The following is a 72,089-nucleotide window of genomic DNA, read 5'->3' as shown; positions in this document are numbered from 1 at the left end:
TGCATCCCGGGAGGGATATCGGGTAACGTTCCAGGGAGGAATGCTAGTTATTGGGATGTTTGTTATTATTACTCAGTTTCTATCACATAAGACCCCTTACATCTACCGACAGTTGCCGAGGAGGCAACGAGGTTATTAGTTGATAACGCTATTAGGTTTGGCACCCTCACACCGTACCAGGGTGATCGGGCGTGAACTAATTTCCTTAAAGCATGACCAATGTTTTGATAGAGACATTGGGGTTGGGCAAACACATCTTGTAGCCATTTCGGTAACCGAGTTAATAACAACATCAAATCAGATTGATAATTGGTTTTATACATGTATCTGGTAAACCAAACTCGGTAACAAAACTTTGAACTCACCAGCGTCGTCTGACACACTTGTCTGCATGCTTGCAGGTTGTAGGTTTATATCATTGGGACTTGCTGTCTGGGATGCTGGAGTGGTCATGGGTCGTGATATATGGAACCTCAAAACAAGCTTAATGGTTTATGTACACATGGTTTACGAAACACTTAACAAATGAGATATGCTTCCGCTGTATACAATGAATGACATGTAAAGTTTGTAACACTTTATATTAATGAATGAAAGCTTTATTTAAATATATTTATGAGTTCAATGTGATTGGTGGCTTGGATCCTGGTATGTCACACGCCTCGCGGGGGCTTCTGCATGTGGTATTTTGGGGGTGTGACAGAATTATAGATGCGTTTTGATTCAGTTAAACATGAAACTTGTGAATTTCAATTGAACTGTTCTTTCATTGGAATTGTTTGATCTGCAGGTAATGTTATGTGAGTTTTTTGATTATGTGTCCACTATTTAGTTTGTTAGAATTTGTGTGTTTTAAACTGTAAGTTTGTTATTCGTGTATCTTAAGAGTGTGTTTTCTTGACACTTGTATGAGCATGATTAAGTATATATGTGTTATGGTTCACTCTTGTTAAAGGCAAGGTGACTGTTATCTTTTAAGTTTTCTTGCATGTTTATCTTGATGCATAAAAGGTTTTTCTCATTATAAAATTGAGCTATATTAATGGTATTGAAATCTTTGAGTATTTTGTATTTGATTACTTGTCTCTATTTGACATTTGAAGTGCTTGTTTGGTTGGCTATGTCGCGAATCTCTTGTAGTTTTACATCTTTGTAGAGTTTAGGTCTGTTCTTTTTTGTTTTGTTTTTTTAAGTGGTTGCAGGTATAGATCTTGTAGCATCAGTTTGGTGCGACACAAATCCTAGTTAGGGTTCGTTGGAGGTCAAGAAGGTGTTCTATCGTTTGCAGTTTCTCAAGAGCTGTGTTGGTCTCTGAACCCTAGAAGGTTCAGGGCAAACTAATCAGGTGGTTTTTATGTGTTGATCAGTTCTTGTAGTTTTTCGAAAACTACAGTTCTGGTCCATTTTCTTTGGAAGCTTTTGCACCCTCTGTAAGATCGTTCCAATCTTTTATCTCTGTTTTTTCTATTTCTGCATCACTTTGTTCTGAGTCTAGGTATCCCTGTTTACCGGACTAGTCGGGCCGACACTTGATCGAGTCTACGTGCTATCTATTGCATTGTCAGGTCTTGTTGGTTTAGTTCTTTTTTTACTTGTATATGTTCTGTTCTTGTTATTGTAGTTGTTATTTGTCTTGTTGGTTTGTTTTTCTATTGTTAGTTTATAGGCTTAGGTGTGGCTCCTGAGTAAAGGCTTGTCCAGGCACCATAGAGTGATGAACCTGGAATCTGGTCCCTGACTCAGCTTCGCCCAGTTTTTTTTGGTTGGCTCATATGTTATGTTATCTGTTGATTTCTACTGAGATCTATTATGTGTTACTTGTTTGTGTCTATGTTGGTGTGTTCTTGGATCCATTTTTTTGTGATTGATTCAGGTTGTATATGAGATCCTTGTTGTTTATGTTATTGTTATCTGTTTGGTTCTCATCTTTGTTCGCTTTAGAGGGTTAGGTTTTGTAAGTCATGACAGTTTGAGTATTTTTTGGGTTTGTTATATCTCTTGAATCTTGTATGATAATTAAATGGTCATGTTTTTTTTATTCATGACTGACTGAGTTTTTCATTGCATGATCTTGTTGTTTCATTCATGATTGGGTGTTTGGTTGCAAATTATGTTATTTTGTAATTTTGTTTGGCTGTGACTTATTGTCTTGTTATTCTTTGGCTTGTGTATGAGATATTAAATCTTATGATTTTGTATTTCATGTTTGTTTAGGCTGAATTTGTTGTCTAATATAGAAATGTGTACTTCTTGTTTATATGTCTTGGTATGATTCTTGTGATTCAATATTTCGTGAAAAGTTTTTTCTAATCGAGTCAAATTAGACTTTGAGTTCTTCACAAGTATTGTCTTTTGGTCTTGGTTTCATATTCTTAAAAATCGTGTGATTTTTAGTTTAAATGATATAACTGTGATATTGTTGATGGACTGTGTGGTTCATTGTTCAAATTAGAATATGTTTTCTAATTGTTTATTATCTCATTTATTTTGTATATGTATTAATTGTGTGATTTGTTGTCTTTTCAGACTTTGTTCTGTGTTATGTTGTGTTTTGTGAATCTCTAGCTTATTAAAATGGCTGGTCTTTCATTGTATTCTAAGAGCTATATTGTTCATATGAGGTTGATTGTATGAAAGTCTTATTGTAGCTTCTTTTGATTCTCATTTGCAAGATTTTCATGTCTGTTGTATTCTGGTTGAGTTGATCAGAATATTGTATTAGTGTGTGTAAAGTGCCTTGTTATCTTGTTAATGTCTTTACGTAAAAGATTGCTCTTGTATAATGTCGCTGTCTTGTTTGCCTCTTTGTGAAGAGTTTCTGTTCTATTTGTAAAATCATAAGGGCTATAGCTACAATTAAAAGGATTTTTGGCTGTTAATTGTTGTCTGATTTAGACTTGTATTGTTCTTTGTTATCAGTTTGGTTTTGAGTCGTGTGATTCTATTTTGTGATTCACGACTTGTGTAATTGTAAAGGTTTTTTTGGTAAAAAAAAGCATCTTTATGTTCTGTTTAGGTTTCTTGACCAGATGTAGGTATGAGATGTTAAGACATGTAACTTTGTGTCCTGGCTAAGTATTTGATCTTTTTTTAATGTAGAGTCAAAATTTGTGGTAAATGGTTATCATATCTTGTGATTCTTATTTTTAACAGGATTATTATGCATTATGTGACAAGTTTTTGTCTTCAACTCTGATTAAATGTTTCTTAGTGTCTCATTCATATGTCAAATTGTATGATTAGTCATATCTTCTCGTTTGAATAGATCTAATAAGATATGATTCTCAAGATTGTTTCTTGAATGTTTGTAATGTTAGCCTTGTGTTTTTTCTTCTTTTGGAAGAGATGTGTATCTGGTTATAAGGGTATGTAAATGCGCAGTTTGCTATGTTGAGTATGCTGTCATTGTTGTCTGGTGTTCTTTGTCATAACAGTTTATCTGTTTTGCTGTCTGTCTGTTATAGAGGATTCTTTGATTTGTTGTTAGTGTTTGTGTTTTCTTCAAAGGATCTCTTGTCTCATATTGTAATTGTCTGGATTCCTTGTATGTCTGATGTTAAATATTGTTTCTAGAAATCCTATTCTCTTGATTTATTTCTTTAAGTTGTTGTGTATATGACTGTTACAGGTGGATCAGTTTGTATTTTGTTTTGTATAGTTCTTTGATAAATACTTGCTGATAACTACGTTTTACCTGTTAAAGCTTAGTAAAAGTATCATATCAATTTGTATGTACCCTGTTTTCCATCAGAGGTCTTCTCACTTTGAAATTGATTTACATTTTTTGTGAAAGGGATTTTACGCTAGTATTATTGAACCTGAAAAGGTTCATACAGATGTTCAGGTTGCGTATATTTTTTGCGAAGGAATTGAGTGTTAACCGATGTCAATCTCTTTGTAAGGAACTTGGTAATTTAGCCATGTTTACCCCTGAGTGAAGGGGGCGTGTTAAAAGTGGTTTTTTAGGCTGTCATTCAGGTTACAACATGATCTTATGTGTGATAAAATGGGGATGATTGACATGTATAGTATATGAATAATGGGGGCATGTTGGAAATATCATAATATGTTTATTCATATACTAGCCTGCTTATTTATTGGGCTTATCTTATAAATTGGGCCAATCTGTTATAACGGACAAAAAATGGGCTTGTGTTTGTTCATTTGGTTATAACAAACTTATGGTTGGTTTTGTATTATCTGTTAAGTTCAAGGGTGATATGTGTACTTCTCAGGGGGTCCGGGTATATGTGATAATTCTTGAGGGTGCGAGGTGTAACTTGTATATTTGCAGGTTATAAAAGAGTCTTTTGAGAGCTAGGGTTCCAGATGATTCCATTCTCCTTCTACGGACACTTTACTCTTGGTTTTTTAAGATCTATCGTTCCAGTTGAGGGTGATGGCGATTATCAAGAGTTGGAGTCTCCTGCAGTTGGTGTTTTGATGATTAAAGGAGTGCTGATTTACAAGCAACTTGTGTGGAATCTAGCTGGAAGATCACAAAATCAGATGAGGGTTTGTTTTAGTTTATTTGTTCTTTGTTTTGTTGAACACACTCTCTGTTGTTTGAGAGTCGATCTTCATATGCTGATGTTCATCAAGTGATGATCATCCAGGTATCGTTGTATTTTTGTTTGTATGTTTCTTGATTTCACATCTGATGAGATCTAGGGTTTGAGGTGTGTTTTTCGGTTTGGGTAACTAATAAGAGTTTTACGTCACGTTTTGTCGCTTCCTTTGTGTTCTTTGTTTCTTCTGTGATTGTGATGTGCATCCTTCATACAGTTTTGACAGTCGTTTTCTGAGAAGGGGAAACAGTCCGAGATAAAAATCCTGCAAGTTTTGAAGAAATTTTCATTGGATTTAATTGGTTGAACCAACCTGGTGTTAGTTCGTGAGGATCAAGTCTTACCAAGAGAGGTAATCGGTAGATCTATTATGGAGTTTTAGATTCAAAGAAATTAAAAATTCAATGTCATGGCAAATAATTCTTGGTTCATGCATGGTGAAAGTTTTTCTAGTGGCAATGTTGGTAACTTTTGATAAACTTTATTTAGTCAAACTTGGATGGCTAATGTGGGAGTTTACCATGAAGCAAGAAATTGGTTGTAGAGATTGGAGCACGTCTACGTCATCCTAGGATATGTGTTCGAACATACAAGTGAAAATTAGGCTGGAGTTATCTTCTTAGTAGTTCTTTTGAAAAGTGCAACTATGGGTGCAAGACTAAAAGAGACCTATATAAGTGTAAAGTGTGGCCTTTTCAAAAGGTGTGGACTTGAATTTTTAAACATTTAAGAGTTTAATTCTTAAAATATCATGATTCTCTAAGTATTTGAAATGTATAATATTTAAGAGTTTAATTCTTAAAACACCATGATTCTCGAAGTGTTTGAAATGTATAATATACTAATATAGAAATTCAATCTTTAATGCATTTTCATTTATACAGGTGTTTGTTTGTTTGTTGTGGTTATTTTGTAAATTAATAATTACACTATAATGTGGGAGGAATCCAGGTGATTTTAGCATCATCGGTCAATTTTATATGAATATATTTTATGTCCTTCCTGTACATCATTGATCAGAGGCGAAACTTGATATTTTCAACCGGGGGTCGAAATCATATATACCCAAAAATTTCTTAAAAACGGGGGTAAAAACGTATATACCCAAAAATTTCTATACGAAAATTATATACTCTCCACAACTAAGCGAAAATTCGGGGTATCGGCCACCCCCTCTCGCCCCACTATGTTGCGCTTGTTTGTGATTATCTTGTATCTTATATACAAAACTTTTATTATTTAGACATAATTTGTGGATTAAAAAAGTCACAATTAGCATCTTGTAAGAAGTTGTTTTGTTTGCTTTTTTACTTTCGAATTTCATTTCTCTTTTTATCAAGGTTGGAGAACTCGCTAGTCGCTAGTCGGCCGGTGAGATGGAGATTAGCGACTACTCAGGATTACTCGGGATTAATGGGATCGGAATTTTTATCTGTATATTTTATTATTTTTATAAATATGTATATATATACTCACACATCCATATCAATATAATACTTAAAAAGGTAAAAGTAGTTCAAAATTCAAATTAAACTTACATATAAGTCATAACATAACAAGTCTAAGTACTTAAAAATTCGAACATTAACAAATAGTTCAAATGTAATCGTCATCCCCGTAGTGTTCAATGATTTCACACCATCCGACGTGTATTCAATCTCCTCCTCTATTTCATCCTCTTTCTCCGACTCATTTTCTTCGTCATAAAGTTGTCTCGCCTTAGCAGGTTTCCTAGCACTTGTTTGATTAGACGATACTTCATCAACACCCGCGACTTCATTAACCCCTGACTCAACTTCCTCTTCCTCTTCATTATCCTCAATCCACTCTTTAGTCTCACTAGCATCTTCTGCTTTAAGTACCTCACGATTTCTGTACATTCTGTTCTTGTTTTTCACCAACAAATTTGTATTATATTGAACAAAAACAAGATCATTCAATCTACTCATCTCTAGTCTTTTTTTTTTGTATGTACCTAAGGAGTTTAAAGTAAACATTAAATTCAACAATAGGTTCAAATTCAATATATTTAAACCTTAAACATTTATATTCACCAACCCCTTCAAAGATACTCCAATTTCTTTCACATCCCGACGAACTTGTAGTCAAAGAAAGGACCCTCATAGCAATCTTTTTCAAATTTGATGTTGAGTTATCGTACATTTCCTACCAATTTGCTACAAACAAACATATAATATATTCATATGACCAATATGAAATTCTAAAACAAAAATAATGTTAATCATTAAATTACCCGGATCGAAGTTCTTGTTGTTGATCTCACATGCTTTAAGTGCAATAGGATGTTCAAATTTTTCTTGCTTCCGCTTGTAGATTGGCAACTCGACCGACACGATTTGGGATTATATATCATAAATTTTAGGAAATAAAAGACCAACACATTCAACCACCGCATCATTGGCTTCTAAATCATCTCGTACATCTGAATTATTATCAAAATAATATGGATTTAAAATGTAGGCCGTCATATGTAGACAAGTATCAAGCCTTTTGGATGATTTTTTAAGATAATATCTAGAATAGGCTTGTATGCATTTTTATTATCATTCAAAGCTTTGATATTTTTTTTTTGGCCATTGAAGCTCACCATATATAAAACCTATTGAAGGCTTCCAATCCACATCAACCATTAGAAGGACTTTGACTAATGGTGCAATACTTTCAAGCATGTTGTCACTCTTATAGATGTTTCTATCGTACATTGATTTTATATTCTTATATAATATAATAGCTAGTGTTAGGGCTGTAAACGAACCAAACGTTCAGCGAACAAATCGTGAACCGTTCGGCGGGAAGTTCGTTTGTGTTTGTTCGTTTATTAAACAAATGAACACGAACAAGAAATTTCGTTCGTTTAGTTAAATGAACAAACATGAACAGAGGTCGCGTTCGTTCGTTTATGTTCATGAACGTTCGGTAACTTGTTCGCTTGTGTTCGATAGTTCATTAGTGTTTTTAGTTTTTATATTTACTTAAGTATATCAAAATTCTGACAAATTAAATATCTAATAAGTGTCAGTGTATTATATATTCTGTTCATGAACTATTGTTTGTGTTCGTTTGTTTCCATTTGTGTTCATGAACATTAGTTTGTGCTTATTTGTGTTCGTCAACATTCGTTGCCTAAAATTAACAAACAAACATAAACGAACACGAACAAGTTCATTTCCTTAACAAACGAACACAAACATAAAATCTCGTTCGATAAGTGTTCGTGAACGGTTCGCGAACACATATATTTTTTAACAAACGAACACGAACAAGGTCTTGTTCGTGTTCGTTTGGTTCATTTACAGCCCTAGCTAATGTAGTGTGAAATAGACAAGAAAATGAATATGTGGTGTATCATCTGATTTTCCATATCAACAAATTGTTTTATCCATGAGGAGCTCATGATTTTTTTAATTATATTGGACATCACCCATCATATGTTACTCTAGGGTGAGGATCAAATAGAAATTTTATTTTGGGTAGGAATGATAGGAAGCCCTTTCTATTTTGGCTAGGAAGGTTAGGAAGCAATAGGATTATGACATGTGGCAAAATTTAAAATAAAGAGGAAGGGTATTTTAGTCAATTGTATCCTTTCTTCTTCCTTCTTCTTCACAGTAACTTCAAAACCCACCATCTTCAACCGTTTCTTCACTTTCTATCTCAATAACAACTACATTATAGTGTGATTTTCGTCACCAATCAATGATTCAAACACCTGATCAACATGTTCTTCAACTTTTTTGAAGAAACCCAGTTTAATTTCATACAAAATCTCATTTTTTTTCCTGTGATTTTGAAGCGAATCACTCGATTCGTTCAATTCGATCGCTGATGAGTGTTTCTAACATTCAAATTTCGGCAATCGTTGAAGAAATCTGAAGCAGTTGGCTTCGATCTATGTAAGAAAATTTTGAATTGCATTTTTACGATCTGGGTTTTTGAATTGAGTCATTGCGTTTTACGATCTTGGTGGGGGGTCCGGGGGTAGCGCCTGTAGGATCATGTCTCGACCCGAACGAGTCGTTCAGAGGAAATTCTATCAAATACAGATGCGGAAAATAAGTATTTGACTTAGGAAAAGCTAGCAAATCACTTTAAACTTCTCTTTGTATTGATATCTGACAGTTTACATTCAAATCTCGATCCGGCGGCACTTCGGTACGAGTTACATCAACCTTTACAAATGTTTCGCTTGAGAGACTATTTATATGTGTTGAGGTTTCGCTTGAGCATACATGTCGTTCAAGCGGAACCTCTAACTGACATTCAAGCGGAACCATCAATGTCACTTCAAGCGAAACCTATTATCTAAGACCATACAAGCGAAACCTATTACAAACACCTATACAATCTCCTGTTTTCTCGTAAAATGTGCCCTGAACTAACACTCTAAGACTAAGACTCGATCCAAGACGAAGTCAACAGATGTAGTGCACCAACAGCGCCCCTGGGAGCAGAGTCCAAGGGGTTGCAGCCCCTGGCGGGGTCCAAGGGGCAGAGCCCCTGTCACACCCCGATTTTCGGTGGGCCCGGATGGGTACACACGTGACGGATTGGATAACAGTTATCACAATATAATAATATGCAGCGGAAGTATTGGATTTAAATTATTAAAATAAAGCTTGAATATATAAAAGTATTATATGCTATATAAAAGTATTACAAGCGTTCGATACAAGCCCACGGGCAGGATCCAAATAAACAAAGCTTTAGACATCATAGGCCTTAAGCTTCAGGAGTGCAAATTCCTTAGCCTTCATTCTAGCCGACCTGTAATCCCAGCCTATTATAAGGTTCGGTACCTGCTGTTCAATCTTTTTGAAAATACGTCAGCTAAAGCTGGTAAATACAGTTAACTGACTCTTTGGAAAAATAGTTTTTCAAAAAGAGTTTTATACATATGGATAACCTGTAGGTGATCCTTTAATTAAATCTTTGGATTTTTCTTGTTACGAGATTATATGCTTGATTAACCCATTGGGTTGTCCGGACATGGTATTAATAACCCCCAATAACAGTAATTATCAAGTAAACGGAATAAAAGTGTATTCATACACTTTTGCGCAATTTTAGGCGACTTACTTGTGTAATAACCGTCCCAAGAGGCATATTTGCCATCCCAAGTTTACACTTAAATAAGTCAAGAGTATTTACCTTTTTGCTAGCTTCCAATAAATAAGACTATATTTGGAAAAAAGCCGCAAGTCTAAGTATATTGACCCAAGTCCAATTATCTGGGGGGTACTATAGTCTGGAATGAACAGATTTATTATCTGTTAGAATGTATACGGGCCAAAGGTAGCTCCTATAGACATGACCTGATACTTAAGAATAGGTTCGCAAGATTAAGCATATACCGAATAGAATGTGGTTAAAACCCAACAAGTACTAGGACTTGTATAATACGGGTAAACAAGGTACATTCTGGATTTTGAGATCAAAACGATAAGGTTAAACCCCTTTTTAGTAAACCTATGTAAACTAGTTACGTAAGTCTCACCGTACGCCTATAAGCGATAACGGGTAACCGGATGAGTCATAAACAAGTTCCATATGCCAATACACTTTAACCAAGTTATAATATCAGTAGGATATCAACTTATATGCCCGTTAAGGTTTTAAAATCAAATTATGCCTTATAAGGGCATTTTGGTAATTTTACAACTTATAAAAGGAGCTTGCAAGTAAACTGATGTCATGGTCATAAACATTCTGTAAAATATTTAAATTATGATATCATATTAGTAGGATATCAAATACATGTGTGGATTATGCTTTAAGACCAAACTATGCACCGTAGGGCATTTTGGTCATTTCACATATAGTTTTGAGACATTATTTGGGATTCTGAGTTCATAACTTATACCTACTGTAAAAACATTTAAAATGGTTTATAAAATCAGTAGGTAACAAGTCTTGGTTCACACATATGGTTTAAAACCATACTACGCGCCTAAACGGTGTTAAAGTCGTTAAATGATGATTTATGCGAAGATTTATGAAATCTGATGTTATGACCAACTTTGAATAATTAAAATATTTTATTTGTCATAACATATCAGTAAGTAAAAGGTTTGGTTTGAATATTATGCTTAAAACACATTTTAAGTACCATAAGGGCGTTATTGTCTTTTATCGTCATTGCATACGAAACTGAAGTTAAACTCAGTTTACAATCTGACTTAGCATCCCAAATAATCCTAATTATAATATCATATCAGTAGGTAATGAGTTTTATACTAAAATTATGTTTAAAACTCATTTTATACTTAAAAAGGTATTTTAGTCCTTTTAAAAGCATAGTTTACAACCATATGCGTAAACTCAGTTTATGACCAGATTATAAGCACCAAAATATTCTAAACATGTTTACTTATCAGTACATAACTCATGCATGCTCATTTATGTCTTAAACCTTATTTTTAATCAAAAGGGCATTTTAGTCAAAGTATGGCATAATAACATAACATGCGCATAAACTCAGATTCCTAATCCGATCTTGTAATATAACCTTATGGGATTATACTACATTATATTATGATCATAACGGAACCTAAAATCAGTAGCATACTAGTCTAATTCGGTTTATAACCAAAAGTCAACGTAGAAGTCAAACTACGTGACTTTCGGTTGCGAACCGACCCTAAAACGGGAATTGACGAGCCGAACATGTTTACACATGTTCTAATAATTATTACCAAGTTGTTTAAGTGATAAAACATATTTTAGAACACTCATAAACTCAGATCGCAATTATTTTAAAATTCTGACCCGTTGACTTTTTAAATTAATATTACTTTGACTCGTCAATCGACCTAGCAAACGTGATTCTTAGGAGGTGCCCTTTTGAGGGATTAACACCTACCTAATTACGATCATGTAGCCATGTTCGTTGCAAACAATGGCTTGACCGTTTAAGGTCTAGCTAAAAATCTAAGTGTTATTATGATAACGCTTGACTTTTGGCTTAAAAGCCTATAAAACATAAACTAGTGGCTAGGAACACTTACAAAGGGTCCTAGCAATCTTTTCAACTAGAATAGGCCTCCTTATGATAGGAGTCCCCATAAGAGAAGGATAGAAAGGAATGGTGCAAGTGAAAATGAAAGACTAATGGCCTATTTATACTAATTTGAGAAGAACAAGATCTTAACAAGTGTAATGTGTGTTTTCCAAGTAATTATAGGATCACTACATGTGTAAAACCATGTTTTAAAAACAATTAACACCCATAGAATTGATTTTATGTGAGTATGAGTGGTATGTGTGAAGAACAAGCAAAGAAAGATAAAAATAAAAATAATTCTGCTGCAGATCAAGGCCTCGCGGCCCGCGTAGAATTTCAGAGGGGGAGGTCGCGGCCCGCGGCACTCACCCGGATCAGCAAAACTATTTTAAATGTTGACACATTTAGCCCCTTAACCTTTTAACTTGATATAACTTTCATATTTAGCACTTTCGGCCCTTCAAGTTAGGTTGTAGGGTATTCTTGGAAGTATAACCAAACATCGTTACGCTCCGGGTTAGTCAAAAGGTCACTCAGAGGTATAATTTAAACATGTTGACACTTTAAACCCTTTTAACACGCAAACTTGTGCGTATTGCCGTTTAACGGCAAACATTATAACGTTCCGGATTCGTTAAAAGGTCACTCAAAGGTAAGAATTAACATGTTGACGCTTTTAATCCTTCGATGCATGACTTTTGAATTATAATGCAAACAGTTTCGTTTATCCAACAAGTGGCTTATTAAAAGAATACGAATACCGTATAAGGTCACTCAGAGGCTTACTTTAAGCATGTTGACACCTTTAGTCCTTGCATATTCAAAGTTTTCATTTTTTGGCAATAATAGTCCCTCCTAGTCAACGTTTTACTTAATTAGGATTAGGGACACGTGTCAACATATAATTGGACACGATTTTATGAGGTGTTACAGCCACTGGGAAAATTTAATTCACAGACAGTTTTATGTGTCCATTGCGTTTTAGAAATAAGACAGTTTTATGTGTTTTCTGACATTGCGTTTTAGAAAAACACATTTTTGAAGTGTTTTTAGTTCATTGCGTTTTAGGTAAACACATTTTTATATGTTTTCAGTCCATTGCGTTTTAGAAAATACATTTTTTTTGTGTTTTTAGGCCATTGCGTTTTAGAAAAAATACATTTTTAAGTGTTTTCTGGCCATTGCGTTTTGAATAAACACATTTTTGAAGTGTTTTTAGTCCATTGCATTTTAGGTAAAACACATTTTCATGCTTTTTCAGTCTATTGCGTTTTAGAAAGTACACTTTCTTTTGTGTTTTTAGGCCATTGCGTTTTAGAAATAAGACATTTTTAAGTGTTTTCTGGCCTTTGCGTTTTAGAAAAACACATTTTTGAAGTGTTTTTAGTCCATTGCATTTTAGGTAAACACATTTTTATGTGTTTTCGGTCCATTGCATTTTAGAAAGTACACTTTCTTTTGTGTTTTTAGGCCATTGCGTTTTAGAAATAAGACATTTTTAAGTGTTTTCTGGCCATTGCGTTTTACAAATAAGACATTTCTTTGTGTTTTTTGGGCATTGCGTTTTAAAAAAAAAAAGTCATTTTTTACGTTTTTTGTCTATTGCGTTGTACGCAACTGGGTTTCTTTCCATTGCGTTTTACGCAACCGGGTTTTCGAAAAGAAATTTCGAAAAATATAGTAATAGTATACTTGTTTTAAAGATAAAAAAAAACACTCGTTTTTTTGTGTAGTTTTTATAAAAAAATAATGTCGTATGAAAAAGTTATTAACGTTTAAAAAATTGGGGGGAATTGGAGGAGAGCGGGAAATTATTGTACTGGATTGACTAGAATGCCCTTACACAAACCCACGCGCCTCTTTTCTTCCCTTCAGTTTCCCTCATTTAATCTTAGCACTTGATTAAATAAATTGATGGTCAAGATTAGTTCCTAACCAAATAAATTTCCTATTATATCCTAACCCTAACAACCAAGCGTGTTTAAATGCGAAGTCTCTTCCTTTTCCACAACTAACATATCTAGAATGTGTCAGTAACACTTGAAGTCGAATATCCTTTTATGTCACGAGGTATCAACTATGAACGAATACAACATTTTTTTTTGATGTTACATACTGGGAAATTCATGAGTGACATATATCAAGTTTGAAAAATACTAAACCAATATAAAGGAAAATCGGTAAAATGACCTTTACCAATGTGAAATGCAAAAATAAACATTGGTGTAGAGACTAAAGGCTCCACAGGGGCTTCAAGGTGAGGAAGAGGCTAGGTAGATTTTCATTTTTTTTTTCTTTTCTTCACAATTTTTAAATGGTTATAACTTTTGTACGATAATTTTTTTAAAGAAAATAAAATGCTCTTTAGTTTGATGTAATTTAAAAAATATATAGAGTAAACTGCCATTTTGGTCCCTGTGGTTTGATCTCTTTTGTCACTTTAGTCCAAAACTCAAACCTTTTGCATCCGGGTCCCTGTGGTTTCAGTTTTATTGCCATTTTGGTCCAAAAATGAAATCAGGTCATATTTGTCTTATAAAATCCTTCTATTTTGTCCTTTTTCCTCGTGGGCAAAATGATCATTTCTTTTTTATAAATAAATACTAGATTTTATAATACAAATATGACCTGATTTGCCCCTGTGGAAAATGACAGAATTGCAGGATTTTATAAGACAAATATGACCTGATTTCATTTTTGGACCAAAATGGCAATAAAACTGAAACCATAGGGACCCAGATGCAAAAAGTTTGAGTTTTGGACTAAAATGGCAAAAATGACCAAACCACAGGGACCAAAATGGCAGTTTACTCAAATATATATTATCGTATGAAAAGTTATGCCCGTTTAAAATGCTCTTAAAGTATTGTAACAAATTACTTCTCTCTTTTATCCACATTACGATTCCATGGTTCTGTCAAGATAATTGGTGGGCCCTTGTGCTCAGTCATGGGTGTCAAAACAAGAGAAACTAGTTGGAGCATAAAAGAATTATAAGGCCAGGGGGTGTGATATATTGCCCCTGGCCACATCATCGTCGTTAGCGCCCTATGGCACCCCACACCCATTCCTTGCTCGCCATAAAGGGGGCGCTATCCAAGCTTTGCCATTGCAGTAACGATTGTTAAAGGGAAAAGCAGGTGGGACCCATTCTTTCAACCAATTATCAAATCTTTTTCTCTTTATTTTTTTATTTTGTTTAATAAGGGGATTTAAATCATTGCATGCAAGTTAAAGGGAAGGGCTTTAAAGCGCCCTATGTGACATGGCGCTGATGTGGATCTAACGTGGCGTAATAAAGCCCCTAGGGGCTTTAAACCACACCCCCTAACCTAAGAGACTAAAATTGACAGAAGGGTATCTTGATGATTGATCAAGGTAAATCAATGTTCAAGATGAGTAAGTGACACTTAACGTCATAAAATAGAAGTTACTTAGACCATGTGTAGTGGTGAGTGAAACAAATGTTTCATCCTTAGGGATGAATTGACATGTGGCATATGTGCATTATGGAATGTGAAGTGAATAAGAGGTGTAGTGGAGATTTGTGAAAATGTGGGGAAATCTGATTTTTAATTTCTTTTTTTTTAAGTTAAAAAAGAGTTTAAAATAGATGTGGGAGGATCTGATTGGCTATTCAAATTCATCTCAGACATATTTGAGGAAACATCATTAAAAAAAGGCAAAAAAATGTCCCGGGTGCGGTGTGGTGAGCTTTATGTGGCGTTTTTAGGGCATTCCACGCTTAATTCCACCCCCACTACGAATGTTCTTATGGTTAAGAGTGGCAATAGGGTAATAACCCCTATTATTGACTTTTTAATTTAGTTTCACTATTTTTTTAAGTGCACATAACTTTGTTGTTTTTTATAAAACTATACCATAAAAACAAACATCTTTTTTTATTGCAGTGTAGTATTGCTAGTTTTTTTTGTAACTCAAGCATCTACCCAATACAATGTTGTGTCAGTCCCATGTGTTAGATGCATTTACTGATTTACCCTCCATACTGGAATCATATAAAGGTTGGAATCAAGTATCAACGTATAAAAGAACAAAGCAGAAAAGTCTAGAAAAAGCTTGATTAAAGTTTTAGGTTAAATCCTTTTTATCTCTTATCTTTTTTTTTTAAGAAAAGCTTGATAAAACATTTTAGATAAGAAATTTACACATATAATAACTTTTCATCTTCACATAAATATACAAAAAGTACTATAAGTATGATGCCACCTGGTGACTTGTATATCACAAACACTTGTGCCAATTTATATGTAATGCCATGAATACAAAATTTTGCAGCATGACATGGTGAAATTAATGATGCATACATAACTCATGCTTGAGTAGTAATTATTAAGTAGAGTTTTTGTCCATCATTAATCATATCCACATCAGAAATTTGACCTGCATCTTCTGTTATTATGATGCAAGAAGTGGGAGGAACGTCCAACTTTAAGTGATCTGCTGCCGTTTTGATGAGTTCATCGATGGATTCCGGAACCCATAATACAATCCCCAACTTCTTTTGATCCTTTGGTTCCCATGGCTGAAACGGGTATACAGTACATTTTCTTTGGGGCGTTTTATCTGTGACTAAACGCGAATAGTTAGAATGGTTGGTTCATCAAAGAAATGAAAGATATTTTATCTACCCAATGAACACAGGGAAAATCACGAGAATAGCCATGTTGACTATATATATATTTAATCAAAGGAAAACGATCAAATCTAGATACGTGGTCACAATTGATGAGTGTTATGTGCCTTATGTCCAAGGTTTAATGCAAAACTACTATCGAGCCGGGGGTCTCACTGGAAGCAGCCTCTCTATTCCTACGGGGTAGAGGTAAGGCTGTCTACATCTTACCCTCCTCAGACTCTACCTTAGCTTTGCTATTGGTGGGATTTACTGAGTATGATATGATGATGATGAACTTTCGAGTAGTATGATGATTTTAAATACCTGTTGATTCTTGAGAGCATGTAGGGAATTCCGACAACTGCAAAGATCTGGCTTCTTCCAATAGCTTTATCAGTATCTTGTTTCCAGATGATCTTGCTTCATCAAGGGGAGTGTTACCCCATCTGCACAGTCAAACCATAAATTCCGTTTTACGTCGTTCATTCAAAAAAAAATCTCGATAACAAACTTATACCTGTCCTTCAATAGAACACTAGCTCCAGCTTCAACTAGCAGCTTTGCTATTAAACACGATCCTTGTGACGTGGCAACGTGAAGTGGAGTTCTAAAATCGTAGTCTTTAGAATTCGGGTCAATTCCGTTTGATAAAAGCCGCCTGATGAAATCTATGTCCCCTCTCGCCACACATGAACACAAGAAGTTGCCAGGGTCGTTTATCTTTAACGACCCCCCTTCTTTTACTAGGACAGATGCAATGTCATCATTCGCGTTCTTGATCGCTTCTAACAACGGCGTGTTTCCAAAGTTATCTATCAACAACATGAAAAAGTATATCAGTATATGTATTTAGTTTAAAAGATTTAAAAATATAAAGACTTTGTTTGAAGTTTACGGTTTACCTGACATGTTAACCTCTACACCGTTTTGAATTAGGAAAACCGCAATATCCATGTGTCCTTTTGCTGCAGCGAGATGCTGTACATGTCAAACAGATTGTTGGTAAGTTTTATGCGATTAACGCATTTTTTTTTGTGTAAGATCGTTGGATGAAAAACATACCAGGGGTGACCTTCCGTCATAATCTTTCTTGTTCGGGTCAGCACCGGATCGAATTAAGCTTTTTATCTGAGACAAGTCTCCATTAAACGCTGCACTGTTGACCCTTAGTGCAAGTTCTGCTTCTTGCATTCCGATATGAACTGTGATATCCGTCACCATATTCCTCATTCGAACGTCACTTTCTTTACCCTGCAAGAATATGTTTCAAGATTAAATACAAAAAAAAAAAAAAAAAGAAAAAAAAAAAACAGTTTTAATATCAGTTTAAAGAGTTAAGTATTTAGTTACCTCTAGTAGATTGTTTAAAATCTTCCTTCCATCAAGAAAATATATTTCAAGAATATTAGTGAAGGTTTGTTTATCAAGCCGCAAAAGTCGACAAAGTTCACAAACTTGAACTGTGTATGGTTGTGGAATGTTACATAGAATCGAAACATCACCAAACGAGTCATGAGGTTTTAGATTTGATACTATCTCTTCGGATCCATCTTCACATATTACAACTTCTTCCTGTACCAAATTTAATTCAAAGTTCTAACTTTAATTAACAAGAAACTAATATAATGGGAACAAAAATAGGGATGTGAATTTCTGACACGAAGCCTAACATAAAATTTGTGGGTTTGAATTTAGTCTAAACAGTTTCGAGTCGAACCTTCGAACAGATTTAGCTAAACGGGTTGTGTTCTGGTCGACCTGGTGGGTTCATGTGTTGGCCTGTTTTTTAATCTGTTTGTTTTCAAATTTCTTTAAAAAAATGTGTTATTTATGTCACTAAATAAACTGATTTGAGTATTTTATGGCAACATTTAAAAGAAAAAAGAAAACTTAGCATAAGGCTTATTTTTATATATTTTAATTTAAAAAAAAAATCATTATGAAGTACAAATATGCAAAAAAAATAAATAAATAAATAAATTAAATAAAACAAACTTTCAGGTTAAACAGCCATGTTCATGTCAACCCATGAAAACTCGTTGATGTTCATGTCAAATCTTTAAGATAGTGTCGGGTTCAACCCGTGAACACGACCCATTTAACACCCGTAAATAAGAAGTACCAGGCTGCCATGACAGATGAAATAAAGCTGATCAACAACAATCCCTTGCTCCATGATTACTTCACCAGGAAGAAAGAACTCTTCTTGCACTCTAGTTACAACATGATTGATAAATTCCGAAGAACACCCCCTGAAAAGCGAAACCTTTTCGATGTACGTCCTGTAGAGACTTTCCGATATCTGCAACAAACAAAAACACAGTTTAACAGACTAGTCATAATTAAACAATGCTTAAAATAACCGACATTAAAACCTTGGCGCGAATAGAGATTGGAAGGTCTTGAATAACGGCAGAATCAGTAATACTGCTGTCGTATTGCAGCCTCACGTGACCTTTAATTTGATTGCGTATGTCTCGATCCAATTCATTTCTATCCATAAATTTGATAAGATCTGACATTCGGTCCCTATATCGTTCTGTTTTTGATCCTTTTACGATTAAAGCTGTCATGTTACCGATCAAATAAGCACCAAGAACCATGTCAAACGAGACATAAACCATAACGAATATCATCTCTCTTAAGTTGACCGCATGTATGTCACCATAGCCTGCATAAACAAGCCCACATTCATCATTCAAAATTCAAATAACATATGTGATACACTCGTACACATATACTAAACCGGTTTTTGCAAATACTTACCGACTGTTGCCATAGTAACAATTGCAAAATATAACGACGTTATATAACGTTTCCAAAGATCGATTTCTCTGAAGTTTGAGTAGCTATAATCACCAAGTGTTAAGCTCCCGATCCACGTGTATCCTTCTTCGACAGGTGGCAGAGTCGTAGCCAGATAGTAGAATATGCATGCAGCCGTATGCGTGCAGTAGAGCTCAACAGCAATAAGCTTTATAATCCTCGAAAACAAATACTTGACCCGTATGTCCTTCTCTAACTTGGAAAAGAATTCTAGAACCTTACGTGCCCGTACTAATCGTATTAGTAAAAGGTATCTCACTTCTTCTTTTTTCCCAGAAGCCTGATTAATATGATTATAACTTATAAGCGCGCATTGTTAGTTAAAAAGTATTGTTTGCGCCTGCCTATATGGAGTTTTGAAAGTTGTACCGTATAAAGTATGTCCCAAGGCATACAGGCGAGTAAATCAAATATGAAATGAGATTTCAAGTACCTGTAACAATGAAGTTAACATAACGTAAACATTGGAACGACAATTATTAATGTTTAGGGGATGAAAGAAGACTGACCGAATAGCGATGAGTCGTGGGCTAACGATGAACTTGTAGGTTTGGGTGTCTCGGTAAGGAACGAAGAACTGAACAACGATGTCGATGAAGAAAGCGGCTTGACTGAATGTGTCTAATAGATAGAGGCGATCGGGTAAGCCCCGGAAGAAGCCAAACTCCATGGGTGTGAAGAAAGAAGAGTAGATTGCCCATACTAATATTACTTTCTCCCATGTCCGGTACCATCTGCATCATAAAAGTCTTGATTTAAGCATGTTCAAGGTTTATTTAAATGTCATATTTTAGAGCAACTTTAACACTTTCAGCTTATGATACACAACATTAAAAAAAAAAAAAAAAAAAAAAAAGAAAACAAAGACAAAAACAAAAAAAAAAAACCTTCAAGGGTGGGTGGTGCAGCGGTAAGCATCTATTTTCCCTCTACGAACCTGCCCATCGCTAACTGCAATTTTACTAGATCTCATTGGTTAGTAGGATATTTGCGAGTGGCGGAGCTTGACTAAAAGTTCCGGGGGGCGGAAAGTCATGGGACCCAATTTATATATTGTATAAATATTTAGGCAAAATAATTTGGGGGGGGGGGGGGGGGGATCCTTTATAATTTTAAAATTTTCGGTCGAAAAGTCGGAAATTTTACACTTCTAACCAAAACATTCGCGCGGGGGGGGGGGGGGGGGGGACACCCGGGTTTCCACTAAGCTCCGTCAATGGCCGAGTCCCATGAGCTTTTTGGAAACAGGAACCATAGATCGATCGATCCATAAGAACTTTCGATTTTTTATGAATAACTATAGGTTTAAATGTTTAATCTGATAGAGCTCAATTGTAGAAAGAAACTAAAAGAGAAGAAGATTTTCCAAAACCAAGCTAACCACTGATTGTTAGCCTTTCTGTTATTATAACTGCCAAACTCAACTAACTCAATACAACATTTACAATACGATCCTATACTATAATTGTTTACAAAAGACCCCCCTGAACCATTAACTACACATATCAATAACCCCCCCCCCCCCCAATCAAACCTTGTCCTCAAGGTTACCACTGACCAAACCACTGTTAAACCACAACTACTGATAGTCCTTAACTACTGGTAAGACTTAACTACTGATAAGCCTCAACCACTGCTAGAACTGAAAATCAGGGAACCGCAGTTGTAAATTTTGTCTATTCTCCCACGTAGCCTCAACTACTGACAATCCTTCCCACTGAATTAAAACCTGATGTACCCCTTTCCTTCCTTTCCTTATCAAACGATGATCCAATACTTTGGCTGGTTGATACAAGAACCTAGCTATTGTTGGGATCGGAACAACAGTGGTTGGTGGACCATTAGCCTGTTTGAGAAGTGATACATGGAAGACTGGATGCAATTGTGATTCCTGAGGCAAATCCAACTGGTAAGCAACTTCCCCAATTCTTTTTATGATCAAATAAGGTCCATAATACTTTGGAGAAAACTTATTTAATGTTGCCATTCTCAAAGACGTCTGAACATAAGGCCTGAGTTTCAAGTATACCCAATCACCTTCTTTAAACATTCTATCACTTCTATGCTTATTGGCCTGTTGCTTTAATCTGTTTTGAGCCATCAACAGTCAGTGGCGAAGCTTGAGATTTTCGATCGGGAGGTCGAAAACGTACGTACCAAAAAATTTCTATAAAACCAAGGGTAAAAAACGTATATACCCAAAAGTTTCTATACAAAAACTACATACTCTCCACTACTGAGTGAAAAGTTCGGGGGGTCGTCGGCCGCCCCCACTAAGCTACGCCAATGTCAACAGTGTAGACCTCAATATTGATATAGCTTCTTCTCTAGAGCACATCTCCTCATCCAAACTTGCAACTTTAGTATCCCTATGTATATAAGGTACATGCAAAGGAGAAGCAAACCCATATAAAGCCTGAAATGGAGTGGTTTTTATAGAAGTGTTGTACCACCATTCAGCCAAAGACAACTAATGAGCCCAAGACTTCCCATAGTGTAAGATCATACACCTAAGATAAGTTACCACCTCTGTCTGGCCATCTGTTTGTGGATGGTATGCAGTTGACATAGGCAACTCAATTCCTTGCAGTCTTGTAAACTCCTGCCAAAAAGTACTCAAAAAAACTGCATCTCTGTCTGATACTATAGTTGTAGGCCATCCATGCAATTTATAGACATGAGCAATAAAGCACTGAGCCACAGAACTTGCAGAAATAGGATGGGTTAGGCCCATGAAATGAGCATACTTAGTAAGCCTATCTACCACCACAAAAATTACATTTTTACCCTTTGACAAGGGTAGGCCAATAATGAAATCCATACTTATGTTTGAAAACACACAATTAGGAATAGGCAATGGCTGAATCAGTCCAGGAGAAGCCACAGTCTCATATTTGGCCTGTTGACAAACATGACATTGCCTTATGAACCCTCTCACATCTTTAGACTGGCCCCTCCAATAAAATAACCCTTTCAACTTCTGACAAGTGGCTTGAACCCCTGAATGACCTCCTACAGTTGACCCATGACACCATTGTAACAGTTCTTTCCTCAACTGAGCATCATTTCCAACTACTAACTTCCCCTTCCTTTTTAACAAATCTGCCTCCCAAGAGAACTGGCCCACAACCACCGCCTTCTTCAACTGCTGAATCAGTGTTTGCACATCAACATCTGTTTCCCATGAAGCTTTTATCTTTGACAGTAATAAAGGATCAAAAGATGATACTGCCAAAGTGAAAAGAGAAGAGCTTTGTAATCTTGAAAGAGCATCAGCCACTACATTTTCAACCCCTTTTTTATATTGTATCTCAAAATCATAATTCATCAATTTCACCATCCAAGAGTGCTATAGAGGTGTAGTAATCTTTTGATCCAACAGATGTTTCAAGCTCTTATGATCAGTTTTTATGATAAAATGACCAGTGATCAAGTAATAATGCCACTGTTAACTGCTAGCAGAATTGCTAACAATTCTTTGTCATAAACTGACCAAGTTTGTTGCTTTGGAGACAAGGCCTTGCTGATAAATGCTAAAGGATGGTTTTTTTGCATGAGAATTGCCCCAATACCCAATGAAGATGCATCTGTCTCCACTATAAACTGCTGAGATAGATCAGGCAATGCGAATACAGGTGCTGAACTTAATGCTTGTTTAAGTTGGATAAAAGAGTCCTGAGCACTCTCATTCCATTTGAACCCATCCTTTTTGAGCAATTCAGTTAAAGGTTTAGCTATAACCCCATACCCCTTGATAAACTTCCTTAATAACCAGATAAGCCCAAAAAACCTCTCAATTGTTTCACATTTTCAGGCTTAGGCCACTGAACTACTGCCTCAATCTTTGAAGGATCAGTTTATACCCCCTCCTTGGTGATGATTACATGCCCCAAGTATTCTACCTTCTGCCCACCAAACATGTACTTAGACTTCTTAGCATATAATTGACCTTGTCTCAAGGTTTCCAAGACACCTGCTGTAAATGATTTAAGTGTTGTTTCAAACCACTACTGTAAACTAGAATATCATCAAAGAACACTAAGACAAATTTCCTCAAGAAATCTTTAAAAGTGCAGTTCATCAATGCTTGAAAAGTAGCTGGGGCATTTGTAAGGCCAAAAGGCATGACCAGAAATTCAAACAGCCCTTGATGTGTTCTAAAAGCTGTTTTATGTATGTCAGGTTCATGCATCCTTATCTGATGGTAACCTGATCTGAGGTCCAGTTTAGAAAACACAGTAGCTCTCCCCAACTCTTCCAACAGTTCATCAATTAGAGGAATAGGGAATCTATTTTTTACTGTTGCTTCATTGAGTTGCCTGTAATCCACACACATCCTCCAGGATCCATCTTTTTTTTAACCAACACAACAAGAGCTGCAAAAGAACTTTGGCTACTTCTTATTACTCATGTTTCTAGCAATTCTTGAGTCATCTTCTCAATCACATCCTTTTGCACAGACTGATATCTATAGGACCTCAAATTGATTGGTTTGTTTTCATTATTCAAATTTATCTTATGATCATACTGCCTTCTAGGAGGTAATGCATTTGGAACTTGAAACACATCACTATACTCTTCCAATATGCTTGTAATTCTTTGCTGAACACTGGATCCAATACTGTAGACCCAAACACATCCTGCACTTCAGTCTGCAACAATTGCAGACCAAACGTCTGTGATTGAACTACCCCTGCACCTTGGTTCACCAAAATATGCATCTTCTCAGCAGAACATAAACTCATACCATTTGTTTCAATACCCTTCAATGTATAAGTTTTCCCTTGCACTTTAAACTGCATGGTCATATCAGCAAAGTTCCAATTAATATTCCCTAATGTGGCCAACCACTACACTCCTAAAACCATATCACAATTTTCCAGGGGCAATACCAACACTTCTGCATTAAACCACACTCCTTGCATCATCCATTTAAAGTGACTACACTTCTGCCCACATTCCAATTGATTACCATTAGCAACAGTAACCTTCATAGGCTTCACAGGTTGTAAAGGACATTGCAGTTTACTTATTACCTTTGTATCAATGAAATTATGAGTGGAACCAGAATCCACCAAAATATTCAGCCTTCTAGTGCCCACTGACCCATTAATCTTCATAGTTGAATAAGAGGGTATACCTGTGATTACATGTATAGAAATATGAGGTTCCGTTTCCATCAATTGTTCCTCATCCACTGTCACTTGTTCCTGATCTGTCACCTCTTCCTCATCAACCAACTCTAAATTGTACAACTGTTTGTTCCTATAATTATGAGCAGGAGTGAACTTCTCCTTACACCAAAAACACTCTCCCTTTTCTCACTTCTCATCCATTTCTTTAGTGGTATGTCTTCTTGTAGTCTTGACATGTTGAGCATTCAAAGGTGTTGGTAATAGGGATGGTGTATTGGCATTCATAGTAGGAGGTGGTTTCAGCCCAGTGTTACTGTACTTATGAGCATTATAGGAATTGTAAACATGTTTCTTTTGACTACTAGACCCAAACAGTGTATTATACACAGTTTCTTGTTGTTTGGTTACTACATATGCTTCTCTCAGTGTTCTTGGTTTAAAAGCCTTTACTAAACACCTTATCTCAGGCTTTAACCCCCCACAAACAAACTCACGGCATATTCTTGACAGACCACTGTTGGGTTCGTAGGCTTTAGGGTAGCCGACCCTAGTTAGGGTTAGCCGACCCTAGTTATTAGGCCCACTTAGTTAACTTGTTGACCAAGTAGGAAACCCTAATCTTGTTCTATAAATACCTATGATGTAATTGTAGTCTAATAAAAGTAAAACCCTAGTTGCAACCCGTGGACGTAGGTCACCTTGACCGAACCACGTAAATTCTCGTGTTCTTTATTTTCTGCTAGTGTGTGTGTGTGTTTGTTCCGCTTCCGCTCGAGCCTACTCTGATCCGATACCCTAGCAAGTGGTATCAGAGCCAAAGGTTCAGTTAAATACACGGTTCACACGGTTATCGCAGGAGAAGGAGAGAGCTGGACGAGAGATCTTGATCTGCTGTTGCTGCCGTCGCCGCTGACTTGTTTACGGCCCGTACCTATTCTCTGGTTACGGCTCGTAAGGTCTAGGGTTTGCGCCGTAGGGTTTGCTGTTGTAGATCTAGTGGTTTTAGGGTGTTTGGCGATTAGGGTTTCGGTTTCTTGGTTCCTTGTGGTTTTTTCTGGTTTTCTCGTTTGCTATGGCTGAAGACGGGAAGTTCCGAATCGAGAAGCTCAACGGTACTGATTTTGCATGGTGGAGATACAAATAGAGGCGTTGCTTGGTGAATGCGATTTGGATGTGGTACTGGAAAAAAAAACCTGCTGGAATGGATAAAGCTGCCGAAGCAATTTGGAACTCAAAGGACAAAAAGGCAAGAGATAAAATTACATTGGCTTTGACGAGGAGCGTTGCATTTAATATCATGAAAGAAACAACTGCTCATGGTATGTTAACAGCTCTGTCAAATATGTATGAGAAACCGTCTGCCAGTAATAGGGTGTTCTTGATGAGGGAACTATTTAATATGAGAATGAACGAGGGCAGTTCAGTTGCTGATCACATTAATGAAGTCGATTCAATTTTGTCCAGGTTAGCAACTCTGGGCATGAAGTTGGATGATGACACTCAGGCTGTGGTTTTGTTATCTTCCTTACCTGATAGCTGGTTAGGATTTATGACAACGGTCACTGAAACTGTTGGAACTGGAAATTTGAAGTTTAATCGGGTCCGGGATAGTGTTTTGGGTGAAGACGTTCACCGGAGGAACACTAGTGGAGGATCTACTTCTGGTATGCTCAGTGTTAGCAGGGGAAGAGGTAAAAACAGAAGCAGTGGGAGTCGTAGGAAAAGCTTGTCTAAAGCTGGGAAGAATGTGAGGTGCTGGAACTGTGGTGAAAAGGGGCATGTTAAAAACGAGTGTCCTGATCCTAAGAAAGAGGATGGTAACCAGCATGTAAACAGTGTTGTGTCAGATAAATCTGACGGTGATGTACTGGTTTGCTGTGAAGAGTCTGTAGATTCTTGGGCTATGGATTCTGGTTCTTCGTTTCACGCCATGCACAGCGGGGAGACGATGGTGAATCTGAAAAAAGGAGACTTTGGAAAGGTACAATTAGCTAACGATCATGTTCTTAATGTTACGGGTATGGGAGATGTCAATCTGAAGACTCCATTGGGCACTACATGGAACTTAAAGAACGTCAGGGTAATTCCAGGTTTAACGAAGAAACTTATTTCTGTTAGTCAACTGGATAAACAGGGACTAGATGTTAAGTTTGGTGGTGGGAAGTGGAAGGTGATTGATGGAAATCTTGTTGTTGCCTGTGGGAGGAGACGAGGATCGTTGTATCTAGTTGAGATACCTGCTGAGGGAGTAGCCATCCCTGTACAACATAAAGTCTGGTTCACTGAATCTAGTAAGCAGAAGAGGGTTCAATTTGCGAACTTGAATCCTGGTGCTTTGGGGATGTCAGTTGGATGTGGTTGGGGGTCTAAGTTTAAGCCAGTCAGGGGATTTGGTGATAGTGGGAGCACGGGTCGTGTTCCGGGTACAATCACAAAGAACCGTCAGGTTTTAAAGACGAAGATTCCGACTGAAGAAAAAAGCTCTCCTGGAAATAGTTTGCAAAATGTGGAGAGTTGTATTAATTCTCGGTGTATCTCTAGAGCTGGTGGTACGTGCAAGCCGGTTGAGATAGAGAATGGGTCTGATAAGACTGTTGGGTTGGAGCTTGTGGGAGCTTCAACTGGTCTCTCAAGTACTTGATGAGAGGTGTGGTTTCAACTAGGTGGCTTTGGATGTGACTAAAGTCTTAGCTTGTTCTTGAAACTGGAGGCTGGGAAGACTTGTACGTAAAGATTACTGAAGTTACTGGTGATGGGTTTCTTGGATGCACTTTGTGGACTATGCAAAGCCTCCGAGTGGGAGATTGTTGGGTTCGTAGGCTTTAGGGTAGCCGGTCCTAGTTAGGGTTAGCCGGCCCTAGTTATTAGGCCCACTTACTTAACTTGTTGACCAAGTAGGAAACCCTAATCTTGTTCTATAAATACCTATGATGTAATTGTAGTCTGTATCATTCTGAAAACAGTTGTGAGAATCTAATAAAAGTAAAACCCTAGTTGCAACCCGTGGACGTAGGTCACCTTGACCGAACCACGTAAATTCTCGTGTTCTTTATAGTCTGCTAGTGTGTGTGTGTTTGTTCCGCTTCTGCTCGAGCCTACTCTGATCCGATACCCTAATAAGCCACTACCCTATTCAAATAAGAATCAAAAGAGTCATAATACTCTTGAAGTGAACCTGTCTGGTGTAAATTCTTAAGTTCTTCCATAGCATTCTCCAATAGAGTCACTGAAAATCTTGAAATGGCTGATCTGCTGTATTCATTCCAGCCCACCTCATCAATACTCCTTCCACTACTCCTCAAGAACCCTTGATGCCACTGCAAAGCTTTTCCTTCCAAATTGATCACTGCCACTCTAACCTTTGCTTCTTCAGGAGTCTTATCCATTTCAAAGAAATTATTACACTTACACCCAACCTTCTACATCCTCACCCCCAAATTCGGGAAAATCAATTCTTCCCAATCTTGGCATTCTCTGATCATGATTTCCATTTTGAACCAATGATTCTTTGTCATTATTCTCAATTGTTGACAGTTTATCTAAAACTGTCTGAATTTGCAATTGCAGTTGTACTACAGCAGCTTTGTTTTCTTCCACCCCACTTGCCATCATCTGAACATTCTCAGAGATCAATTGTGAATTGGCTTGAAGATCTTGCACACTAATCTCCATTTTACCAATAGACAGCGCATTGTCTTTAATGGATTTCTCCAACTCTTGTTGTCTAGTAACTGCTGTCATTTTGAGTTTGAATCAATCGAACAAGGATTGATTCAGAATTGAAATGAATTCGAATGAAATTGATCCGAACAAATGACCAATTCCTGTTTTTGAACTGAACGAGAGTGGAATTGAACGAACAAATGATCAATTCCGAAGAATCAAAAGAACGCGGTTGAACAATTTCTTCGAATTAGGGCTTGAATCACGAGTTGTCCGAAGATCGAACAGCTCTGATACCAATGATAGAGCTCAATTGTAGAAAGAAACTAAAAGAGAAGAAGATTTTCCAAAACCAAGCTAACCACTGATTGTTAGCCTTTCTGTTATTATAACTGTCAAACTCAACTAACTCAATACAACATTTACAATACGACCCTATACTATTACTGTTTACAAAAGAAACCCCCCCCCCCCCCCCCCCCAACTATTAACTACACATATCAATGTTTAATCTGTTCTTAATTTATAATCGTCAAATTTTATTTATTTATTTTTCTCATCTCACCAACCAGAGTGCAATGGTTGGATTGGATCTAGCCATGTTATTTCATAATTACAAGTACGAAACATTGAAACAATGACGCACTCATATTCACAGGTGTAATATAAAATAAAAATATTATTAAATGTAAATGATAAAATTTGGCACGATCATCGCTATATTTGACCTTTTTAATTCCTACTTTCTAACTCATCTTTGACTTTTTCTTATAAATCAAATAATCGCATCTACCTTTTAAATTTTTCGATTTCTAGCTACGGGACATGTCATCATATTAGACGCACTAGCGGTTCATTCGGTTTAACCTAATGATTTCATAATCAATTTTGAAGAATATTTAAATATTAAATAAAAGTTATATTGTTACGTTTGTTATATTTAAAAAGTTAACTATATATTTCTTTTTCTTAAAAGAAAAGATATTGTAATATTATGAAGGTTAATTATGTTTGTTTATTTATAAACGTGTATATTTTTATTTCCGACCCCTTTGGGGAAAATTCCAATCATATTCCGGTCAACCAAAGTACCAAACATTGTGATAGGATTTCGTGATGTTGTTTGGGTGCCGTGTAAAGCTGCAATTTTACGGGTTTGCTTCCTGATGAGGATACGTCCCCTGGCCGGACCGAATCATCGCCATAAGCAAGAACCGAACCGCGATACGGACAAAACCGGACCTCGCATCATAAGACAGGACGAACGCTATAATGGTCCGGTTTAACTAACTGGGCCCCACTCCCATAACTGCCATGATAGCGACTGGTCCGACCCTAACTAACTCGCCACATCAGCACACCCAAAAGCTATAAATACCCCGCCAAGGTCTCCAGCAAGGGGTAATCGTGATTCTCTCTCTCCCTGACTTATTTCCTCCTCACAAATACTTATTCTCACGCCCGAGCTTGGTCACAGAGAGGCCCCCCTCCCTGTGACGAGGCTAACGGCGTGCTTGTCTCTTGTGATCTTGCAGGTCTCTTGTTGGATCATCTGAAGTTCTACTCTGGCCAGTCCGTACCAACTGGTTTCTGAGTCTTCAGTGGCGCCATCCCCTCGAATTCACATAATTCATTTCGTTGTTCTCATTTTTTCGAAGTAATGGCAGAATTACCAACAGTAGTCTCCACCAGTCCTTTCCCATCTTACAATGATATATGGGAAGGAAATGCTAATTCCACAATCGCCTCAGCAGCCCCGACAGGCTCCACATCGGCTTCTACAGCTGCAAATGTTGTGGGTGGAAGTTCTGTCGCCACACTGTCCGTCACTGCTCCAGTCGTTACGCCACTACCGAGTTTCGACAACGCTTTCCTCTTAAGGAACGCTGATCTGTTGCGACAGTTACAGCAGCAACAGCAAAGAGATGAGATGCTGCAAAGTCTCCGAACAAACTTGTTTACCAGTGCTTACTCAGGGGGAAACCCTGTCTCCATCGGTCCTTTTGCTTCTGGATCTCTGGTAAGTTCTATGACCTCTACTTCTGTACCACATGTTACACAATTCTCATCCGTAACAAGTGCTCCGATGAATAACGGTCTAAACGACCTGTTTCTCCAGGGATCTCTGGGATTAAACCCCCAAGACCAAGAGTTGCTCATGCCATATCATCCCACGTCTATGACGTCGCAGTCAAAGTTCACGCTACGGATTGTCAATGCTCCACTCCCAGCTAAGCTGAAGATGCCTCCCACGTTAAAATTTTACGACGGTACGTCCGACCCGGACGACCACATGTTCGCACAAAGAAAGAGACACATGGCACCGGATCGAGCAAAAGCCATAGCAAAAGATGTTAAAAGTCTCCTAGACGCGGGAATCATTCGGGAGGTTCGGTATCAAACATGGGTATCAAACCCCGTGATGGTACGGAAAAAAGATAACTCATGGAGAATGTGCATCGACTTCACCGATCTAAACAATGCGTGCCCGAAAGATTGTTTCCCTCTCCCAGAGATCGATGAGAAGATTGACTCCGTTGCAACATTCAGGCTAAAATGTTTTTTGGACGCTTACAAAGGCTATCACCAAATACAAATGGCGGTCGAAGATGAGGATAAGACGGCCTTCGTCACCAATGAAGGGGTGTTTTGTTTCAAAAAGATGCCGTTCGGCTTGAAAAACGCCGGTGCTACGTACCAGCGCCTGATGAACAAAGCTTTTAAGGACCAGATCGAACGAAACGTAGAGGTGTACGTCGATGACATCGTGATAAAAAGCCATGATGAGGCCGCCATGCTGAAAGATATACTCGAAACATTTACTCGGCTCCGAAGCATTAACATGAAGTTGAATCCGAAAAAATGTACATTCGGGGTGGAAGAAGGCAAGTTCCTCGGGGTCATGGTTGGGTCAAAAGGCTTACGAGCCAACCCCGACAAAATTGACGCCGTTCTTACAATGAAGCCCCCGACGTCAGTTAAAGAAATTCAGTCCTTAAACGGACGATTAGCTGCTCTCCATCGTTTTTTATCAAAAGCTGCAGACCGATCGCTCCCATTCATGGACGTTCTCAGAAAAAGCTTTAGATCGGAGTTTAAATGGACGGGAGAGGCCGCGCGAGCTTTTGAAGAACTTAAAGAATGTTTGGGCACCTTGCCAACCCTCACCGTACCAGAAGAAGACGAAGTATTAACGGTGTATTTAGCTGCATCATTCGGAGCCATCAGCGCGGTATTAGTTGCTCACCGAACGGGGAAACAAATCCCCATTTACTATGTAAGCCGAACGTTGAAGGATTACGAAACAAGATACTCAAACTTGGAAAAATTAGCCTTGGCCTTAGTCCATGCTTCAAGAAGGCTTCGTCGATATTTTCAGGCCCATCCAATCGAGGTACGAACGGACCAAAGAATCCAACACGTTCTCAGACGACCCGAGGTCTCAGGCCGAATGGCGAAATGGGCAATTGAGTTGGGCGCATTCAACATTACCTTCCGAACCAAAGGTCCGTTAAAAGGACAGGTGATAGCTGATTTTTTGGTCGAAATACCGGAAGAGAAAGAAACTGAGGGGGCAGGTAAAGCTCCGGAGAAGCCATGGTCTTTATATACCGATGGTGCCTCTAGTGCCGAAGGGTCAGGAGCGGGCCTAATTCTCACCGACCCAGACGGAACGGATGTAACGTATGCGCTCCGACTAGAATTCAAAAGTTCCAACAACGAGGCTGAATATGAAGCTCTCCTGGCCGGCCTACGCCTAGCACAAAAAGTCGGAGCCAAGAATGTTGTGGCCCATGTAGACTCGCTGCTCGTAGCAAATCAGGTAAATGGAGAGTACGAGGCGAGGGAGCCAAACATGATCGAATATCTCGAGCAAGTAAGGCAAGCAATGGCTTTGTTCGAAGCATGTAGGGTCGAACATATCCCCCGAAGCAAAAACAAAAAAGCGGATGCATTAAGCAAGTTGGCATCAGTGTCATTCAGCCACTTGGCCAAAGAAGTAAGAGTGGAAGTTTTAGCTACACCGTCAATCGCAGCTCCGCAAGTAATGCAAGTTGAAGTTCCATCACAAACATGGATGACGCCGATAATTAATTATTTGGTGCATGATGTTCTGCCAACTGACAAAGCGGAAGCAAGAAAGGTCCAGATCAACTCCCTCCAGTATCAGATGCAGGAAGGAGGCTTATACCGAAAGACCTTTCTCGGACCATTGCTAAAGTGTCTGGATCCGGAGCAAGCTAGTTACATCATACGGGAAATACACTATGGCATCTGCGGTATCCATGCCGGGCCCAAAATGATCGTAACAAAGGTAAAAAACGCAGGGTATTACTGGCCCGGAATGCACGAAAGCGCCGTGAAAGAGCTCCAGCAATGTGACGAATGTCAGAGGCACGCACCTATCAGTCTCCGAGCTAAAAATGAAATGATTCCAGTAACCGCCGCCTGGCCCTTTCAAAAATGGGGCGTCGATATAGTCGGACCTTTCCCGAGATCGAGCGGAAGCGCACAATACCTGTTGGTTGCAGTGGATTATTTTACTAAGTGGGTAGAAGCTCGTCCATTCACAACCATCTCCGGCTATAACGTGACACGATTTTTCTGGGAGCAAATAGTATGCCGATTCGGCCTGCCGCTCTACATCATAAGCGACAATGCAAAACAATTCGCGGAAAATCCCTTCAAACGGTGGTGTGAAAGTTTAAAAATCAACCAAGTTTTCTCCTCGGTTGCTCACCCCCAGGGCAACGGGCAGGTGGAGCAGATTAATCGTCGCATCGTTGATGGCATAAAAAGAAGGTTAGGGCAGGAAGGAAAAGGCTGGGCGGATGAATTACCGAACGTCTTGTGGGCGCACCGAACATTGCACAAAACTAGCAACGGTGAAACACCGTTCAGCCTGACCTACGGAACTGAAGCAGTGATTCCGGCCGAGATTGGACTCCCAAATCAAAGGCACAAGAATTGGGAAGAAAACGAACGCGAACTCCGGTCCAACCTTGACCTACTGGAAGAGCGCCGAAACATAGCCGCAATCAAAGAGGCTCGGTACAAGGAAAAAATCGAGAAGTATTACAATGCACGGGCTAAAATCTACAAGTTTAAAGTCGGAGACTACGTGCTCCGAAACAACGACGCAAGTCGCGTCGAAGCCCCCGGCAAACTTACCCCAAAGTGGGAGGGGCCATACCGAGTCAAGGAAGCCAGTGAGAAGGGCTCGTATGTGCTAGAAAAGCTTGACGGAACCCCAGTGCCTCGAACATGGAATGGGGTACACTTAAAAAAGTGCTTCATGTAAGCAATCAGCTACGGCTGAGGAAGATCGCTAATTTACATTTTAGTATTTCCAAATTTCAATATGTAAATCGGGAGGGCATACCCCGATAATTTGTTACTTCCTTTTGTAATCGGGATGTTTTTTCCCCGAATTAATGAATAAAGCGATCTATATCTTTATAAACATAAAGGTAGCATACATACAAGTTCGAACAAAAATTCTAAACGTGCACGAACGGGCCACGACCCATGCCTCGCGCTGATCGAGAAGGCTTAAATAGTTAAAAAGAAAATTGAAATCTATTGAGCAGGTGAAGCACTTCATCTGGTGCGATCACCAAGATTAAAAGTATACAGCAAAGGTTTGGACGCAAACCGATGCTAAGTAACTGAGTTAAAAATAAAAGATTTAACACAAAAATAGTTATACATCTTTGATTGAACGATCAAATGTACTTCAGGCAAAGCAAACTAATGAAGCACATTGTACGGTTACAAAAAAAAAAAGAAGCAAACTGATGAGACACATTGTACGGTTACAAAAAAAAGAAACAACATTAAACATGAGCTATATTATCATCATCTCCAACAATGGGAAGTTTACTTCTTTGTTGAATAACCGATAGGGGCTCATCTAACAAGTCAGCCACCTTGTCGAGAACAGAGATATTAAGCTCATCGAAAGCTTTCACCGCAGCGTCTAGGGCACTCTGAGCTCCAGCATCATAACCTGGAACCTCTTCCGCAGAGCCAACTAGATTCTGCGCGGCCTTAAAACCCTGTTTTATCCCCTCATTCGCCCCAACTGCATTAACACTGTTGACAAGATCAGAAACCACCTTCTCTAATTCGGGGCTCTGATGCACCAGCTTAACAACCCATGCGACCCCATCTGTCAGAAACCATTGCTTGGTAAGTTTCAGCTCCGACAGTTCCGCGTATGCTTCAATCATATCACGCTCGCACCGGATCAACATTCCTCTAGCTTCATCAATTGTTGTCTTGTGCGATTCGATCTCCCTGTCGCGAGCTCTCTCAATTTCGCCTTTAGCTGCAAAGGAACGACGTTCAAAAGGATCAACAATGACAATATAAGAAGAAGAAGAAAGAAGCAAAGATCATGAACATACCATCAGATAAACGGTGGTAGTCAGCCAGAAGTTGGTCATGAGACGCCTGCATTTCTTTAAGCTCGGCTGCATGCTTCATCTCTACACCGGTTAACTTTTTCTCCAAATCATCAACTTTCGACTTAAAAATCTCCAAATCCTGAAGAGCTTTATCTCGAGCCTCGTAAGCGGCCGCAGCCGACGCTTGGGACGACTTGTTAACCTCCTTGGCCTCTAAATTTTGCTCTTTCAAACGATCAACCTGAGCTCGAAGAGAATTCAATTCCTGTTTCGTTTTCGAACGGATGTTATCTTCTTTTTCCAAGTTAGCAACCTCACGTCGAAGCTTGTTGCAATTTGACTCCGATTCAATCCAACGTTTATACGTTTCCACCACCAATGAGTTAGACTGTGCCTGATTCACCATAAGGGCGTTTCCAAGTTCCGGGCCACTCATCTTCCGATAATGAGAATGTTCCGCTGGAGTCCCAAAATGGAACAGTGCCATCTTCGCCGATAAAGCGTCCACTATCCGATCCTTGTTCGTCAATGACCACTCCGGGATATACTTCTCCAATGCCCTAGCCGAATCCATATCCTCAATGCCGCCCGAACCTAACTCCCGTGATAAGAAAACAGCTTCAGTGTTAAACCATAAAGGGGACGAAGAGGCACTGTCCCCACCATCAACAGGTTTGGGACTCGGCCTTGACACGTTAGAGGCAACCCCCGTGGTAAACTTACCCGAAGGAGACGGTTCGATTCTTTTAGGATCGGAGGTACGAACATCAGTAACAACTTTAATGCCTCCTCCTCCAAAGGACAATGGACTAGACGGAATGTTTTGCGGATGGTCCCTGGGGGTACGACCCTCATGAAGATGAGCATCCAAATTTTCTAACACACCCCCAGCGGCAGAAAACCCAGTAACTTGGTCATCATCATCATCCAGAGTAATAGTTTTAAGATCTAACTTCGTTTTCTTCTGCTTAAGCTTCGGACCAGATTTAGACGAAGCCCTCTTCCTTTTTAAAGTAATATGAGGCTCCCCACCTTCATTCTCATCCTCTTCATCACCATCATCGCCCCCCTCCAAGTTCTCGGCACGCTCTCCTTCGTCTCCCACCGATAAATGAATTCCTTCATCCTCAATTATAAACTTAGAGCCCGATCCTTTTGACCCGATCGAAGCACCTCCTTTTCCTTTACCCTCACCGCTGCCAGTTGCCGTCACAATCTGAGCCGCAGTAACATTCCCTATTGGAGCCGAAGGGTTCGGGCCCGCACTCCCTTGGACGTTTAAACCTCCTCGATCATCCAGAGCTTCCGGCTCCCGAATCTGATAAAGATTATCGTTCACCACGGTTAGATACGGAGGATCGCTCTTCGGTGTCCTCGTAGCGCGAAGCTCAAGCTCTTTGGAGTCAAAGGACTTCAACCTTAACGCCTCTCTCAAACCCATAACTGCAAAAAAGATAAACAAGCAGCATCCAAAGTTCGGTACGGTGTATATATAAAAAAAAAAAAAAAATTTTGAGAGACGCGGCAAGTGCCACGACCAAAAAGTAAGAAGCGTGACTAACCCTCTCCGTCCCACCTAAGGGTAGGATACCACGCCAGCTCGGACCAAATCGTGCTGATCCGTCCCATAACAAGAATGTGTTCCGGATAACTTTGAATGCGACCTGCTTCCTTAATCAAGGCTGCATATAAGGTCCTATTAAAATCGAAGTCCTTAGGGAGAGAAGACGGGAGTTTCATCTTCTTAGTCCTCCAAACCATGAACTCCGGAACGCATCGGTCATCAACGTAGAAGAATCGTTCTTTCCAGTCCTTTATACTAGTAGTAATCCATGTATAGCAGCAGGAGTCCTTATCTCTGACCTCAAAGGTATACCAGTTACCGGACCGATTCAACTTGTAAAAAGCCCGGAACACATCCAAGTCCGGTTCGGATCCTAAGCCACGACAAGACAGCTCAAAATGACACACCTTGGCAAGGCCAAAAGGGTTCATCTGAGTAATATGCACCTCGTGAAACGTGAGAACCCCGACCAAGAACTTCGTCAGAGGGAGGCGGTAGTTACAATAATCAAATAAGCGCGTGTACACCCCAATCTTCCCCGGAGGAAACGGAAAAATAGGGTTATCCTTTTTAGGGAGGACAGGGTGCAGAGATGCAGGGATTGCATACCTTTCTATATACCAATCTAAACCATTTTTAGTTAAAGTATTAAAACAACCGGACAAGTTGTTTTTCGACGCCATAGTAGAAAGAAGCTAACCTGTATTTGTAGACCGCCCGTTCTCGGAGAAGAAAAGGTAAAGAAGATGAGGAAGATAAAGAGTAAAAAGAAAAAAGAAGTGAAAAGGTAAAAAACAGATTATTCTGCCCCCTTTATATAGGGATAAAGAAACCGACTTCGAACCACCAATCAGGTGGCGACACGTCATGATGGATGACACCCATCAGCCATCACATCAGGCGGGAAAAGTAAAAACGACCGTCGGTTACCCAACTATGGTCACCGCCTTGAAATTCAAAATTCAAAAAAAAGAAAAAGCGACAAAACCGGAGACGTTTAAACCGCCAAGATAACACTGTTATAGTTCGAAGCTGTTATCTAAGAAACACCACGAACTAGGGGGACTTGATGAGGATACGTCCCCTGGCCGGACCGAATCATCGCCATAAGCAAGAACCGAACCGCGATACGGACAAAACCGGACCTCGCATCATAAGACAGGACGAACGCTATAATGGTCCGGTTTAACTAACTGGGCCCCACTCCCATAACTGCCATGATAGCGACTGGTCCGACCCTAACTAACTCGCCACATCAGCACACCCAAAAGCTATAAATACCCCGCCAAGGTCTCCAGCAAGGGGTAATCGTGATTCTCTCTCTCCCTGACTTATTTCCTCCTCACAAATACTTATTCTCACGCCCGAGCTTGGTCACAGAGAGGCCCCCCTCCCTGTGACGAGGCTAACGGCGTGCTTGTCTCTTGTGATCTTGCAGGTCTCTTGTTGGATCATCTGAAGTTCTACTCTGGCCAGTCCGTACCAACTGGTTTCTGAGTCTTCACTTCCACAATAGAATTGATGTGTTTTAGAATTAAACAATTATTCAAGCATAAAATATCGTTTGATTCTATTTTAAGGTACATCCCTTGGTTTTTTTTTAGGTTGTACATGTGTACAAGTTGTCAACCTAACAAACGTGAGTGTGTGTGGAGTGGTCGGAATTAATAATCGTGATCGCTAAAACAATGAATATAAATAGAAAAGTTTATTTTATTCCCAGGATGTAAAACTTGTTTATAAATGCTATCACTTATCATTGATGGTTTGAAACACTAGTGGTGTAAATGAGTTAGACATGAGCTTGTTTATGGTCAACCTCGACTCGTTTAATTAATAGAGAGCTTAACTCATGAATAGTTTTTTAAGCTCGAGCTCAGCTCGGACTCGACTCGTTTATTATTTATGTAACTATTTTACAAATATATTTTTAAAATTATTTTACACATATACTTATAATTATTTTTTATGCATAATAAAATATATTCAATTCAAATTCAAATGTTTTTATCCTAATTTTATATATAATAATAATAATTATTACAAATACAAATTTAATCTATTAAATAAAAATTATGCTGATAACAAGCTCATTTAGACGCGTGAGCCGGCTCAGCTTCACATGTGAAACTCGGGCTCAAGCTTGTTTATTAAACGAGTTTCTCGAGTTCATTTAAGCACAACTTGATTCGACCTTTTAGCGGGCATATCTTTAACAGCTAATGAGCGGCTCAGCTCGTTTATAGTCATCCTGAGGTTTTATCCACTAGTCTACGGCCACGTGTAATTATATAGATATGCACACATAAAAGGACAAAATGTTAAAGGAACAAGCAAAAAAGGAAACCTGTTTTGTGGGGGGATGTAGAAGCCTTTGATGCCATCGAACACTTTGTCTGTGTTGAACCCTCTGTGAGTCGAGTCCAGCCCCAAGTCCCACTCCAACAATGTGAACACGTTCCGTCGTTTTCCCAACCTCTCACCATCCCGGAGATCCTCCACTCTGTACTCCCTCCGCCTCTCCTCCGCCTCTTCCACCGTCGTACTCCGCCGCGCGATCTCGCTCCTCATCGGATATAAAATATAATCGACCAAGCTGTGGTCAGTACAGCTACTAACTAATGAACCGTGATTAACTAGTTTTAGTCGGGTGTTAGTTAAATATATGGAGATATGAGAGGATAGGATTATTGGACCAATAATATGTGTAGTGTTTGTTTTAGAAGAAGATGGTTGTGGAACATGATCATCGAAAGAAAGGTGTCAAATCACGGGAAATGAGAGAGAAATAGAAATAGTGTTTTGTATGATGTAGGTGTGGAAATAATTAGCAAAGGAGGATCCTGTTTATATAGTTCAGCTTGAAAATAATCTATCATAGCTGTCTCATACTAATTTTGATAGAGTTAAATGTCATTTTAATGATTGTGGTTTGGGTTATTTTTCAGTTTAGTTCAAAGGTTTCATTTTTCGTTTGTGGGTCTAAAGAGGTTTCACCTTTGTCATTTTAGTCCACTAGGTTAACTTTATCCTTTTTTTTTTTGTTAATGAGAAGGGCAATTCGGTCATTTTATATGGCCAAATTGCCCTTTTAGTTAACAGAATTACATGTAAAATGACCGATTTGCCCTTCTCGTTGACAGAAAAAATGGATGAAGTTAACTCAGTGGACTAAATTGACAATGATGAAACCTTTTTGAACACACAGATGAAAAATGAAACATTTAGACTAAACTGATAAAATAGTATAAACCACAGGGACTATAACTCAATTTTTATATTATCTTGTTGATTGCTTTTTTGTTTAGAGGTTTTCGAGATTGGATGGTGAATTTTATATTTCACATACCAATTTTTATATTATCTTGTTGGTTGCTTTTTTGTTTTGTTTTTTATAATCTCAAAATTAGAGGTTTTTGAGATCGGATAGTGAATGTTAATATCTGAATTTGTATCCGAAATTTCGGATATCCGGGGATATCCTATCCGAAATTTCAGATACAGATTCGGATATCCGAATTTATAAAAAAATAAAAAAATATGTTTTGTGCGTCGATTAAAACTAAACCTATATTCGATTTTCCAAATTTTCAACATTGAAAACTAAAAACATTCATAAATTAATATCCGAATCCGATTATTTACTATATTTTAAACTAAATATAATGCTCATATACTATATATATATATATATATATATATATATATATATATATTTATAAAAACAAAATTAGTTTTCGAATGTCGGATAAACGGATTATCCGAAATTATTTAAATTCATATCCGAATCCGAAAATTCGAATATCCGATTTTCAGATATCCGAATTTTCAAATATTTCAGATTCGGTTTCAGATCCAATTTTTATTTATTATTATTTTTTTTTTTTTTTGAAAACTCCTACTCAATATTGCCGTAACTTAGGGATTAAATCTGTATCTTTCCATTTTATTTCCTTTTTCGCTCTATAAAAATGGTCACTTAGTTTCTTTATTCTTATCTATTCTATCAATAGGCAAGTGAATCTCTATTACAAAAACACGTAATCCACCTTTGGTGTTTTTTACTCCCAATTTTCGTAGGAAGTAATATTGTGTGATTTCATTATGCTTACTTCTAACAGATTTCTTTTTGCATTGATTTTAACTTACATGTCTACCAGACCCAAATAAAAAATCAATTAAGCTTTGGTGTTACAGTATCTATCAACTTGATTTACAAATTTTTTTATTTACATATTTTTCGGGTTAGATCAGTTTTCATTTTCCTTTCAATTGAATTTTAGTATTGTTATGTAGTGCAACATGAGGTTTTGTAATTGTGTTTATAGTTCTACTTTAATTTCATAAATTCTTCTCATCATGTGAGTCCCTTTGTTGAGCCAATGGGACATCTCTAGTTAATTGGTAAATTTAATTCTTGAAAAGAATAATTTGTTTAAGATGGGTGGTGTTGCAACGTATGTAGTTAATATCCCAATATATCAGTGATATATTGGTTATTGGTTCCCTACCGAGATATTGGTGTAAAATATCGGTGTCGATAATACTAACGATATATCACCGATTTTCTCGATATTTGTATTTTTCTTCTTAGTTTTGCCATTTGTCTTTCTTCTTATTGCTGCTATTAGTGTTTTAAGTGTTAATTGTTAATTGTTTAAAGAGTAAACTGCCATTTTGGTCCCTGTGGTTTGGCCAGTTTTTTCATTTTAGTTCAAATCTCAAACTTTTTACATCTGGGTCCCTGTGGTTTGCATTTTGTTGTCATTTTAGTCCAAAATCCAAAAATCCTCTATTTTAACTGTTGAAAACTGATTATTTTGTCCTTTAGTGCAGGGGCATTTTGGTCATTTTTTAAATTTTATTTTTTTAACAATAAAACCCAGATCAAAATAATTAGCTCTCTCTCTCTCTTCTCCCTCTCTCTATAGCACCACCACCACCGCCACCTCATCCCTCTCTCTCTCTCTTCTCTCTCTCTATAGCACTGTCACACCCCAACCGATGGCGGAATCATCGGGGCATGACACTGAGCGAAACAGATTGTCCAGAAGTTTCCACAACAACTATTAATACTATTCAGTTAAATGATACGTCCCATACCGTATCCCAAATAATACAATAAATTATTACAGATAACAACTAGTCAAGGAATTCTGTTCCGACAACTCAGATTTAAATAAAATAAAATAAATATTGTTTAATTGCTTCTAGAGACTCGATCTGCAAGATCTACAGACAACTATGCTCTAGACGCTTATTCCTAGCTCGCCTTCCTAGCAGATAAGCGTCCTAATTGCCTGTCAGATACGTTAAAATAAAGTCAATACATGCAATGTAAAGGTGAGCATAAAAGTTTGATAATAGCATATAGAGTTCGAAATAGTTTACGCATAACCAGCACGTACACAGAGGAAAACGATGCATGTTAATTATCGACATGGATCTATCGATACCAGTGACTGCGGGTTGACTGTCCGAGACAGTTCGCAATACATGATTACCACCGTAATCCATGCAAGTAATTGTCCTTAACAACCCCCGTGTGAACGGGTGCTGAGTCCAAACTATAGTACTACGTCGTTAAGGCAGGTAGACAACATTCCACGTGTAAACATAACAACAAGCATTCATTTAGTCACGTAATACATGCGAATCGGTTAGCGTTCAAATAATTGAGCAGTGTGATCGATTGTGATTTATATAAGTAACGTATGTAACACCCAAAAGTGCTAAAGCAAAAAGGGTTCGAGTATACTCACAGCGATTGATTGATGGATTGAAGGGAGCGCTTGAGAGTAGGGTTAGCCTGAGTGGTTCGATAGCATAAGGATGAGTAACGTGTTAAACGGAAACAAGTGTAAGTGTGTCGAACAGCCTGGTCGATCGAACAGCAGGTTCGGTCGAACGGGTTGTTCGTTTGGTTGGAAGGTCCGTTCGGACAGCCTGTTCGATCGGCCGGTAGGCTCGATCGGTTGGACTGTTCGAGTGGATTGTTTCTTCCATTGAGTAGGATGTGTTTGTGTATGATGGCTTGTCCTTTTGAAGTTTCCGTTGTAATATTTGAGAACACTGAAGTGTCCTTACCTTTCAGGTCGATCGATCGAACGGTCTGCTCGATCGGCCGGCTTAACCGATCGGTTAGAAACTTCAGAAATGGGTCCTCAGTGGAATGTCACCTGGTCGGACAGCATGTTCGATCAGGTGACACTCCAATACGTCGAACGAGTTGAAAATCGATTAAGGGTTGAAGCATAGTATCTCATGATCCGATGAGTAATGTTATCGAACAGCTCGTTCGATCGAACATCACTTCGTTCAATACTATACATCATGAAATTGTCAAAGTGTGGGGCCATGTGCTAGCCGATCAGCAGGCCTGGTCGATCGGCTGACATGTCCGATCGGTTGGGCTGTTCGTTCGAACAGCGTGTCCGATCGGTCAGCATCCTGACCTGGTAAGCCTGTTTGTCTAACACTTGGTTGTTCTGTTTGTTTGACGTTATATTGAGATATTTTGACAACGAGATGAACCATGGAACCTTCGTTCTTACTTGTTTCCCCTGCTTGGACAGGAATCACCCAAGTCCGGCCGGTGCACGGTTTGGAACGAAGTCTATAGGTTTAACCCGAAGTCGGTGAATCTCGTAGATAGAATCCGAATCTTGAACCACACAACCATGAGAGTGATTAGTGAGTTGGCTCAAGCTCCTTTTCTACTGGTTTGAAAGCATTGAGTGTAAAAGAGTTGAAAGAAATTTGGAATTCATTCTTTCAATCCTTCACATCATGTAAATGTTTAGATCTGTGATAGATCTTAGTTTGTTTATATGGAAATCGGCTAGATCCAAGTGATTCTTGGTGGATTGAGGCCAAAACAAGAAGTTCTTGAAGAACACCATGATGACATCATCCTAGAATGCTTAGATCTCGATGATTTCACAGTTAGAAATCAAGATTTGAAAGATAGGAAGATGTAGGAGCATGTATTGATCAAGAAAGTACAGGATTTAGGATGAAAACTTACCGGGATCGGAGTAAATCTGAGAAAAGAAGGGGAGCACGAGCTGGTCGGTCAGAGGGTTTCCAAAAGTGGAAAGAGTGACAATGACAGGCCAATTTATAGGCTTCCCAAAGAGGAAAGGGCTGGCCGATCGGACAGCCTGCTCGATCGGACAGTCTGTCCGATCGGCTGGGTTGTTCGATCGGCTAAGAGCCTGATCGATCCACAGCCTGTTTCGAGTGTTCGGTGCGATGATTTCTGATATTTCGATTTCGATTGAAGACGATACGAGTACGATAGAGTTTCCTATTCAAATTACTTTTAATCCCAACCACTATATCTACATACAAGCATCTACATTCCATATTCGATTTCGATTTCGATTGAGTTTCGAGTTTCGATTTGATTGATTCGATTGGTCACCACACATAACATAAAGTAAACAAGCACAGGTAACACGTAAGGCACACACACACATAATATAACACCAAATTCGCATAATTCGAGTCTCAAGTTCGATTGATGATTCGATTAGCTTGATTATTGATTGGTTAACTTTATCGCATTGTTACTTCCTACTATTCATAGTCGTAAATCGTTTCGCGTCGATTAAACATTCGATTACTTCGATTCCTTGGATTGACAACACTTACTCCACATAATACAAAACATAAAATAGACTATTTATAGTCAAAGAAGTCAAACTTGACTTGGACTTTGACTTTGACTTTGACATTCAAAAACACGGGGTGTTACAGCCTCCCCTTGTTTAGGGAATTTTGTCCCGAAATTAGGCTCGAAGCTGCACATCACCGTGAATGATATTACCAATTTCTCGCTTCAAATCTTCATTTGAACAACTGCGGGTACTTAGCCTTCATGTCGCTTTCGAGTTCCCAAGTGAACTCCGCGCCTCGTTTGCCTTCCCATCGGACTTTCACGATAGGGATGCGCGAGCGGCTGAGTTGCTTGGTTTGGCGATCCATGATTTCGAGAGGCTTTTCCATGAAATGCAGCGTTTCGTTGACTTGAAGGTCGTCGAGAGGTACAAACAGATCATGATTAGCTAGGCATTTTCGGAGGTTTGACACATGGAAATTCGGGTGGATGTTACTAAGTTCCTCCGGTAGTTCGAGTCTGTAGGCGACTTTTCCGATCCTTTCCAGAATCTTGAAAGGTCCAACATATCGAGGCGCTAGTTTCCCTTTCTTGCCGAATCTGGCCACACCCTTCCAAGGTGATACCTTTAGGATTACGTAGTCGCCAACGTCAAATTCAAGGGGCTTGCGTCTTCTATCGGCGTAACTTTTCTGTCTATCCCTGGCTTTCGACAAGGTGTCTCGAATCTGGAGGATTTTGTCAGTCGTTTCTTGTAGTAACTCGGGACCGGTTAATTGCGAATGACCGATCTCGTGCCATACAATAGGCGAACGACATCTTCTTCCATATAAGGCCTCGAATGGTGCCATTTGTATGCTGGCATGATAGCTGTTGTTGTACGAAAATTCGACTAACGGTAGGTATTTGTTCCAACTACCACCGAAGTCTATAACACACGCACAGAGCATGTCTTCAAGAGTACGGATCGTTCTTTCAGTTTGTCCGTCAGTTTGAGGATGGAATGCGGTACTCAGGTTAAGCGTCGTACAAAGAGCTGCTTGAAACGTTTCCCACAGTCACGAAGTAAACCGAGCGTCATGGTCTGAAATGATGTCACGAGGCGTACCATGATTACAAATGATCTCGTCGGTGTAGATTCGGGCTAGTCGTTCTACCTTGTAGTCTTCCCGTATTGGCAAAAAGTGGGCTGATTTGGTCAAACGCTCAACTATAACCCAAATGCTGTCGTGACCTGATGGCGTGGGCGGAAGTTTGGTTATGAAATCCATAGCTATACTCTCCCACTTCCCTATGGGGATTGGAGGTTGTTCGAGTAAGCCAGAAGGTCGTTGATGTTCAGCCTTTACTCTCGCACAAGTTAGGCAACTTCCAACATAGAGAGCAATATCCCGTTTCATGCCCGGCCACCAGTACTTGCAACGAAGGTCCTGGTACATTTTATCCGCACTGGGATGAATAGAATACCGGGATTTGTGGGCTTCGTTCATTATAATCATTCGCAAATCGGTTCGCTTAGGGATCCAAATTCGGTCCAGATAATAGAAAATCCCATCTGCTTTGCTTACAAGCTGAGCTCCATCGTGATAAATCCTCTCTTTCTTCAAAGTGCGTTCATTAAAACAAGCATGTTGGGCTTCGCGGATGAGGGTTTCGAGATCATGCTGGGCTTGGGTGTTGCAAATACTGAGCAAATAACTTCGTCTGCTGAGCGCGTCGGCAACAACATTTGCCTTGCCTGGGTGATAACGAATCTCACAGTCGTAATCGTTAAGAAGTTCAACCCATCGGCGTTGACGCATGTTAAGTTCCTTCTGGTTAAAGATGTGTTGTAAACTCCTGTGATCGGTAAACATCGTACACTTGGTACCATACAGGTAGTGTCGCCAAATCTTTAATGCAAAAACAACTGCGCCTAGCTCGAGATCATGGGTTGTATAGTTCTTCTCGTGGATTTTGAACTGTCGAGATGCGTAAGCTATAACCTTGTCCCGTTGCATGAGAACATAGCCAAGGCCAAGGTTGGAAGCATCACAATAGACAACAAAATCGTTGTTTCCGTCGGGCAATGTGAGAATGGGAGCATTGCAAAGCATATGTTTGAGGGTTTGAAAGGCAGACTCTTGTTCGGTTCCCCAAACAAAAGACTTGTCTTTATGGGTGAGAGCGGTAAGCGGCAAAGCGATTTTTGAGAAACTTTCGATAAATCGTCGATAATAGCCCGCTAGTCCGAGAAAAGAGCGAACTTCAGACGGGTTCTTAGGCGTAATCCAACTCTTAATTGCTTCAATCTTCGCGGGATGGACATGAATACCTTGACTATTAACGATGTGACCCAGAAACTGAACCTCCTCCAGCCAGAATTCGCACTTGGAGAACTTGGCGTAGAGTTGATTCCCCTGGAGTAGCTCGAGAACCAAACGTAGATGTTGCACGTGTTCGGCTTTCGAATTAGAATAGATCAAGACATCGTCGATGAACACGATGACGAAACGGTCAAGAAATGGCTTACACACGCAATTCATCAGATCCATGAAAACCGCGGGTGTGTTGGTTAAACCGAAAGGCATAACAACGAATTCATAATGGCCGTAACGAGTTCGAAAAGCGGTTTTGGAGATGTCTTCCTCTTGAATGCGCAATTGATGATAGCCTGAACGTAGATCGATCTTCGAGAAACACTTAGCACCTTGCAGCTGATCAAATAAGTCATCGATTCGAGGCAAAGGGTAACGGTTCTTGATGGTCAGCTTATTCAATTCCCGATAGTCGATACACATCCTGAACGACCCATCATTCTTTTTAATGAAAAGGACTGGTGCGCCCCAAGGAGAGGTGCTCGGGCGAATAAAGCCTTTTTCAAGTAATTCCTGGAGTTGGTTTGAAAGTTCCCTCATTTCGGATGGCGCGAGTCGATAAGGGGCTTTGGCAACAGGGTTAGCTCCAGGAATAAGGTCGATACGAAAGTCGATATCACGACTTGGCGGTAGTCCGGGAAGATCGTCAGGGAACACCTGAGGAAATTCACGAACCACTAGAACGTCTTTGACTTCGGCCTTCCTTTTCTTTTCCTTCTCCGCCACTACAATGTTGGCCAAGAAAGCTCTGTATTCCTTGCGGAGATACTTGCTAGCTTGAATGCATGTCATGAGTGTGAGACCTTTCGAAGCTGTTTCACCGTACACATATAAAAGATCACCATTCGCGAGCGAGAATCGATCATCTTATCGAAGCATACAACTTCAGCATGGTTTTCGCGAAGAAAGTCCATGCCTACTATGATGTTGAAGCTTCCGAGTTGCATGGGAATAAGGTCGATTGGGAAGATGTGATTGTTGAGCTCGAGAGTACAATCACGGAGAACAAAATTAACGGCGACAGTTCTTCCAGTAGCGACTTCAACTTCGAATGATGAGGGGAGATAAGAGCGCTTACGACTAAGGAGCTTCTCGAATTCAAACGACACAAAGCAGTTATCGGTTCCAGTATCAAACAAACATGATGCATAAATACCATTCACAAGGAATGTACCATTAACCACGTTGTTGTCAGCCTGGGCTTGACGGGCGTTGATGTTGAAGGTTCTGGCACGGGCTGCTTGTTGCTGTTGTTGAGGCTACTGCTGCTGCTGTTGGGGCTCTTGTTTCACTACCCTATTCGGGCACATGTTTGCAAAATGGTTAGGATCACCACATGCAAAGCAGACTCGTGACCGCGGGTGCTTGAGCTGCAGGTTGGCCTTGAGGAGCTGGGAGTAGAGCTTGATGAGCGGCGACTTGAGCTGGGGCTTGACGGGGACCATAGCGATAGTTCGCAGTGAAATGACCGTAGAGGTTGCAATGAGCGCAGAAATGACAGGCGATTCCCACCGGATGATGATATGAGCACGTCGGGCAGAGCGGGTGGGGACCTGTGTAAGCACGCTTTGCTGGCGGTGCATTGGTCACTGGAGCTGGTCGGTGATGAGACTGCTGCTGAGCTGGTACGGCTTGCAGAGGAGCAGCAGTTGTTGTGACAGCACAGTTCTTGCTGGAGCTGCTGTTGTTGTGCTTCTTCTTGTGGCGTGATGACTTGGATGGTTGAGCAGTGGAGTCGGTGGTTGGTGCAGTAGTAGCTTGATGCAGAGACTTGGATGGCTTATCCCAGAAACCAGCTTTTACTCGCTTGTCATTGATCTCGGCGGCAAGCAAGTAAGTCTCTTCAATTGATGATGTCTTGGTGGCGTGAACAAAATCGACAACACAATCAGGTAGAGCTCGAATGTACTTCTTGATGGCCATATCTGGCGTCTTGACTTAATCGGGACAAATGATGCTAAGCTGCTTGAAGCGAGCAGTTAAAGCAGCGTTGTCTCTGTCCTTCTGCTTGATGTTCCAAAACTCGTCCTCCAGCTTTTGGCGTTCATGGGGAGGGCAGAATTCGTCCATCATGATGGCCTTCAGCTTTTCCCAAGTCAGCTCATAAGCTGCATCATTCCCGCGTTTGTTTCGTTCGGCCGTCCACCAGTCTAGAGCTCGGGACTGGAAGACACCGGTCGCATTGAGGGTACGGAGATTTTCAGGACAACCGCTTTGGCGTAGAGTGACTTCAACTGAATCAAACCATTGAAACATGCCGGTAGGGCCATCTTCTTCGGTAAACTCTTTGGGTCCGCATGCCTTAAACTGTCTGAAACTGAAAACGGTCTTGTTGGCATCTTTAGGAGCATCAATTCGCGACTCCTCAGACGATTTGCTGACGTTTTCATACACCTCGCTCACAGCTTTTGCCACTTGCTTGGCGATGATAGCAACGAGACGCTTGTCTCTCTTCTCTTGACGGGTAAGTGGAGTTCTGTATCCTGATGACGACATAGTCTGCAACAGACATCGTCGTAGGTCTCAGACACAACAAATCGAATCTCACCTCACACGTTTACTATTCACTAAAGCTTAGGAACACGTCGAAACACATATCACATAAATACATAAGCACATAATCACCGATCCACGTAATCACAGAAGCACATAAGCACGTAGAGCACAGAAACACATAAACATAGAAACACAGAAGCATGGAAGCACATACGCATTCAGTCACAGAGGCTGTCAGAATACAGAAACCTACTATTCAAAGCTCGCGTGTCGTTTGATCGCGTATAGTATATCGAGTAGCATCGTATAGTCGTATAGCGTGTCGAGTAGTATAGCATAATCGTATATCATGTCGAGTGGCATAGTATAATCGTATTTCGTGGCATGATATCGTCTAGAATTGCAGCGACTTGTTAGCGTATTGAGGTAGAATAGCAATGCGAGTCGTGTGTGTCGATCGAAGCGATGGCAAAATCGAATAATTCTCCAAAAATTTAAACACATAAACATATATATACACATAAAACATATAAAATCGACGAATGATCAGAGTAGGCAATAGCGGGCTCAAGATCGAAACACATAAAATCGAGAGATAGATTGTCTGCGGCTATTAGACGTCGACTACCCAAAGCGATTCGACTATTCACATTAGACTTGTCGTCACATTTCGACTTTCAGGTTCGTGCTTCTGCCTCGATTCTTGGGCATTCAACACGCATTCCTTAGGTCATACTCGTTAGTTCAGGTCGTTGGAGTCCATCGAGGCTTTGGTGAGATAAATAAAAATCCGGAACAAGTTGTCAAGGTTAGGGTTCCACCCCTAGCTTAGCAACTTTTTCCTTGTTTTAGTAAAACTGAGGAGATGATTCATCAAAATATGGATTTCACTCCTGATTTGGTATAATTCTCCTCGTTCGTTATTCAAAATAATGAGGAAATCATCGATAAATTGATAAAATCAGTATTGATTAGGCAATTTAGTCGAGAGTTTGCGGTTTTCACACCTAATCCCGACTAAATCGCTTGTTCCTATTGGAGAATTCGAGTGCAGTGATAGCGTGGAATATTTAAATATAGCACATAAGCTTGGTCTGTTGGTTCCTAACTATAGTCTAGGTCTCTAAGACAGCAACCCGGACTAGGTCGTGTCTAGCCTAATTCCCTATAGTTATGGCTCTGATACCAAACCCCAACCGATGGCGGAATCATCGGGGCATGGCACTGAGCGAAACAGATTGTCCAGAAGTCTCCACAACAACTATTAATACTATTCAGTTAAATGATACGTCCCATACCGTATCCCAAATAATACAATAAATTATTACAGATAACAACTAGTCAAGGAATTCTGTTCCGACAACTCAGATTTAAATAAAATAAAATAAATATCGTTTAATTGCTTCTAAAGACTCGATCTGCAAGATCTACAGACAACTATGCTCTAGACGCTTATTCCTAGCTCGCCTTCCTAGCAGATAAGCATCCTAATTGCCTGTCAGATACGTTAAAATAAAGTCAATACATGCAATGTAAAGGTGAGCATACAAGTTTGATAATAGCATATAGAGTTCGAAATAGTTTACGCATAACCAGCACGTACACAGAGGAAAACGATGCATGTTAATTATCGACATGGATCTATCGATACCAGTGACTGCGGGTTGACTATCCGAGACAGTTCGCAATACATGATTACCACCGTAATCCATGCAAGTAATTGTCCTTAACAACCCCCGTGTGAACGGGTGCTGAATCCAAACTATAGTACTACGTCGTTAAGGCAGGTAGACAGCATTCCACGTGTAAACATAACAACAAGCATTCATTTAGTCACGTAATACATGTGAATCGGTTTAGCGTTCAAATAATTGAGTAGTGTGATCGATTGTGATTTAGATAAGTAACGTATGTAACACCCAAAAGTGCTAAAGCAAAAAGGGTTTGAGTATACTCACAGCAATTGATTGATGGATTGAAGGGAGCGCTTGAGAGTAGGGTTAGCCTGAGTAGTTCGATAGCATAAGGATGAGTAACGTGTTAAACGGAAACAAGTGTAAGTGTGTCGAACAGCCTTGTCGATCGAACAGCAGGTTCGGTCGAACGGGTTGTTCGTTCGGTTGGAAGGTCCGTTCGGACAGCCTGTTCGATCGACCGGTAGACTCGATCGGATGGACTGTTCGAGTGGATTGTTTCTTCCATTGAGTAGGATGTGTTTGTGTATGATGGCTTGTCCTTTTAAAGTTTTCGTTGTAGTATTTGAGAACACTGAAGTGTCCTTACCTTTCAGGTCGATCGATCGAACGGTCTGCTCGATTGGCCGGCTTAACCGATCGGTTAGAAACTTCAGAAATGGGTCCTCAGTGGAATGTCACCTGGTCGGACAGCATTTTCGATCGGGTGGTACTCCAATACGTCGAACGAGTTGAAAATCAATTAAGGGTTGAAGCATAGTATCTCATGATCCGATGAGTAATGTTATCGAACAGCTCGTTCGATCGAACATCACTTCGTTCAATACTATACCTCATGAAATTGTCAAAGTGTGGGGCCATGTGCTAGCCGATCGGCTGGCCTGGTCGATCGGCTGACATGTCCAATCGGTTGGGCTGTTCGTTCATACAGCCTGTCCGATCGGTCAGCATCCTGACCTGGTCGGCCTGTTTGTCTAACACTTGGCTGTTCTGTTTGTTTGACGTTATATTGAGATATTTTGACAACGAGATGAACCATGGAACCTTCGTTCTTACTTGTTTCCCCTGCTTGGACAGGAATCACCCAAGTCCGGCCGGTGAACGGTTTGGAACAAAGTCTATAGGTTTAACCCGAAGTTGGTGAATCTCGTAGATAGAATCCGAATCTTGAACCACACAACCATGAGAGTGATTAGTGAGTTGGCTCAAGCTCCTTTTCTACTGGTTTGAAAACATTGAGTGTAAAAGAGTTGAAAGAAAGTTGGAATTCATTCTTTCAATCCTTCACATCATGTAAATGTTTAGATCTGTGATAGATCTTAGTTTGTTTATGTGGAAATCGGCTAGATCCAAGTGATTCTTGGTGGATTGAGGCCAAAACATGAAGTTCTTGAAGAACACCATGATGACATCATCCTAGAATGCTTAGATCTTGATGATTTCACAGTTAGAAATCAAGATTTGAAAGATAGGAAGATGTAGGAGCATGTATTGATCAAGAAAGTACAGGATTTAGGATGAAAACTTACCGGGATCGGAAGAAATCTGAGAAAAGAAGGGGAGCACGAGCTGGTCGGTCAGAGGGTTTCCAAAAGTGGAAAGAGTGACAATGACAGGCCTGTTTATAGGCTTCCCAAAGAGGAAAGGGCTGGCCGATCGGCCAGGCATCCCGATCGGACAGCCTGCTCGATCGGACAGTCTGTCCGATCGGCTGTGTTGTTAGATCGGCTAAGAGCCTGATCGATCCACGGCCTGTTTCGAGTGTTCGGTGCGACGATTTCTGATATTTCGATTTCGATTGAAGACGATACGAGTACGATAGAGTTTCCTATTCAAATTACTTTTAATCCCAACTACTATATCTACATACAAGCATCTACATTCCATATTCGATTTCGATTGAGTTCGATTGAGTTTCGAGTTTTGATTTGATTGATTCGATTGGTCACCACACATAACATAAAGTAAACACACACAGGTAACACGTATGGCACAAACACATATAATATAACACCAAATTCACATAATTCGAGACTCGAGTTCGATTAATGATTCGATTAGCTTGATTATTGATTGGTTAACTTTATCGCATTGTTACTTCCTACTATTCACAGTCGTAAATCGTTTCGCGTCGATTAAACATTCGATTACTTTGATTCCTTGGATTTACAACACTTACTCCACATAATACAAAACATAAAATAGACTATTTATACTCAAAGAAGTCAAACTTGACTTGGACTTTGACTTTGACTTTGACATTCGAAAACACGGGGTGTTACAAGCACCACCACCACCACCACCGCCACCTCTTCCCCCTTCTCACCACCGCCACTCCGGCGTCGTCCCATCCAACAGTCACGCCCACACCCCTTCCCAATTACATCATAATCTTCAACCCTTTTTCAAACAAACAAACAAACATTTCAGTGCATATTAACTTCATTGAATCTGAAGACATCGAGGTAAATTCGTCACAAATTCCACCGAATCACATAAAAGTAATCCGAATCAGCAATTGAAACAACAAAATTCTACAATAACTCACAAACAAATAGACATTTCAGTGCATATAACTTCACTAAAACTGAAATTGTTGAGGTAAATTCGTTACGATTAAATCCAAAATGAACCTGCAACCACATCCGATGAACCTGCAACTCCCTGCAACCAACCTCTCGCACCCCCCTGCAACCACATCCGATGAACCTGCAACTCTCTGCAACCACCCTCTCGCACCCCCTGCAACCACATCCGATGAACCTGCAACTCCCTGCAACCACCCTCTCGCACCCCCTGCAACCACCGCCCCTCTCTCTCAATCCGGTGAGCACCTCCACCCAAAAAACGACTGGGTAAACACTATAGGGTTAGGGTTTACCATGTGTTCTTGAGGCGGAGATCTTGAGGCAGAGATCTGTGTGTTCTTAGGGTTAGGGTTTTCGAGCGTTTGAGCTTCGATTTGAGCACCAGCAGAAGATGCCATTCGTGCCCTGCTCGTTGCGGTATTTTAGAGAGAGAGCAGGTCATTTTAGAGAGAGAGCAGAGTTGGTGGCGGTGGGATGGTGGTGGGGATGATGCGATGGTGGGGGTGGTGGTGGTGTGGTGGTGGTATTTTAGAGAGAGGGAGAGTAGAGTTGTATGTTAAGAGAGAGAGAGATGTTTGTATATGTTGAGAGATGAGGTTGAAGATGATGATAAGGGGTTTTATTATAATTGAGTTATAATAAAGAGATAATAAATCTAAAATGACCAAAATGCCCCTGAGGGTAAAGACAAAATAGCAGGTTATTAATGGGAAATCTGGTCAAATTTGAAATTTGGACCAAAATGGCAACAAAAACCAAACCACAGGGCCCTGGATGTAAAAAGTTTGAAATTTGGACTAAAGTGGCAAAACTGGCCAAACCACAGGGATCAAAATGGTAGTTTACTCTTGTTTAAATGTTGGTGCTTTATGTCTTAATTAGTTCCCACTTGCTACAATTGTTAGTGTTTTGCAAGTTGCAAAAGGTTAATTTGTTATTGGTAGGAGAGTATACTTAATTTTTATTGTTAAATTGTTACATATATAAATTTAGCATGATACTAAAATTATCGATATCCCACGGATATCCCACCGCGATAACCGATATCTTAATTATCGGTCCTTAACCAATATCCAATATTTTACCACATTAACTACTTAGGTTGTAACACCTGGTGAATTTGAACCCTAATCATTAAATACCATAATAGTTATAAATATTAGTTCTCAACTTTTATATTTAAACATTTATTAAACGGGATAAAATATTGATGGTATATGCATTCAAATGAGAAGAAATTCTTTGTAAGAAGAAAAAAATTCAACCAATAAGAATCCTTCATTTTGCTTCATTTGATATTTGTATTTAATGCTATCATAAGGTATATTAGTAAAGTTACATAGATCATTAATTTATAGTCTTCCTCTTTAATAGCTAACTACAGTAACTTATTTTACAAAATATATATTAAAAAAATAATAGAGTGTAGAATAAATTTCGAGGCGTGTAGGATAACTTACGAGTTGTGTAGGATAAAGCGTGAGATAAATTTGGATATGTGTATGATAAATCTCTAAAAATGTAGGATAAATTTTTATGTGTGTAGGCAAAAAATTGTAGTGTGGAGAATGATAGCATTTGTGACTATTTAATTAGTCAAAGATAATAATAAATGAGATAAGAGAAAAATTATCTAATATTTTACAATTTTATTACTTTTTTTCTCAATTAAATTTTCTTCTCAGATGATACTTCCCTTATAAGGAAGAACCTAAAATAATAAATTGATACAAATGATTTTTTTAAATCTTTTTTAAATTAATAAATTCAGAATTTAGAAACAAAAAAATCCACCTAATAAACATATAACTAGTTGTGCCATATATCATAATTCTATATATAATTCAGTCACATCTTATCTTATCTTAAAATATTGTTTTAAGATTTCTAAGTTTTCTTTACTAAGTTATTTAATATTATTTTCTCTATTCAATCCGTATAATGCATGGGTTTCTAAACTAGTGATATAATAAAATGTTAAAATCTACTAGTAATTGAAAAGGATGTTAATGTAATTAAATGAATACTAAATAGGTTAACATAATTAAATAAGTTGCTGATTGTTTAGTTCTTAATTGTTCAAACTTCTTACTGGTTCAACATTTAATGATTCAGACTGTTTGTTTCGCGAGTAAATGTCTCAATGGTTCAGACATTTGCCTCTGAATGGTTAATCATTATAATTAGTCTGAATGGTTAATCATTATACTTAGTCTGAATGGTTAAGACGTCTAATATGAATTGGTCATACATTTGTCTCTGAATGATTAAGCATTATACTGTCTCTTAATGATTTAGAGCTCTTACTAGTTCAACACTTAATGGTTCAGATCTCTTACTAGTTCAACACTTAACCATTCATAAGTTGCCAAACAACCCCTAAGTCTTAAAGAAGTTAAACTACAAAATAAAATCAAAATTAAAAGGGGCAAATTACACTTTTCGTCTTTTATGTTTGTATCAGATTGCAATGGATAACCTTTAACTTCAATAATTGCAGTCACAATCCTTTATTTGGAAAACCTATTACACCCTATGTAACAACCCGTGTTTTTGAAGTCAAAGTACAAGTCAAAGTCAAAGGAAAAAAAGATTGCTAAATGCGATATGTCACTCCTTGCTTAATTATTGATTGTACTCTTTAACTTTGTAATCGAAACTCTATTTTAAGTTACTTTAGTTGTATTATGTGGAGTAAATGTAATAATCGCAGTTTATCGCCAATCAACTTACACTTGAGGATCTACAAGTGGACGAAACATTACACTTCGTAGAAAAGCCTGTCGAGATCATGGACCGAGAAACCAAGAAGCTCAGGCGCTCACGCATTCCCATCGTGAAGGTTCGCTGGAAGGTAAACGCGGCGCAGAGTTCACCTGGGAGCTCGAAAGTGATATGAAGGGGAAGTACCCTCAGCTTTTCGTTACGTCCGCGCCTTAATTTCGGGACGAAATTCCCTAAAGAAGGGGAGGCTGTAACAACCCGCGTTTTTGAAGCCAAAGTACAAGTCAAAGTCAAAGTCAAAGGAAGAAAAGATTGCTAAATGCGATCTGCCACTCTTTGCTTAATTATTGATTATACTCTTTAACTTTGTAATTAAAACTCTATTTTAAGTTACTTTAGTTGTATTATGTGGAGTAAATGTAATAATCGCAGTTTATCGCCAATCGACTTATCGATATCTCATCGCTATCGCATCGCAACCCGAATTATGTGTTCTGGATATTGTTTTACGTGTGTGCTATTTATGAGTTACTTGTGCATGTTTATATTTGTTTTGTGGTGATTAATCGAAAACGCAAATCGCAATTCTATCGCAACGCAATCTCATCACAAACCCGAGATTTAGGGTTAATTATGTTGTTGTATGTTAGTTAGGTTATTTGTGTAACCATTGTTTAATACTATCGCACCGCTTACACACAACACATCGCAACGCTTAACGCACGAAACGAAACACCGAAACTCAACTCGTCGGAGACGTTCGATCGAATGACCATTCGATCGAATGGTCATTTGTCCGGATGCCCATCCGATCGGATGGCCATCTGATTGGACTACCCTCCGATCCGTCACACTACACCGCCTTTCCTCTTTTGTCACCTATAAATACCACCTGTCACATCATGAACAGTGATGTGACAGCTCTCTCGTCCGACCAGCGCTACCAGCCCTCTTTTCTCTCGATTTCTCGCGATTCTTGTAAGTTTCTACCTCAAATATTGTACTTCTATGATCTACACAACTCCTCCATCTTTTTCACCAACAAATCTTCATTTTTAACCATGAAATCGACTGATTTGAGGTGTTCTAGGATGCTGTCATAATGGGGTTCTTATGAACTTCAAGATTTGGCCTCATTCCACCAAGAACAACTCAGATCTAATAGATTTCAACATGTTTAAACACTGATTTCACCTAAATCTAAACATTTTCAAGATTAAAAAGGATTGAAAGATGTTTCCCTAACTTTCTTTCAACTCTTTTACACCCATGCACTCAAAACCGATAGAATCAGAGCTCATTCAGGCCTTCCACTCATCCTCTAGTGAAGTGTTGGTCTGGGAACTGATTCCTATCAAAGAGACAGCCGATTCACGGTTTGAACACGAACAACCGTCATGAACAGTTAACTGATTGGACTGGGGTGATTCCCACCTCGATCGGATGACTCGGACCTAATGGATTTCCGTTGTTTAACACGTTGTCATACCGTCTCGGTCAAACCGCAAACTTCCCGAACTTACAAAATTTCTAACTTTCAAAACGAGCAAGTCACCAAACAGACTGCCGTCCGACCGGATTGCCATCCGATCGAACGACAATCCGATCGGATGACTTGTGATCTCAACACATGAACATTTTTACAATTTTTCAAAGATCATCAGTTTCCAACGGATAGTCATCCGATCGGATTGACATCCGATCGAATGACCATCCTGCTGTGAACTTGTTCTCTATGAAATATCTCAGTCGGAACGGATCACCATCCGAGCGAGCGAACGACCATCCGACCGGACGACCGTTCGACTGGACGACCTGAAAAGTAGAGATACTTCTCTGTTTTTAAAATGCTACAACGAAAACTTCAAAGCTATCATACAGAAACACATCCATCCCGAACGAAGGACAATCCGATCGAATGGCCTGTCACACCCCGACCGCGTAAAACAACAAACCGCGGCGGAAACGTCGGGGAGTGTAGCAACAGAATTATTGTTTCACAACCATGGTATTTAAAGTTATGTTTTATTTATTAACAAAAGGGGGGTTACATTGTCTTAAACAAAAGAAACAAGAGTACATAACATTATTTAAACTAATCTTGCTTCTTTTATGTCACTAAGGCACAGGTCCGCCTAAGTGTATCTTGATCATTCCTATTCATTAGCTCCTGAAAACACATGTGAAAATAGGTACGTCAGCATAAAAATGCCTGTGAGATACATAGGTTTTGTTAAAATAGGATTCATATCTTGAGTTTAAAGAATTGTTTAATAAAAGTTAGTCATGAATCTTGTTAAGTGTTTTCTTTTATAAATCATACGAAAATTTGATAAGAAAACAGATGATATAAAAGATTAATGCATGATTAAATAAATAATCAAGTGAAAATGAGTTTGTATAACATATGTTGTTTGTAAAACAATGTTTATGGGAAAATGTGTTATTTATGTAAAATGTAATATGTCTAAGCTAAAATGGTTTAATTAACGCAACGATATGCAATATCACAAAAGCACTTATATATAGGAAGTACCAGCGGCGTATCCACCATGCTTTTATCATATTACACACGCCTCGTTATTTAAATCACTTAAACAACCCACCAAAATGTATTGTATAAACCAATGTCAAAATGTTTATGTGTAAACAATGTCTATTGTCAAAATGTAAATCATGTAATGTGTAACCAAATGTCATGTATGGCAAGTGAAATATGTCAACTAAACCATAGGTAAAATGCACAAAACAAGGTATTGAAATAATAGTTTAAATCAAAGTTATGTTTTGTAAAATAAATGCATGCTTTACTGATACAAACATCTATGCGGTATTGTTCTAATGCATACATTCAAACCTTGTGACTGTGGCGACAAACCCTTAAACAAATTAAAGGTTTACCTGAATTATGTATATTGGATTCAGTCATTCCTTCCACCCAAACAAACCTAGGATTTCAGGAACGGGAGTTGTCAATTCCTATGGTACCATTACTTACTACCAAGCGGCATGGCCAATGTTAATGAACGTATTTTTGTCTCATTTAAACAAACCAAATGTAAGCATGTGATGTAAAACAATGTATTAAGTATGCAATAAATGAACATACATAGCATGTGATGTAAAACAATGTACTAAGTATGCAATAAATGAACATACATAGCAAAAACATGGATAAAATAATGTACTATACGTGTACTAATGAACATAGCAAGGATATGATATGAAAACATGAAAAGCACGAAAGTAACAAGTAGGCACGTGTGTTTCACCCCAAAATGTTTGAAAAACAGTAAAAGAGGGGGCTATGTACTCACTTGAGATCGCTCAATAGTCTTTGGATAACAACCAAGCAATGCTAGAAAAATCACGGAATCAATCGGCACCTAATATAGGTAACTACGTTAATAAACCGGACCTAAATCGGAAGATCGGATAGAATGAGGTTTCGTAAACCAAATGAGTAAAGGAGCTCATGCTATATGGTTTAACAAAGCCTACATTCTAAAACGGAACCTATCCTAAGTGCTTACGACCCATTACGACTCGTTTAGTTAGCTTACGCTACTTTAACGCGTCGTTCGCGTAAAACGCGTTCGGACCGCCTAACTAGTCCTATGACAAGTAATATATGCCTTAACATGTCTAATAATATTACCTAATCAGTTTAGATGTCAAAATTTAGGTTACATATGCTTAAAATGAATTTGTGCGTAAAAAGGGCATTTTGGTCATTTTCCTAAGGCATATAAACTACATATCATACAACTAACTAAATGTAGTGACCATAAGGTATAACCTCGGAAGGTTATTCCCTATACAACTATGGTCACAAAACATGTTTGGTCGGATCCTAATGATCGACCAAACGGGTCGGGTTCGAAAGTCTAAGCGGTTGTTTAGACCGCTTACCTTACGACCCTATATAAGCACAAAACCTAAAGTGACGAGTTAAACATGTTAAAACATGTTTAACGAAGTTAGAAAACAAGTTTGGTATCAAAACAAAGGGTCTTGATACCCAAGAATAGTTTGGTTGCAAAATACGCAAGAATACGCATTTTGACCGAAACTACGACTCGTTACTATGCCTAAATAACGTGGTAATCAGTAGACATAGCCACAAGGGACTATGACCATCGTGATTACGCTCACGTTGCGAAGTTCAAACGAACTTCGTGTTGACCATAAACTGGTCAAAGCAGAAAGGCAAACGCAGTTTGACTTTCACGCTTAAAAACGCGTAAAAGCATGAAAGAAACTTACAAGAGGTCCAAGCAATGGAGATTTGATCTTAAAATTATCAGGTATGAAGGTTTTTAAGCTTCAACTTAGAGAAATCAGATCAAGGTGTGAGTTGCAAATGAAAATCAAGGGGGTATATATAGTTTTCGGGTCACCGTTAGGATCGTTCCTCGTTAAACGAGCTTCGATCTGAGCCGTACAAGTGCACCCACTAAATTAGAATACCATGGGTGTTAAAAACAAGCCCATAGTTTCATAAAAACCATTTGCAAACATGGGGGACAACTGGAAATGGCTGGAAATCAGATTTGTTGATCTGGGCTGCTTACCCACCCCGCGTAAGATGAAAGCCCATCTTACGCGGCCCGCGAGGGCTGGGTTTCCAGAAATGTCAGAAATGGTCCCTGCATGTGTTTAAGCTCATTTTTGGCATGTTTAAGGCTCGTTAAGCCATTTTCAAGGCTCTACAATGTTGCCTAAGCATAGGGGACATGAAACATGCTCAAAAATATGTCGGATGTCGGTTCGTTTGGCCGTACAATCACATTATTCGGTTAATTACGATGAAACACAAACGGATGTGAAAAACGATCCAAATTACGCGACGAATGGAATTTTATCATGCCAATCACTAAAATAAAATATTTTAATGATTACAAAAGTTTTTGGATGTCCGGAGATATTCAGAACGAAAGATATGCGCGAAAATGCAAACTTATGCACTTTTTGACGCTTTTAGTCCCTGAATGACCAAAAAGTTTATTTTAGCATGCCGAACCCCTCAAAGCCTATTTCTAAGCTATGTAAAGGATATTTTTGGTATGTTTAACTTATGATCATGTTCCGGATTGTCCGTCACAGTACAAATCGGCATACTTTCGTAGTTTGTCGAAATTAGTCCCTGTAAGCGAATAAAGTTGATTTTGCCATACCAAAGCCTTCAAAACTTATTTCTAAGTTATGTAAAGGTTATTTAAGGTATGTTAAGCATAAATTGATGTTCCGGAGTATTTGTCGTGTTAAACTGACTATGTTTACGCATCGGTTTGTGTATAACTCTCCAGAAAACGATGAAAAATGTCAAACATAAACAAACAAATATTAGGGTCAAATAACATTGTTTTATTGATAACTGAACTGTTTAAGGTTTATACAATGATTACAAGCACAGATGTCACATGGCCCTTCGTCATTCAGTTCACTCGTCACCGTTTAACGTACCGTTCATCGCTTATGCTATCGTTCTGTAATCAGGCTAACTTTCCATCGCTCCCTTCAATCCAAGACGGTGTTTATTTATTAAACACTATCTGTGAGTATACTCGATCCCTTTTTGCTTTACGCACTTTTGGGTGTTACATACGTTACCTATATTCAAATTACAATCGACACACAACGCAAACACTTTTTGCGCTAACCGTTATTGCATGTTATACGTGTTACTTGATGAATGCTTGTATGTTATGTTTACACAGTGACTGTTTCCTGACATCTTAGCAACGATAGTACTATAGTTTGGACACAGCACCTGTCGTGGACGGGGGTTGCTAAGGGTATCTCTTCACGTGTCACGGTGGTGATATGTGTTGCGCATTCTACAACTCGCAGTCACATCTGTGCATATTTCATTGTCGATAACCTACTAGCTTCACTTTGCTACATGTTACATGCTGGTTATGCGTAAACGTTTTCGCTATCTATTATACTATTAAACTTGTATGCTCACCTTTACACTATGTGTATTGACCTCTATTTTAACGTATGTGACAGGTGTTTAGGATGTTGTACTTTTCCTTGCTTTTGTGGAATCAAGTTAGGAGAGAGTCTTGAAACAAACAAACAATTTATATTTGAGTTGCCGGAACAATGATTGTCTTGAGATATCTATGTCTGTAATAACTGTTTTATTTGGATAAGTTATGGTATGGGACATAATGTTAATTATCTGGTAATTTAGTTGTTATGGATTTCTCCTGGATAATCTGTTTCGCTCTGTGCCTCACCCCGATGTTTCCGCCATCGGTTGGGGTGTGACACCCTACGTCCTTTAGCATTAATCAGGATAAAATTTTCAGTTAACTATAGCATGTGCTTTGCACATGAGGATATGTGGCTTGCACATGAGGGTATGTGCCCTTTATAGGGAATTTTGTTACATGTTTTGTCAGTAGACCCTAACCTAGTTAGATTTTTTTTGTTATGTCTAGTTACCCAAGGGTATTTTAGTCTTTTTACCCCTTTATTTAATATTATATAAAAAATAAAACAAAACGTTTTTAAAAATAAAACCACCCTCTCTCTATTTACCACTCTCTTCCCTACAACTTTCTCTCTCTACCACCCTCTCTCTCACAATCAGCTTCACCCAATACCCACCACCTACCACCTCCCACCACCACCACCACCATCAACCCACCACAAATTAGTCATTGCCTCCACCATAACCTCCACAATCAGCTTCACTATCTGCCACCATCAACCCACCATAACCCACCACAACCTCCACCAAAACCCTAGAACTATAACCATGATACAATCAGCTTCACTCTCTACCACCATCACGGCCGGAGATTCGAGTTCACATCCACAACCTTCATCTTCATCAAATATAAAATCTCCTAGATATGTTCTGCTGACGTCATCATCTCCGGTAGTGCGAACGGAAACGAAATTGTTGTCTGTTCGGCTGACTTCATCATCGTCGTAGTGTGAACGGAAACGAAATCATCATCGTCTATGACTGTACGACTGACGAGCCATGGCGATTTGGATGTAGGCGTTGACTTTCGTTGACTGTTGTTCTGTTTGTTCTCCGCCGTTGTCGGAGACGGTGATTGAGTCCATGCTGCGTTGGATTTCATCGACGGCTTGGAGGTACGTGTCGAGTTCGTGACGGTTGGATTGGAAGATGGTGCGAGTTTTGGTGTCTTCTGAGGAGGATGAGTCGTAGCGGTGGATGATCTGGTAAGCTTGTTCGAGAGGTGTAGGGTGGTGGGCGTCCGCCATGAACGGTGGTGGAAGTGTAGAGAGAGAAAGAGAAAGATTCAAAGGGTTTCTAGAATCTGTGTGGGTTTTTGGTGTTTGGTGAAGAAGACAAGATTTAATTATATAATGGGTGGTATGTACAAAAATTGTCCTTTATATGTATAAAGAGTTAAAAACTAAACTATCCTCATGTGACTTGCACGTAACCATATTTAACAAGAAAATCTAACTAGGTTAGGGTCAAAGGACAAATTGTGCAACAAAATTCCCTATAAAGGGCAAAACCTGTCAAATTCGTTGAAAATGACACCGCCTGAAATATGGTATCAAGATAAAGGACAAAACTTGTAATTTTTCCTTTTTAAATATGTTTGTAATGACTTTTGACATGTTTTTATGATTATATAAGTTTTAGTTTGATGTTCTTTTATTTTACATGACCCGACCCGCTATGAACCGAATTTTTTATATAGCCAGGGGCCTAAAATGTTAAAAAATATTCTTCACCCCAAGGAAAAAAATCTTTGAAAACACTAAGACCATGTGTAGTGGTTAACACCCCACCCTTGGGCGTTTTGCGCCATGTGGCAGCCCAGTCAGCAATGGGGCATTATGGGGCGTTTCCTAAAATGAGTCTAGTGGAGATGTGGGCATTATGGGGCATTATGTTTGTAATAAAATTAAATAAAAAAACATCAAAAAACCTGATTGGTTTTACAAAATGGAAAATGAAGGTGATTAGACACAAGAAATGAAGCTGGGCGTGGATAATAAAACGCCTAAACCAATTTTTGCCAAAAAAAACGCCCTGGGGGCCGATGTTGGGCGTGGTTGGGCATTATTGGGTAAAAAAATGCCTACTTTTTTAACCACTACGTATGGTCTAAACAACAAATATGAGAATAGTTGTAAATTATTATTTCCTAATTTTTATATTTAAGCATTTATTGACTGTGATAATATATTGATGGTAAATAGGGAATAACTTAAACATATACTTTTTAGTAAATTATACAAAGGAAATTTCATTTTTTTATTGTAAATTAGTACATTAAGAATTTAGAGTATAATACAAATAAATTAGATATTAATATCTAACTAGTAAATTTAAAAGAGGTTAATGCGATTAAATAAATATTAAAGAGGTCAATTTAGAAAATAAATTAAATAAGAAAACGGTTGGCCTTGAAGGCACTACAATGCAATGCCCTAAAAGAAATATAACACAAAAAGCTACAGAGTGGGAGGTTAGAACTCTTGACCCTTGATTGAGAGTGTTATGGCAAGTGAGAATAGCTATGTGATATATCTTAATTTTGGTTTCATATCATGCAAATAATTTTGATGGGTCACGTTAAAAAACTTGCGAGTCCTACAGATTTCAATTGTATAGATACTACATATGAATTATTTTTTGTGTCGTCATTTGACCCTGTATGATATGCCTTCGATTTGTCGTTGTCTATAGTACCTAGAAAATATGTTTCCCATCGTATGGTCACGATATGGTAGGTAAGAATCACACTTCTTTGTAGGTCTATGTTGCATGTACACATGTTGTGCCTAAACTAATGTCACACGCAAAAAAAAAAAAAAAAAAGACAATTAACATTCATAAAAATCATTTTTATATCCCTTCAAAAAATTTAAATGGTGATGCTACCTCAAGTCACAAAATCATACTTACTTTAGGAGGCAATATTCAAACACAAGAGAAGTAACATATGTGCATCTAGATCAAAACTTTTAATCAAATATACTTTGATACATACCATGTTTTGAAATCACTAGTAAACCTCACCATTTTATTGTAGTTAACCGGGATTTACTTAACATCCAAAAAAAAGCAGAATAAACAGGATAAAATATATCTTATGTTGACATGAAAGTCAAACTAAGCCATAAATAATGTCAAATTCAAAAAACATCAAAGTATGTGTTTAGTGGTCTGAATAAAGGGACTAGATTGTTTTTATTAACTAGATTGTCAAATTCAAAAAACACATGAGATCTTTTTTATGATTTATGCTACCTTTTAAGAAAGGGCATGCGAAGTGTAGATTTTCCTGACTAAACGTAAACTCAATAGGGTGAAATAAGGGTTAGTCTCATCCCACATCGGTGGAATGTACAGACGAAAATATGTATATAGACTGAACGGAGTGATACAATGTCACGACCTTACTTGAACAGGATCTGTTCTATAGGCTTGTACCTCTGTATTCTTGATTCCCAAGAAGACAAAAACCCATGTCTGGTTGACCATGGATCAGTAGAGGATCGTTGCCAGCCCATTTGATGGGTTCTGGCATGGTTACATTGTTGTCTGACAGACAACTCTCCTTTTTTTTTGGAGAGGCACTTGCTAAAAGGGGGTGGTGGGTCAATGTAGATAGTCTGGATTGTCCGTTATGCAGGGGTGCTTATGGAAAGGCTAACCACATCTTGTTGTCTTGCATATGTTGCAAAAGTAGTGTGATCTTACATATGGTCATGGTGCAAGCTTCCCATTGCCTCTTTTGGATCTTCTTGGGCTTCCAAAATCCAAATCCATGGTGTCTTCCACTGATAGTGTAATGATATCGGCTTGGCACCTATTCACGGCAAGAAACAACAGTTTTCATCGGTCAACGGATCTCCAAGATTGGAGAGGAAATCAAATCCACTGGATTCAGTGAGTGGTGATTTATGGTAGTTTTTACCTTAAGATAAACTGCAGTTGACTTTGATTTAGTCATGTATGTTTATCAATGGTGTCTGCGACTCATCATGTATGGTCTTTGATTTAAGCAAAATACTTTTTGAAGGAACAAATGTAGACAAAAATGTGAGAAAAGAAAGTTAAGAGGGCTACAAATGTAACATTCTTTTCTTTGACCTTTTGATGCAGACCAAGATTCATGTAGTTTGTTTCATGGATTCAATAAACATGTTGAGAGAAAAAGTTATTGGTATTAAGATTAATTTTACCGTCTTATTAATTTTGAATGTACACTAGGTGACAACTTATACTTAGTTCTAAAAATATAACAAATACGTCAAGTCGATAATGGGTGTAACTAATCAAGTTGGAGACCTTAGCCTCACACTCATGCCCGTATGATTGTTTACATTTTGGCATGCCCGTATGATTGTTTACATTTTGGCATTGTTTGTTTTTCGTGGTTGAGTATAAAATGTTTTACATATAGAATTTGGTAAAATTTTGATTTTCAAACCTAAACAAATCGAGAGTTTAATAAGTTTTGATTTTTCAATTATGAATTTAAGTAAAAATTTGAGTTTCAAATTCAAATCATACTCAATCTCAAACTCAAGTCATGTGATTGAGAATACAGATTATTATAATATGTTTCGGTTATCCCATTATTCTATACAATCTTAAAACAAAAGGTCGGTGGCTGTCACATCACAGCCACCGCCTTTATATTTATATATAAACATTGTTTGAGCTAAGGAAAACCAAGTTGGAGTTTGTTTAGTGGTTGTTGCATCTAAAGCTGAAGAAAAGGTCCTGGGTTCGACTCTTTATTCTTCCCATCCTTTTGTGAAATAGAGTTAAAATTTCCTTTTTCTCGATTAAAATTTCTTTTTGTTTTTCAAATGCAGTTTAAAATTCCTGTTTTTCAATTAGAGTTTCCTTTTTTTTCTTTTTTCTTTCAAATGCAGTTTAAATTTACCTTTTCTCAACTAGAGTTTAAATTTTATGTTATTACTCGAGTCAAAACTTACTAAAATTAATTATTTACATATAATCTAATATTTGGGTAAGGATTAAATAGAAAGTTTATTTTGGCTAAAAAGTATAGAAAGCAATAGGATTAGGACATGTGGCAAAATTTAAAATAAAGAGGAAGGGTATTTTAGTCCATGTTATTCTTTTTTTCTTCTTTCTTCTTCTTCCCAGTAACATGAAAACCCACCATTTTCAAAACCCACCATCTTCAACCATTTCTTCACTTTCTATCTCAATAATCACTATATTATAGTGCGATTTTCATCACCAATCAATGATTCAAACACCCGATCAACGTGTTCTTCAGCTTTTTTGAAGAAAAAACCCAGTTTAATTTCATACAAAATCTCGTTTTTTCCGGTGATTTTGAAGATAATCACTCGACCTGTTCGATTCGATCTCTGATAAGTGTTTCAATCATTCAAATTTCTTCAATCGTTGAAGAAACCGACTTCGATCCATGTAAGAAAATTCTTTAATTTCATTTTTATTTTTTGGGTCTTTGATTTAGTCATTGCGTTTTACGATCTTGGCGGGGGTCCGGGGGCAGCGCCCCTGGTAGCAGGGTCCCAGGGGCGGCAGCCCCTGGCGGGGTCCGTAGACAGTCTTTTAATTTTCTGTAAATTTTCTCTGGAAAACTGCATTCGTAGACAGTCTTTTGATCTCCTACTTCCTGGTTCAGAAAATTCACAGACAAAACTATTGTCCTGGTTCAATGCGTTTGAGAGAGAAAACATTTTCTTTGGTGTTTTTAGGCTATTGCGTTTTAGAACTAAGACATTTTTATGTGTTTTCTGGCCATTGCGTTTTAGAAAAAAACACATTTTTGAAGTGTCTTTAGTCATTGCGTTTTAGGTAAAACACATTTTTAGGTGTTTTCAGTCCATTGCGTTTTTGAGAGAACACTTTCTTTTGTTTTTTTAGGCCATTGCGTTTTAGAAAGGAGACATTTTTAAGTGTTTTATGGCCATTGCGTTTTAGAAAGGAGACATTTTTAAGTGTTTTATGGCCATTGCGTTTTATAAATAAGACATCTGTTTGTATTTTTTGTGCATTGCGTTTTAGGTAAAACACATTTTTATGTGTTTTCAGTCCATTGCGTTTTAGAAAACAGGCATTTTAAATGTTTTCTGGCCATTGCGTTTTAGAAATAAGACATTTCTTTGTGTTTTTGGTGCATTGCATTTTAGGTAAAACACATTTTTATGTGTTTTCTGTCCATTGCGTTTTACAAAGTACATTTTCTTTTGTGTTTTTAGGTTATTGCGTTTTAGAAATAAGACATTATGTTTTCTGGCCATTGCGTTTTACAAATAAGACATTTCTTTGTGTTTTTTTGTGTATTGCGTTTTAGAAAAACGTCATTTTTAGGTTTTTTTTTTCATTGCGTTTTACGCAACTGGGTTTTTTCCATTGCGTTTTACGCAACTGGGTTTTAATTTTTTTTCGAAAATATAGCAATAGTTACTCGTTTTGAAGATAAAAAACGCTCGTTTTTTGGTGCAATTTTTATAAAAAAATAATGTCGTATAAAAGAGTTATTAACGTTTAAAAAGGGGGGAGGAGGAAATTGGAGGAGAGAGAAACTATTGCCTTGGATTGACTAGAATGCCCCTAAACAAACCCACGCGCCTCTTTTCAATTTCCTTTTTGAAGGATCATCCACTGTGTAGAACTGCCTCATTTCATTCTTTACTACATGGAGTTCCAGTAGATAACTGGCAGCTACTGGTGTAGTATCTGCAGAGTCATATCCTTGAAGAGCTATTGGATCTTTGATTGGATTGACCAACTTTGGAGGAATGAAAGATTCAGGTTTGGTGATTTTGTAAGGTACAGATGAAACATGATCAGGTGCTGGTATGTCATCATCATGCACTTGAAACTTTTTTCTTCTAGTATACACATTTTCAGGAGGAGGTGTTTCTGTTTGAGGTTTTGGAGCAAAAGGAATTATGGCTTGGGAAGGATTGTTTGAAGTGGTAGGTAACTGACTAACAGTTGTTGAAACAACTAGTGTCTCAACCACTGTTGTCACTACAAGTGTTGATGTATCAACAGTTGTCTTTTGCTTTAAGGCAGGTGGTGATTTTTGTGATGATGGTTTTGTTTGTGGTGTTTGAGTAGTGATGGTGTGCGTTTGACTAACAGTTGTTGAAACAATTGGTGTTTCAACCACTGTTGCCATTACCACAGAAGATGTGTCAACTGTTGTCTTCTGCCTTTTGGCAGGTGGTATTGGTGGTGGTGAAGTGATTTTTGGTAATGGTGATAAGGCAGTGGATGTAGTGTGTGTTGAAATGGTAGTGGTGGCAGTTGGTTGGGTAACAGATGTTGAAACCACTGAAGTAGCAACAACTGTTGATACAAAATATACAAGTTGTGTAGGATAAAGTGTGGGATAAATTTGGATAGGTGTATGATAAATCTCTAAACATGTAGGATAAATTTTGATATGTGTAGGCAAAAAATTGTAGTGTGGAGAATGATAGTATTTGTGACTATTTAATTAGTCAAAGATAATAGTAAATGAGATAAAAAAAAATTATCTAATGTTTTACAATTGTATTATTTTTTTTTCTCAATTAAATTTTCTTCTCAGATGATACTTCCCTTATAAGGAAGAACCTAAAATAATAAATTGATACAAATGATTTTTTTTTTAAATTAATAAATTCAGAACTGAGAAACAAAAAAATCCACCTAATAAACATATAACTAGTTGTGCCATATATCATAATTCTATATATAATTTCAGTCACATCTTATCTTATCTTAATTTATTGTTTTAAGATTTCTAAATTTTCTTTACTAAGTTATTTAATATTTTCTTTATTCAATCCGTATAATGCATGGGTTTCTAAACTAGTGATATAATAAAATATTAAAATCTACTAGTAATTGAAAAGGATGTTAATGTAATTAAATGAATACTAAATAGGTTAACATTATTAAATAAGTTGCTGATTGTTTAGTTCTTACTTGTTCAAACTTCTTACTGGTTCAATATTTAATGGTTCAGACTGTTTGTTTTGCGAGCAAATGTCTCAATGGTTCAGACATTTGCCTCTGAATGGTTAAGCATTATACTTAGTCTGAATGGTTAAGACGTCTGATATGAATTGGTCAGACATTTGTCTCTGAATAATTAAGCATTATATTGTTTCTTAATGATTTAGAGCTCTTACTAGTTCAACACTTAACGGTTCAGACCTCTTACTGGTTCAACACTTAACCATTCATAAGTTGCCAAACAGCCCCTAAGTCTTAAAGAGGTTAAACTACAAAATCAAATCAAAATTAAAAGGGGTAAATTAGCCTTTTCGTCTTTTATGTTTGTATCAGATTGCAATGGATAACCTTTAACTTCAATAATTACAGTCACAATCATTTATTTGGAAAACCTATTACACCCTACGTCCTTTAGTATTAACCGAGTTAAAATTTTCAGTTAACTATAGCATGTGCCTTGCACATGAGGGTATGTGCCCTTTATAGGGAATTTTGTTACATGTTTTGTCATTAGACCCTAACCTAGTTAGATTTTTTTGTTATGTCTGGTTACCCAAGGGTATTTTAGTCTTTTTACCCCTTTATTTAATATTATATAAAAAATAAAACAAAACATTTTTAAATATAAAACCACCCTCTCTCTATTTACCACTCTCTTCCCTACAACTTTCTCTCTCTACCACCCTCTCTCTCTCACAATCAGCTTCACCCAAGACCCAGCACCTACCACCTCCCACTACCACCATCAACCCACCACAAATCAGTCATTGCCCCCACCACAACCTCCACAATCAGCTTCACTCTCTGCCACCATCAACCCACCATAACCTCCACCAAAACCCTAGATCTATAACAACGATACAATCAGCTTCACTCTCTACCACCATCACGGCCGGAGATTCGAGTTCACATCCAGAACCTTCATCTTCATCAAACATAAAATCTCCTAGATCTGTTCTGCTGACGTCATCATCTCCGGTAGTGCGAACGGTAACGAAATTATTGTCTGTCCGGCTGACGTTATCATCGTCGTAGTGTGAACGGAAAAGAAATCATCATCGTCTATGACTGTACGGTTGACGAGCCATGGCGATTTGGATGTAGGCGTTGACTTTCGTTGACTGATGTTCTCCGCCGTTGTCGGAGACGGTGATTGAGTCCATGTTGCGTTGGATTTCATCGACGGCTTGGAGGTACGTGTTGAGTTCGTGACGGTTGGATTGGAAGATGGTGCGAGTTTTGGTGTCTTCTGAGGAGGATGAGTCGTAGCGGTGGATGATCTGGTAAGCTTGTTCGAGAGGTGTAGGGTGGTGGCCGTCCGCCATGAACGGTGGTGAAAGGTCACGTGTGTCGTGTATTGATCGCTTACTCTGGCCAAGTAAGTAGTGAACACATGATGCCATGAACTTTTTATGATAGACATATATTTACATCTGATGTAGTAGGGACGGGGTGAATGGGACGAATTAAAAAGGTACCCAAATGAATCAAACAAGTAAGATGTTTGATAGCAAACGTAAACGCAAGTCGGATGACGGGAACGTATTACGTTAGAATAACGAGCCCGAGAGAAGGGACAAAGATTAAAGTAAATGGAAACCCGGACCGAACACTCTGTGAAAAAGGGGGCATCACGCTGCGCGGCACCCAATTGAAATCACCGCCGCGTCGCGCGACAACGGTCGCGGCCCGCGATAGCTAGAGGGCTATCCTTCGCGGCCCACGAGGACTTCAAATGCTGGCAATTTTTTTTAATTTGTTTGTTTTGAATACCGGACTTGTTTTAAACAGTTTCTAAGGCCTTGTAACCAATGTCTAAGGTAATTTTGATATTAAGAATGATAAGGGAAAGTGTACATGAAGGATGAAAAGGTAAATCGTTGCGATCAAAGATTTTGATCTACACGATACGACATGATCGTCGATGACGATAATGCATGAAATATGAAATGTAAATTGATTGTAGTATGATAAAATGAGTTAATTATGATGAAGGAAAGTATAAAAAAAATAAAAATTTAATGAATGAAATGAATGTTTTATGTAGATGGCGGACAATGTAAACGTGAATGATAATGAAACCATGAATATAAGTTGACTAACATGAAGGCTATTAGTTAAAGAACAAGGAATAAGAAGTAAGTGTAAGAATGAATGTATGTTTTGATTAACATGTCTAGAATGTTCGTAATGAAGGAAAGTATGGTTTTATGACCTACGGAAATGAATTATTGAAAGCAAATAATGCATGAATGATAAAGAAAAGGATGATACGGTATCTAATAAAGTATGTAATTGTAGATGGCGGGTGCATTGAGTGTAAATGATGATGATAATGATATTACCAATAATGATGGTAAAGATGATGCCCTATGATAAACGGTACGCGGTGTGGTCACGAAGTGACCGTTAGCACCGAGAATGATGAATGGTATACGGTGTGGTCACGAAGTGACCGTAAACACCGGGGATGATGAAAGGAATGCGGTATGGTCACTAAGTGGCTATTAACACCCGGAATTATGAAATAAAAGCATGATAACCATAATTAAAATGACAAAGGTTAATAAGACGTAAGCATGATGGCATGAAGTAACATATAATGAAGTGAAAAGTATATATAAAATTAACGAAAGTGTAATAAGTAAGAGAATGAAAGTCATTGAAATATGTTAGGCATACTAACATATTTCCTAAACTTCGTTGTAGAATATTTCTTAAGGCAAATCCAATAGTTTCGTTAAGTTTCCGAAAATGCAACTTATGGTAATTAGGATCCTCTAAATGTCAACCGGGTCATGTCTA

At 38.5% G+C, this 72,089-nt stretch overlaps 2 protein-coding genes and 1 pseudogene across 6 annotated transcripts; 1 reads left to right on the top strand and 2 right to left on the bottom strand.

Annotated features, from left to right (window-relative positions):
• Window positions 1-15,746: 15,746 nt before the first annotated feature.
• On the bottom strand, window positions 15,747-38,647 carry LOC110909285 (potassium channel SKOR). 4 transcript variants are annotated; one of them, XM_035983232.1, is made up of 13 exons: window positions 38,174-38,646; window positions 19,942-20,005; window positions 19,564-19,788; window positions 19,424-19,487; window positions 18,995-19,334; window positions 18,604-18,899; window positions 18,351-18,530; window positions 17,579-17,800; window positions 17,291-17,479; window positions 17,131-17,206; window positions 16,746-17,040; window positions 16,553-16,674; window positions 15,747-16,176 (listed from the first exon to the last, which is right to left on the bottom strand). In XM_035983232.1, the coding sequence occupies exons 3-13, from the start codon at window positions 19,722-19,724 to the stop codon at window positions 15,923-15,925; spliced, it is 2,199 nt and encodes a 732-aa protein (XP_035839125.1). In that variant the 5' UTR covers window positions 19,725-19,788; window positions 19,942-20,005; window positions 38,174-38,646; the 3' UTR covers window positions 15,747-15,922. The 4 variants fall into 4 exon arrangements, with proteins under 4 accessions (XP_035839125.1, XP_035839124.1, XP_022010009.1 ...); XM_035983231.1 differs by having other exon boundaries at window positions 15,747-16,182; window positions 38,174-38,645; XM_022154317.2 differs by lacking the exon at window positions 19,942-20,005 and having other exon boundaries at window positions 38,174-38,647.
• LOC110909284 lies at window positions 33,324-38,208 on the bottom strand. Of its 2 annotated transcripts, XM_035983230.1 has the most exons (4): window positions 35,825-38,208; window positions 34,986-35,705; window positions 34,263-34,856; window positions 33,324-34,183 (listed from the first exon to the last, which is right to left on the bottom strand). In XM_035983230.1, the coding sequence occupies exons 1-4, from the start codon at window positions 36,507-36,509 to the stop codon at window positions 33,690-33,692; spliced, it is 2,493 nt and encodes an 830-aa protein (XP_035839123.1). In that variant the 5' UTR covers window positions 36,510-38,208; the 3' UTR covers window positions 33,324-33,689. The 2 variants fall into 2 exon arrangements, with proteins under 2 accessions (XP_035839123.1, XP_022010005.1); XM_022154313.2 differs by having other exon boundaries at window positions 33,326-34,183; window positions 34,263-35,705.
• Window positions 38,648-64,711: 26,064 nt separating the features above from the next.
• Window positions 64,712-64,872, top strand: LOC118487086 (annotated as a pseudogene).
• The last annotated feature ends 7,217 nt before the right edge of the window (window positions 64,873-72,089 follow it).

Source organism: Helianthus annuus, chromosome 14 (assembly GCF_002127325.2).
Source record: "Helianthus annuus cultivar XRQ/B chromosome 14, HanXRQr2.0-SUNRISE, whole genome shotgun sequence".
Lineage (NCBI taxonomy): Eukaryota > Viridiplantae > Streptophyta > Magnoliopsida > Asterales > Asteraceae > Helianthus > Helianthus annuus.
This window is presented reverse-complemented; position numbering and strand designations above follow the sequence as displayed.

Excerpts from the sequence above, each read along its gene's own strand:
- LOC110909284 (XM_022154313.2), bottom strand. The coding sequence starts at position 36,509 with ATGGCGTCGAAAAACAACTTGTCCGGTTGTTTTAATACTTTAACTAAA. Across the intron at positions 35,706-35,824 it reads CCTTAGGTGGGACGGAGAGG|TTATGGGTTTGAGAGAGGCG; the intron begins GTTAGTCACGCT and ends TCTTTTTTGCAG. Across the intron at positions 34,184-34,262 it reads CTACCACCGTTTATCTGATG|CTAAAGGCGAAATTGAGAGA; the intron begins GTATGTTCATGA and ends GTTCCTTTGCAG.
- LOC110909285 (XM_022154316.2), bottom strand. The coding sequence starts at position 38,397 with ATGAGGAGCGAGATCGCGCGGCGGAGTACGACGGTGGAAGAGGCGGAG. Across the intron at positions 19,488-19,563 it reads CCACGACTCATCGCTATTCG|GTACTTGAAATCTCATTTCA; the intron begins GTCAGTCTTCTT and ends TCATTGTTACAG. Across the intron at positions 19,335-19,423 it reads CTTGGGACATACTTTATACG|GCTTCTGGGAAAAAAGAAGA; the intron begins GTACAACTTTCA and ends CATATTAATCAG.